The sequence below is a fragment of the Prionailurus bengalensis genome, chromosome A3, assembly GCF_016509475.1.
Source record: "Prionailurus bengalensis isolate Pbe53 chromosome A3, Fcat_Pben_1.1_paternal_pri, whole genome shotgun sequence".
Taxonomy (NCBI): Eukaryota; Metazoa; Chordata; class Mammalia; order Carnivora; family Felidae; genus Prionailurus; species Prionailurus bengalensis.
The window spans coordinates 62,181,002-62,252,659 of NC_057354.1; the positions used below are offsets into that span (position 1 = coordinate 62,181,002).

Genomic DNA, 71,658 nt, shown 5'->3' on the forward strand with positions numbered 1-71,658 from the left:
TGGAGAGCACCCTTCTCACGCAACCCACAAAGACAGGGAAGCTGAGGCCCAGCAGCACACATGCCTCAGTTCCCCCACTCTGCCACAGCTCCTCACTCACACAAAGATGTCCCCAGGGCAGAGAAGTGGGAAAGTCAGATACTCAGACCCTGGGGGCCACATCCAGGCCCACACAAGAAAAGCTGTGCTCAGGCACTTCTCATTGACCCCTTCCAATGACCCACCCCCTGTCCTGCCCAGCCCCCACCCATGGCAGAAAAGATGAGAGACTCAAATAAGAAAGAAGCTGAGTTTATTTAAACGATTGAGGTCTTGCCACCTGAGAATTCCAAGTCTTCCCCTTCAGGCTCCAGAGGAAGGAGGGTCCTTACTGTAAGCAATGCTCCCTCAGCTCAGGGCTCCCCGGTAGATACCAGCCCAAGAGCAGGCTATGCAATCCCACCCTCCCAGGGCCTCCCTCCTCCCCCAGCCAGAGGGGACGGGTGACCAAGTGGGGAAAACTAGATCAGTATTAAACTGAGGCTTCAGCTGCCTGCCTTATACAGCCCAGCTGGTTTGGGCAGAAAAGCTGAAGTGAAGCCAGCCAGACTGGAGGTCCTAGGATGGGGCTGAAGCTGGGGCATCGTGGCTTGCAGGCCCCAGGCAGGCTGGAGCTCAGGCAAAAGCAGTCTCGGTTCCCTTTCCAGGCCTCGGGGGGTCCTCAGTCTTGCTCGCCAAGCTGTAATAGTAGGTCCGCATGCGCTGCTCCACAGCCAGGAAGTCTGGGCGGTCTTCCCACCTGTGGGGGTTCAGGTAGATCCAGGCCACTGACCATATCCCCAGAACCCAGCTTCAGCTGGAGGGCAGACACGCATGGGGCTCAAAAAATCAGTGTGTGGCGGGGAGGCACCTGGGTGGCTCAGTCAAGCATACAGCTCTTGGTTTCAGCTCAGGTCACGATCTCATGGTTGGTGAGATCAAGCCCCATGTCAGGCTCTGCACTGAGATTCTCTCTCTCTCTCTCTCTCTCTCTCTCTCTCCCCCTCTCTCTGCCCCTCCCCCGCTTGGCTTTGTCTCTCTCGAAATAAATAAACATTTAAAAAAATAAAATCAGTGGGGCTGTCAGGATGGTAGAGTTTTGGGAAATGGAGACGTCTCTTGGATGTGAGTACTAGAATTCGAGTGGTTCTGTACCATGTAATAGAAGAGCTGCCGACATACAGGATGTTGGGGGAACCACCTGTTGAGGGTTAACTGGTGAAGATTTAGGAAACTGAATTCACTGAGTGTCGGGGTTATAACTATCAATGAAGGGGGCCTGGGATATTGAAGGCTGAGGTACTGCACATGTGCCAAGGGCCAGTGTATTTGGATGCCAGGTGAGGACTTTTATGGGTGCAAGTATGCTGCCCCTAGTCTAGCAGAACATTGGAGCATTGATGGTGGGTTCCGTTAGTGAAGAGTTGGGCTACGAATGGTACTGTGTGTGAAATATCCATGTATAGCGTTGGATGCAAGCCTCTTTCAGTATTGGGGTGTTGGTGTACTGAGTACTCCCAATGGAGACCAGGTCAACACATGTTGGATGGACTGATCATGTATTATTTATCATAAATAGGGTATCTATACATCGGGTTGCTTGGGTGTTTAGGTGTCAATGTCATAGGTGCTGGCCAATGGAATAATGGATGTCTGGGTAGAAAAGGTATCAAATGTTGGAATATCCATGCTCAGTGGATGACAATGGCTCAGTGTAGGACAGTATCTTGTTTGGGTGTGTGTTGCCTATTTTCTGATGGGAAGTTGAAATACTGATGGTGTTAAAAGTTTGGCTGTTCAAGTGTTGAGCTTGAACACTGGACAGAGGTGGAGGTTTTGAATGTATTGAGTATTTGGGTGCTGTAGTGTTGGCTTGTCAGAATAAATAGGTGTTGAATGTTGGACAGCAGGGGACTGAGGAATGAGAGTGGAGTATTATCATATGTCCTGACCATTGGTACTATATTTTGGGTAAAAGAGTACTGCCTTGTTTGAGTATTGCAGGATCAACGTGTTGAGTGTTGGCTGGTGGGGGCCTGAGGTTTTAGATGCTGGAGCACTAGGTGTTTACAGGTAGAGTGTTGGAGTGTTAGCCCATTGGAGCACTATAGGGTCCATGTGTTGAGGTATTTAGCATAGGTGCAGAGAGTAAAGCTACTGCGTGTGAGAAAGACTGTGAACTGGGTGAGTCTTGGGAGGGATGAGTTTTGGACTATTGGTCACCATGACCTCTGGTCCCCGGCCCAGTGTCGGCTCAGCTGGGTACCCTTCCCACCCACTGGCACTCACTTGTAGATCCAGCAGTCACTCATGAGTGTGTACATTTCAGGTGGACAGTCCGGCGGGCACTCCATCCTCTTGCCCTGCTCGATGAAGGCTATGACTTCGGGGCCCTTCATCTTCTGCTCGAGCCAGAACCAAGTGCAACATGAGTAACCAAGGCCACCTCACCCTCACCCCCCTTCTCACCCAGCCACCTGCCCACCCGCCTCTGCCCACGCCTGCCTTGTAGGGCTTCTGGCCATAGGAGAAGGCCTCCCACATGGTGACCCCATAGCTCCAAACATCACTGCGGCTGGAGAACTTGCGGAAGTTGAAACACTCGGGCGCATACCACTTGAGCGGCCACTTCCCTGCTGAGCGGGCCTGAAAAGGGGGAGATGTTGCCAGGGCAGGGCTCAGGGACCCTCCACCCACCAACCTCATCCATGGGCACCAAAGGGGTGGGGGCTCACAGTATAGTAGCTATCGTCGGCACCCAGTGCCTTGGAGAGACCGAAGTCGCTGATCTTGGCGTAGTGCCGGTTGACCAGCAGGACGTTGCGGGCTGCCAGGTCACGGTGCACAAAATTTTTCTCTTCCAGGTACTTCATCCCCATGGACACCTGGTGCAGCAGCTCCGCCACGTTGCTGATGGGGATCTCCTCCCTGGGGTGCAGGGGAAAGCAGGGTCAGGTGGGAGGGGACAGCCTGAGTTCCTAAGGGAGCAAAGCCCACACCTCTGACCCAGCTGAGCATGTAGTCAGCAGGTGCTTATTGTGTGCCCAGGCACAGGGCTGGAGATACAGGAAGGAGGGCAGGTGTGAACAGAAGAGGCAAAACCCTCTGTCCTCCTCTGGTCTCAAGACTTTCAATGTCTCCCACATACTATGATTCCCAAACTTACACATTTACCTGAATCCTCTATGCGCCCCTGGTTGGGGGGGGGGGGTCCATGGGCATCTCAAAAATAATAAAGACAGAGGCACCTGGGTGGCTCAATCAGTTAAGCATCCAACTCTTGACTTCAGCTCAGGTCATGATCCCAGGGTTGTGGGATCGAGCCCCATGTCAGGCTCTGTGCTGGGCATGGAGCCTGCTTGGGATTCTCTCTCTCTCTGCCCCTCTCCTACTCTTGTCTCTCTCAAAATAAATAAATAAACTTGAAAATAATAAAAATAAAGATAAAGCTAAGTTCCTGGTTGTTCACACACATACCCAGCTCCCCCCACTGTCCCTTTCTTCTCCAACAACCACATCCTTTCATTGAATTGGGCCAGAAGCACCAGCCTCACCCTCAGCTCCTCTTTCTCACACCTGGCTTCTAATCTGTCAACATACTCTGGCAGCTCTGCCTTCAGAATCCTTCCAGAATCCTTCTACTTCTCTCCACCTCTGCTTCTGCCACCCCAGTCCAGCCTTCATCATTGTAAGCCTGGACCAGAACGAACAGGCACCATCACCCTCATTCCCCATCGCCCATCCTCCCTGAGCACAGAATCCCAGTCCTGCCACTCCCCCTGTTTAGAGCCTCCCAGGGCTCCCACCACACTTGGGGTGGAAGTCCAAGGTCTCCCCATGGCTCACAAGGTCCTGCATGACCTGCCCCATCACTTCCCTACCCTTATCAGCTCCCCCTCTCCTCTTCATTCACTCTGTCGCAGCCATGGGACCTTCCTCACAGTTCTCTCACCACATTGGGCACAGGCACACCCCAGGGCCTTTGCACTGGCTTCTTCCCCCACAGCTGCACTTGGCTGCCTCCCTCAGTTTGCACAGACCTTGCCTTCTCACTTTTCACCTCCCACCGTGACACTCCCAATCCTCTTTTCTATAGTACTTCTCTTCCAACATATTCTGCATTGCATTATAATTATCATTGAAAGCCTCTTTTTTCCCAACCAGAATATAGGACAGAGACCTTTGTCCCTTTTGTTCACCGATGAATCCCAAATGCTAGTAACAGTCCCGATTACAGAGAAATTGCCCAGCAAAACCTGTGGAATAACTGAATGTATGAGTCAGCACGAACGCATGCACGAGCTGGGGTACGCTGTGAATGTACATGCACCAGTGAGAATGTGAGTTGATGGTCACACGCCTCAGTTGATGGTCACTCACTCAGTGAGTGTCAAAAACCATGTCTATGAGGGTAAGAGTTTAAGGCATGAGAAAACAAATGAAATCGCAGTTTCTTTAGATTGAGGGTCAGCAAATTTTTTCAGTAAAGGGCCAGATAGTAAATATTTTAGCCTTTGCAGGCTACGTGTGGTCTCTACCACATACTCTTCTGCTTCTTTTTTTCTTTTACAACCCTTTAAAAATGCCAAGCCATGCAGTACCAAACAACACTGTGGGCTACAGTTTGCTGACAGTGTCTTAGGTCAAAGACAATCGACTATGGACAATCTCACGAGGGCAAAACTTCTAAAGCTCTTACAAGCAGGGCCAGACACTGTTCTAAGCACTTTACAAATATCAACTCACGTGAGCCTCACAAGAGCCCCCTGAGGTAAATACTGTGATCAGCGCTGTGGTACGAGTGAGGAAACTGAGGCACAGACAAACTGAGAGACCTGCCTGGGGTCACACTAGTCAGTGGCAGGGCTGCAGTTCAGATCTGGAGGTCAGACTCTGACGGCTGTGCTGGTAACAGCTCCGCCCCATGGGTGTGAGTGTGGGCGCGCAGGGTGGCAGGAGTGAGTGTGTCTACAGCCGTGTGAAAACAAGTGTGCCCTCATGGCTGGAGCACACCCATAAGGACGGATGAGCCTGCTGGGCCCACAAGTTCCAAGTGCCCAGCCCGCCCGGAGCTCACTTCTTCCCAAGCAGGAACTTGTGCAGGGGCCCGCCGCCTGCCATCTCCATGACGAGCATGAGGGCCTCGGCCTGGCAGACGCCGATGAGCCGCACGATGTAGGGGTTGTCCAGCTGGTGCATAATCTGCGCCTCGCGCATCATCTCATCCTTGTCTGTCTTCTCCGTGCTGTGCTTCAACACCTTGATGGCGACGTCAATCTGCTTCCTGCCATGACGTGCACCTGGTCAGCACGGGCCCCGCTCGGCCCTTTGTGCCCACCCAACCTGCCTCTCTTCTCTCTGGCCATGTGTGGTGGATACCGTGGGTTGCCACCTGGATCTCCCTTCAGGGTCCAGGCACCCACTTCCTCAGGTGCCAGGAGTGTCGGCCAGGGACAGCTCGCTGCCAAGTCCCTCACCGAGAACTGCCCCTCGCTGAAAAAAAACACCTCAAAGCTACACCCGCCCCCAGGGGCTGCCTGTATCCAGTAGCAAGGCTACAAAGGGGGGCCCCTCTGCAGCTCCCCTGGGTCAGTTAAGGCCTCTGTTGCAACTGCGGCTCAGCCCACCCTCTCCCTGTCCCAGCCTGCTTCTCCCACACCCTCTCAGGTGCTGACCCGAGCCCTCCCAGGTAACCCCTTAGCATGTACTTTTCTGGCCCAGGGTCTGTCTCCCTGGCAAACTGATATCGCATCCTGGCCCCAACCCCCAAGGCCTGGTGAGGCCACACCCTCCTCTGTCCCCCCACCACGGTGGTGCCCCAAACCACGGCAGGAGCAGCCATACTTGCGCATGCGATAGACGCCCTGGCGCACTGAGCCAAAGTTGCCACAGCCAAGTTCTATGTCAGCGATGAGAAGGTTCTCACGCTTCAGGAAGAGCTTCTTGTCCTTGAGCTCCTCAGGGTCACTGTAGGGGCTCTCGTACACACTTGTGTCCATGGGCATTGGCCTTGGCTTCTCTGCGGACACTAGGCGTGCTAGGCATACACACACGTGTGCACTCCCAAGTCAGGATGAGGGAGTGGGACAAGGGACGGGGAGGGCACAGCAGCCTTGGCACCCGCAAAGCGCACACCCCAGACAACGATGCACCATCCAGAGCATGCACAAGCACGTGGGTACACGTGTGTGCTCGTGTGCATGCGTGCACTTGTGTACACTCCTGGTCCCCTCTGGGGGGGACTGGGAAGCCACATCCAGTGGGCTCTAAAGGCATATGCGTCTATGTGCACATGTAACCACGTGTGCCCATGCATTCACACAAACGCACCCACGTATACTTGCACCCACGTCTGTGTGTGATGGGGGTCCAAAGGCACATCTGCATGAGAAACTGTTAGTGTGCCAGCTACAGGAAGACCTCTGTGCGTGTGTGTGCACCTATGTCCATGTCTGCCCATGTCTCTGGATGCACCACACAGCCATGTTTACAAGGGCTCCAAAGGTGAGCCTCTGTGTGCACACGCAATCCTGTATTTTCTCTGTGCATGCACACAGGATAGGCTTGCATCTACACATCAAACACATGAGCATCTGCAGCCAGGCATTTTAAAAACAGGGGCTCCAGAGCCTGCCTGCCTGCCTGCCTGGGTTCAAATCCCAGTTCCACTATTGCCCAACCGCAGGACCTTGTTAAGTTACTTGCCCTCCTTTCTCATCTGTAAACTGAGAATAATCATCATGACTAACTGGCATGACTAATATGGCATAGCAGAAGCATTCGACAAGCTCAGACACACACGAGCATGGGGCGTGACTGGCACATCGTAGGTACTGAACACATGTGTGTCTGTGGCTCAGGCACAGCCAGATGTACTCCCCTGCGTGTCTGCATGCAGCCCATGCACAAGCACATAGGCAGGTGTGATGGATGTGCACCCACGTGGACGTCTGCAGTCACAAGTCAGGCCTGGCCCACATCCCTCCCCTGCCACACCCTGTAGCCCAGCCAGGGACCTTGATCACAGCCTGGCAGGAACCCCACACATACACCTCCAGCTTTGTCAGCTCACCTGGTTCAGGGGTGTATCCATCTGAGTTAAGGGTATCAATCCGTCTCTGAGCCTAAAGGTCATGGGGTCAACAAGGGTCAGCAGGACCTGAGCTGGGGGCACCCAGCCCCTGAGACCCATATTCTCTGAGGACTCCCAGGGACAGTTATGGGGGGTACCCTTTTCTGGTCCATGGCAGCCCCACTCTCCATCCCAGCCTCGCCCTGGGAACAGGACCCATCACCCACCCGCCCAGCTCCATCCCTCACGACCCAACTTTGAGATGCCAGCTAACTCACATGGGTGAAAGTGGATGGGTGAGCTGGGAGTGTGGGAGCAGCAGCCTCTGGGGGAGCAGAAGTGACAGTGAGGGGGTGGGGCACGGGGTCTTCGCTCACCCCGCCCCCGTCCCCCACAGCCCCACTCACCTGCGCTGGCGCTGGAGTTGGGGCAGGCATCCTTCAGGCAGTAGATGAGCCCATCAGCCTTCAGCTTCAGGTACTCTACCAGCTGCAGGGAGGCGGCATCAGGGCCTGGGCTCTTCCCTCCCCCAGAACCCCAAGCAACCCCCCACCACATCCCCTCAACAGCAAGGTAGATGGGCAGCTTACCTGCCAGAGCGTGTCAAACTTGGTCCCCTCAGGAATACAGTATTTGCCTGCCTTGTCCTGGCTGATGAGGTAGTGGTATACGGTTTTCCCGTAGATCAGGGACAGTGCGTACGTGCCCTGCTCCTTCCGGGGCCTCAGCCTGGCAGGGGGAAGGAGGGGGTATCACCCCTATAACCACCTGAGTTCTCCTGTGGTGACCCCCTGCCGGGCCCCAGATCTCACACACACACACACACACACACCCATGGGCTCTGACCCTGACAGTCTCACAGAGAAGTGTCAGGGACTGGGGGAGCCAAGGTCAGGCGCGACTCAACCTCCAGACCTACTGGTAACAGGTGGCGGGGTGGAGTCGGGGAGGGAAATGAGAGGAGAATGGCAGTGTCCACAGGGAGACACAGCTGTCCAAGGGCCAATATGTGACCATCCACGGGGGAATACTGGGCCTCCCACGGTGGACACTCAGCCCAGAAGAGCCTGAGGCTCACACAGCTGAACACGTGGCCATCCAGGGGAGAACACCGAACCAGCCACAAGCAGACACCAGGTCCTCCACAGCAGAGTATGTGGCCTTCCTTAGGAGACACTCAGCCATTCACCGGGGATACGTGGCCATCCACAGGATATTGAGCTATCTATGGTAGACACTCAGCCACCCACAGAGGCCACAGAAGTCTCTGCAGGTAGACTTAAAATATTCTCTTGGGGAGAGAAAGCCACTTTTCCATGAAGAGCCACAGAGGTAAGCACAACTCCATGGCTCGCTCCTGGGGCACCTTTGTACAAATCAGAGTAGGTCACCTTGTCATCACAACAGACCCACTAGTTACTGTAAAGACTGACCTTTGACAGAGTGAGACCTTGGATTGTCCTCTGCTGGAAATTTGCCAAAATAAGTACACAAATCTTCCTAGTCTATGAATGGGAATTAAGCCCCTCGAAGAATGGGGGCTTTGTGTGGTAAGACCTTGTCCGCGCACACACACACACACACACACACACACACACAGGCCAACTTAGAGCCAGATGCCTGCACCCCCTCATCCCACAGTGAAACCAACCAACACCTCCCACAAAACAATTTTGTTTCGAGTCACTGGCACAAGGTTCTACTCCAGAGTGAAGTGTAAATTTCCAATGGAGGATGGACAGCAATGGGTCCTGGGGGTCTCAGGTCTTGTACAAGAAGTTGTAGGCAGCTGACCCATAATCTGAGGAATTGTATTACGTTGCAGAAGAGCTGGCTGTTGGCGGGCAGCAGGAAGTAGGCATCAGGATGGCCTGCAGGTGGTGTAAACTCTCTGACAGGGCTTTGGCCCACGGATAAATGTTTACTGAATGTTAACCATGTCTCAGGCACTGTTCTAAGGGCAGAGATACAGTGGTAAACAAGAGAGATGTGAGCCCACCTTGTAATCAAGCCCTCCCTTAGGTCAAAGAGATGGGGAAAATATCCTCTAAATTGCCATGGCAAAACCTGAGAGTGGGACAGAAGGGCAGCAAGTTCCCAGGAGAACAATGCAATGAAGCAAGATATGATTCCTAGGCTGGCCCACAACTAGGGATGCCTGAAGAGACAGGAAACCAGGGTACAGGGTGATAGGGGAGCCCCAAGGGCAGAGAAGAGAACCCACAACAAACTAAAATGCAAATGTCCCACAGAAAGGAAAGCACTTCCATAACTAGACTGGTGGGGTAGCTTGGAGGTTATGGTTTCTAATTACTAGTTCTCTTCTTTTGAGTAGTGAAAAAGACCTCCCTCAGGTCCACATCTTGAGTTTTGAACTAACAGCAGAAACTCAACACCCAGCGCTCACCAGCAAACGTGTATGTAAAATTGAAAACACCACCACAATATTAGGCATTCTTTCCCATCAACAGATGGAGTCTCAGGGCACCTGGGCGGCTCAGTCGGTCAAGTGGCTGACTCTTGATTTTGGCTCAGGTCATGATGGAGCCCCCCGCATCTGGCTCTGCACTGACAGTGCAGAGACTGCTTGGGATTCTCACTCTCCCTCTCTCCCTGCCCCTCCCCCATGTGTGCACGCACACACACACTCTCTCTCTCTCTCTCTCAAAGTAAATAAACTTAAAAGAAAAAAAACATAGAGAAAGTCTCATTCTGTATCTCCTGAATCCGGGCCTTATCACATGACTCGCTTGGGCCAATAAGACATTAGCAAACGTGACACGAGGTGAGGCTTGGAGAGTGGTCAAGCAGTGGGCTCGCTTGCCCTCTCTTGCTTGTCCTGGCAACCCTGCCACCATTGGAATGAGTCCAGGTTAGCCTGTTGGAGAAGCCCCAGGAAGGAGAACCCAGGCACGCCAGGCTGCCAACTGCCAGACATGTGAGGCCATCCTAGACCATCCAGCCCCAGTCCACACCCCACCACGTCTGACTGCAGCCACATGAGCGAGCTCAAAGGAAACCAGTACAAGAATCACCCACTTGAACTAAGCCCACACTGCCGACCCCCTGAATCATGGGGGGAATAAATAATGTTGTTTTAAGCCATGATATTTTAGGATGGCTTGTTACATAGCAAAGACTAACTGATAACACTCTGTTTGGAAAGAGGTATGTGAATTCATAAAAGAACAGCGGCCAATTCCCACATAATAACCACATAGGCCAAAGACATTGATGTGGTCACCATGTATATTTCAATGCCACAAATTCTACTTTATTTACCAAAAAAAACCCAGTAGGTGGTCGCAGTTCTTTGCCTCTGCAGTTCAAACTTAACTTAAGCTAGAAGTGCCAGCTAAGAAATCAACGTGTATCTCTACTTCCGAATATACAGAACCTGGTAACAGTAATATAAGAGCTACCATTTATTGAGATACTGGTTCTAAATGCTTCACATAGTTGCCATTTGACCTTCACAGCATTCCCCACAAGGTAGGTACTATTATTGTCCCCGTTTTGCAGATGAGGAAACTGAGGTGTTAGATTGCACAACTGGTTAGAAGTCGAGCCAGGATTCAAATCAACTCAAATCAATTAATTGCTAATGGGACTGACAGCCAGCTCTGTCACACGATTATCTGTGCCACCCTGAGAAAGTCACTTATCCTCTCAGTTTCCTCACATGTAAAATGAGACAGTTGAACTAAATCAGAGGCTCTTAACCCAAAAAGGGCTCCAAGAATGAGGCTCAGGTTCAACTACGATCTTCTGTAGCTTCTTGTGTGCAAAATCTCTGGAGTAAACATGTTTGGGGTCGAGAAAGGGGTTCAGCTTTGGTAAGATTCCCACAAGGGTCTGTGATCCAGAAGAGGTTAGGAAACACTTAACAATATAATCTTAAAGGCCCTTTCCAGAGGTCAGGTTTCTTTTCAAGTTGAATCAACCATTCCATAAACCCTGAGATTATAAAGAAAGCTTTGGCAACAAACAGCATGAGGTACAATTCCATCCATTCTTCGGCAGCTCTGACCTGTGGTCAATAGTTAAGCGTGGCCCTGGTTTTAATTCCAGGCCTGAGTAACATGCATCTTTCTATCATACCCTACACCCTTAGCTCAGAACTGGACCAGTTCTGGGCTTGTGCCAGGCATCATGACCCACCAGGGGTGTTCCCCTCCTCCCTGCCCCATGCAAGGTTCTATGCCTACAGCTTTGACCCTTGGCCCCTAACTATCCCCTGTAGCTTTGACCTTCAGCCCCTAACTATCCCCATATTGAGAAAGCAGTTATTGACTGCAGGAACCACAAAAGCAATCTATAATAGCTTCTGTCCAAAGCATGCCTTGCCTAATTTTCCAATAGCCTGGCTCAAAGTAGCTGCTTCTGGTCTCCTGACATTGCCCAGTGTTAAGTCACTGTCCTTGATACTGTCACTGCTCTACCTGGTGCTGAACCTCAGTGCCAGTTCAGTCTCTATACTGTACCTGATCCTTGTTCCCTCAGCCTCAGTCTCCCATGGCTCATGTTGACCCTACCTGCCTCTGTGACTTTGAGTTTGACATCCAAGGCACCCATAGCTGGTCAAAGCCCTTGGCCTAGGCTCTCCTGAGACTCCTCTAACCTCAGTAGGCCAACTAATTGTCATAAACTCTGCAGAAAGTTTGCAGACTTTTCCTTGGGGCAGAGGAATTCGTTGCCAAACATCTTCCATGGAAGCTTAAGATATGAAAGAGGTCAAAGCTGAGCTAGGGTGGGGACAGCAGCTGGCAGGTAGCACAGCCTGGGTTCCCTGGATTTGTTTTGTGTCTTCCTGCTCCACAAGGACAGGGATTTGTGTCCGTTTTGTTCACTGCTATGTCCTCAGTGCCTGAAACATGCCTGGCACATAGTAGATGTTCAGTAAATATTTGCTGAATGGAGAGGAATTGAAGCTACTTGCCCAGCGACCTGAGCTGATAAATAGCAGAGCCTGGATTCCCACCCAGACAGTCCAGCTCTGGAGTCCTAACCACTACAGATCCTTTCTCATATAATGTCCCTACCACACACTCAGAAACACACTAGCCACTTGCACGTGTTATCACAGGCGCACCCCTCCCTGCACACTGCACACTGCACACTGAAGTCTGCCCCAGCCTCCAGGATTCTGGCCAACAAGCCCCAGCCTCACCGCCCTAAAGTCCCAGGCCTCAAGCCCCACATACAGGAACTTGCCGTCGGTCTGCGAGCCCGAATAGAGTTTGCGCTCTGCCTCCTCTCGAGTCAGGCTGCTGTGGTACCAGGGCATCCTCTCGTGAGCTGTTGTGGCAATGAGCTTCTCCACCTGGGGAGCCTGGCTGATGATGGCCTGCTCCAGGGCCTCACCCTAGGGAAGGGAGGATGGAGGAGCCAGGAGACTGATAACTGTCACCAGGGGCGTGACCACAGGAACCCTCTTCCCTCCTCTGGACCTTCCTAATTTCCTCTGTCCCTATGAGACCCTTCACCCTAGACCCACCTAGAGTGAGTCCTTTAGGTTGTTGAGGACAGCCCCCCTCTCCAGACACCCCCCTCCTACCCCCGCCCCTGCCCCCGCCCCCGCCATCTCCATGGTCCTTCTCCAACCTCCCGCCCATCTAGGGCCACGCCCCAGATCCCGCCTTACAGGCGGTCCAAGCTCATCTTCAGCTCGAAGATCTGACACTGGTTGTCTGGTATTGCAGGCTGTTGAAGACCACAGCCCGGGCCCGCGCTGGCAGCGCCCCTATGGTCCTGGTCCGCCCCCAGCCCAGGCCCAGGGCAACCTTCAACAGCTCTCTGGCATAGGCTTGCACCAAGGCGTCACTCAGCCCCCTCCCTACGAGGCCACCTCTTAGGTCCTGCCCCCAACCAGGACCGCATCCACCCCTCCAGCTTCCAAATCTGACGAAGCACAGCAAAGCGCAGGCTGAAGAATGCAATCGCTCTCCCCAGTCCGCAAGGCTCTCTCGCCCTCAAGGGCCTTTTCTCCTCGGCCCCGCCCCCAGGGCCCGCCCCCTCGGGCCCGCGCTCTCACCTCCAGCTTCCACGTCTGGCGCACGTAGTCGCGCACCATGGCGTCGCGCAGGCAATCGAAGACCCCGGGCTGCGGCTCGAGCCCGGACGGCCGGTTGCACGGTTTGCGCAGGTTGCAGGGCAGCCCGTCGGGATCGCGCGAGTAGAACTCGCAGAGCTCGGCGGGGCCGCAGTGCGCCTTACCGCCAGCGATGGCGTAAGTGCCGTTGAGCTGGCGCTCGATGGGGAAGTGGTGGAAACGCACATCGTGCACGAGCGAGAGCACGTAGCCGCCCAGCGAGCGCAGGCACTGGCGCAGCAGGAAGAGCCCGTCGGCCATGCCCGCCAGCTTCAGGTGCTCCTCCGCCTCGGCGCGCGAGATGCTGCCATAGAAGAAGGGCAGGTGCGCCGCGGGGTCTGGCATCGCCGCCGCCGCCGCCCCTGTGCCTCGCCAGACCCTGCGGGTTCAGAACAAGATGGAGGGCACGTCAGGGTCTCGGCTTGCCTTCTTGAACTCTGTCCACTGGGCCCAGAGATAGTGGGAGAGAGGACGCATTGAGGAGCATCAGTGTCATAGTGCAGAGCCTCTTTACGCCAGAATAAACTTGGAGAGGAGCCCCCGCCGGCTGGGCTCAGATCGGAGGATCCCCAATCCTCCTCTGACTTTTCAGAGACTTTGTGTGGAACGCCCAGACACCCCCACGGGCCCACACACACCAGAACCTGGAACCATTCATTCATTTCCCAAACACGTGTTGAATTACTGTGTTTCAGCTCAGCGCTGGATATGAGTGAATAAGACAGGCCCTGCCCTCCTGAATACTGAACAATCTGAAGGGGGGTGGGGGGGATACATTAAACAAGGAAACAGGCAAAAATAGTAATTACAGACTGAAACCAGTGTTACAAAGGAAATAGAGTGCTATTAAGAGAGAGAAGAGGCCACTGTAGCTGGGAAGGTTGCCTTGTCTGAGGTAGTAGCATTTGAATTGAGATCTGAAGGATGAGGATGAACCAGCTTTTCAAAAATCGTGGAAGAGAGAACATCAGGCATAGGGAACAAAGCTGGAACAAGTTTTGTTCTTCAAAAGAACCTTTCTCTATTAACCTTCCCTTCTTCCTTTCCACTGAGTCCCCCTGGCCTTAGAAATTCCGCTTTACCCTGCCCCCTCTGCCTTCACGGACAAATTTCTAGAAAGCATAAATTAATTTGAATATCCATCAATAGGATATTGGTTAAATACATTAGGGTTTAACTCCAACGTGAACTTTGATACAGCCACTAAATAAAATGAGATGTGTGATGGGGGAGGGGGAGAGGGGGAAGGAATTAAGGATATTTAGATAAATATCTGGTAAGGCAGATAACCTAAAATTATCTGCTTTTAATTTTCTGGGGTGATGGTACAATGGCTGATATCTTGATAAGCTTTGGGTTATACAAGTGTCTCAATTTCTCTAAGAATGTGCTAAAATTTGTTCATTTCATTATATTTGGACCCCTCATTTTAAAAGAAAAGAAAAGAAAATATTGAACGCTAGTTAATGATCTGTATGTGGAAATATTTACCTCTGATGGCTATAATTTACTTTGAAAGGCATCCAGAAAAATAACATTGATTGATGGATAGACAGGTGAACAGATAAGTCTTATTATTCAGAGTAGTTCTGTAAAGTCATTGCAAACACTGAATTAGCAAATACTAAATGATCGCTCCTAGAGGAATCCAGGGTTAGTTTCCTTCAAGTTTCTGGTCACAACACTTTCTTTTTTCTTTTTTCTCTTTTTCTTTTTTCTTTTTTTTTTTTTTTTTCAGTATTCTCTGCACCCAATGTGGGGCTCAAACTCACCACCCCATGCTCAAGAGTTGCATGCTCTTCTGACTGAGCCAGCCAGGCACCCCATAACTTAAATTTTTTTTAAGTAGGCTCCACACTCAACATGACTTGAACTCATGACCCCAAGATTAAGACTCACATGTTCTACCAACTGAGCCAGCCTAGGCCCCCCCACTCTCTGGTCAATATTTTCATCAACTGATCAGTACTTAACCTTGTTTCTGCTTAAAGACACTTTATTTGATATATATTGTTGGTTCATTAACATTGAATGCTCAGCCAATAGCGCTATAGCTAAGATTACCTGACAACCCAGACTTTTCCTGTAAGGCACATCACAGCCTTCTTGCACGTAGGAATACAAGATAGCACTTCAGCACTGCACTGCCCTTTAAACAGTGAAATCACCAACAAAAAACACAAAAAAATGTGCACCAAATAGAGCGAAGGACACTTGTTTACAGTATGAGAAGTAAGACAAAAAGGTAGAGAAAAGTGTCACCTTGTTTGACCTCAGTGGGAATGCGCATGTCAGTTGACTCAAATTTCTTGCTTCTCTGGGTATGTTCTTGAATGACTGTGAAAGGGCCTTGAGTATTAGTTTGGGGGTTATAAATAAATTTTAGCAAGTAGGCTAAATACAGAACGTCCTAATAATGAGGATACACTGTATGTGATAAAGTGAATATAACAATATTAATTGTAGAACTATGGGATGGTTAACGGGTATATAATTCTTCCCATTTTGCTGTATATTTGGAAGTTTTTATACAATATTGAAAAAACTCATCTCCCTATAACAATTTCCAAACATTTCTCTAGGGTGGGCCCAGCAAGACCACCCAGGCATAGGTTACATTCAGGGGAAGATCCTTGGGTGCCTTTCTTAGTTAAGCAAAAGTAAGCAGGGGGTGCAAAGAAGGCCTTTGTGGGTTGGAAAAGGCTGCCTTACCTCTGGGTGTCCAGGGACAGGCAAGGATGGGCACAGGGGCTGAAAGGAAGATACTGGAATGGGAATCAGGTGAGATCTGAGTCAGGGTAGCCAGAGGAGGAACCAGAATCTGCATTCTAACCAGACGGTTCCTGACATTTGGTTTGGGAAGGCCAGGCTTGAGAGGGTTTCTGGATGTCCCAACAGTTACAGGTAGGTGATTAATCAGAGACTGCATTTGTGCCCCACCTGGAGATATAGGTCACCATTCCATCAGAGTGTTTAAGAAGCAAAAAGGGTTCCTGGGTATTTACCCTAGAGAAATGGAAACTTGTATTCACACAAAAACCTACACAGGAAATGTTTATAGCGGCTCTACTCACAACTGCCAAATTTTGGAAACAAATGTATCTCAACAGATGAGTAGATAACTATGGTACATCACCACCATGGGATACCACCCAGCAATAAAATGAAAGGAAATGTCCACAACACATGGATGAATCTCAAAGGCATCATGCTGAGTGAACGAAGCCAAACTCCAAAGGCTACAAACTGTATAATTCCATTCAAAACTGTATCAGTGGAGAACAAAGCATCAGTGGTTGCCAGAGGCTGGGGCCAAGGAGGATTGACTAGAAGAGACATGAGGGAAATTGGGAAAATAGTCAGTATCTCAATTGAGATGATAGTTTCTTGGCTATATGTATTTGTCAAATCTCACGGAAGTGTTCACTAAAATGGGTGAATTTTACTGTATGTAAATTATACCTTAGTTGTTGGGTTTTTAACTAAAGGAGTTGGAAACTATAGACAAACCAGGCACTAAAAATAATAACTGAAATAGGAAAGAAAGTGCTGTCTACACCCCTGCTCTACTTTCTTGACTCCCACCCCCTCATCCAGCCTCACAGTCTGCCCCCCACCTCCACCAGGATACTCTCCAGGCCAGAGAGGAAACACTGATATCACCACCTGGTGGGCACCACGCAAGCCCTCCTCAATGCTGGACCCCCTGAATGATGGACACAAGTGACCCTTTCCTCCTGCTTGAGCTTCTTGGCTCTCCTCGGTCCTTCACAGGCTCCCTGATATGCCCCCTCCGTCTCTGATGGTTCCTGCCGCCTCTCCTCCCCCAGCCCTGGTAGCCCTACTTGGGCTATTCTGTCTGTGGCTATAAACATGCCACCATGTTCACCTGTCTAGTTCAGACCTCTCTGTTTGTGCTGGCATCACCTCCTTTGATCTCTACCTGCTGTTTCTATTAATAAAATCTGAGATCCAGATCTAACTCACATAGTGTTTGTGGTTGCCTAAACCCCACAGTCTGTTTCCCATGAGCTGAGCTCTAGGGTCTGCGAGTTGCTTCTCGGCAGTTTTTCCCCCAAAGACTCCCTGGCTCAAGAACTTACTGTGGCTCCCTCCAGCTCACCTCATTGAACTAACTAAATTCTTCAACCCTTCCTCTGCTCCACCTGGGTTGTGCTATTAGCCTTCTTTCAAATTCACTTCCATACTTTTATCCATGCAGTGCTCTTCACTGGGTACACCCTCCCCACTCCTCTCCATCCTCCCAAAGACAGCCATCCCTGCCTCAAAGACTCATATAGTCACTCCCTATACACAGGACACAGGACCAGGCAGCAAGGTGGGGGCTTGTCCATGGAGCTGTGGGGAGTGGTGGGGGTAGTGATGCTGGTCTCTGGGGCAGGAAGCTGTGGCAGGAAATTGTCGGCAACACAGTTTGAGAAGCTCCTCCCCACAGTGGCCACAGGTGCAACGTGGGTAGCCAGAGACAGATTAAGGCAGAAGGGGGGTGGGGAGAGGCTGGCCCTTGGGGCCCAGTTCGGGACCACAAGCCATGATTGGCCACCTCAGACCAAAGGCCGAGGTATGCCAGAGGCAGGACCATCACCCGTGCATTCTCAGCTTTATCACAACCTCCCTGTCTCACTGCCAATAATGACAACAGTAATAATAACACGACACTGCATGGCAGGTGGGTCCAGGGGTTACCCAGCCCTGTGTCTGCTTTTGTCTCCCTATGCCTTTCTGGGCTGTCCTCACTAGTAAAATAGGGGATGAGAGTCGGAGTGATCAACTTTCCAGTGACCCTGTGGGCCAGAAATGCTGGGGAGGCCAGAGGAAGTGGACAGCAGGAGGCAGAAGATGGTGAGCCAGGTAGACAGGAGGCTGGAATATTTGTCCATGCAGCACCACTGCAAGCCAGCCCAGCATGGAGTCTTTGCTTTCAGAGGAGCTGGGCCAGTCTGCAGCTTCCTGGTAGGACATGGATGGGAAGGTCAGATGTTTCTATCCTGAGCTATGTCCCCACAGACTCAGTGGCTTTCCCAAGAGACAAGCTCACCATTAGACTCCCCCGCCCCAGTCCTGCCTAGACTGACCCCGTCTAGCCTCATGAGCTGTGAGTTCAGAGATCCTAATTTGGCCTTCCCAGCCAGAGTTTTCAGTTCAACTGAGAGATGATGGGACACCAGTCTTGTTTTCACAGCCCAGGCCCTGGGAGGAAAGGAGGAAACCTGTGGTCCTTGGTCAAAATGATCTACCTGAAATTCAACCATTCAAGGATCCTCCTTGGGTAAAGGTAGGGTTCAATTATATCTATGCCAGAGAGACATGATACTCCAAACATACTTCAAAGGGGAAAAAAAGGCTCAAGAGGTCAAACACATTTTCTGAAGCTGTGGAAAGCATATTAGCATATTAAAGGCTCTAGAAGACCTGCATGGAAGGATGGTTTAGTTTTGTTTTATCCCCGCTCCTAAGTAGCAGAGCCTTGAGGGTCTACTACTCATAGAACATACTCTGAGCATCAAAAGCCCCAATTAGGTGTCCATCGGGAGATCCAGAGGGAAGACTAAGGCAGTCAGGCTACAGAGGGAACGAGTCCATCCAACTGGACTTGGTGAGAGGGGGCAGCAGTGGCACCAGCCAGGCCTGGGGGCTCCATATGCCATCCTCAGCCAGACATCAGAAGTGCCTCCATCAAGGGCACTGCTGAAATGGGGGCCCAACCCTTCTGCCCAAGCCTCCTTCCACTGACCCCAGTTCCCTGCCTGAGACCCCAAGTCCCTCCTGAAGCCATGTTTCCTGCTCTCTAGTCTGCAGGCCATGGTGGGGCTCCCCTTTTGCCTACAAACAGAGGTAGCACAGGCAATTTCAGCCAATAAAATGCTACCTTGGTTACATTCTAAGTCATAATGACAGCAGTTGTCAATGTGCCACGGGTGGCAATAGGCTCTTTCATATCTTTTCCCTGACACCAGGGCATCAGATTCCAACCATAGAATCAGAGATCTACTGTATCACAGTAGTGTGGCCCTGGGCCGTGAGGTAAGCTCGCCAGACCCCACCTGTAAAATGGTGGAAGCAAAGGTGCCTAATACTGGGAAATTGTGGGGATTCCCTGAGATAAGACTCACGGAGCACCAAGCACAGCACCTGACCCACCATTGTGTTATCATGTCCTTCTCTTGCTCTCAGCCCTCCAGGACTCCCACCTGACTCAGGGTTAAAGCCCAAGTGCTCGCCATGGCCCCCAAGTCCTTATACAATCTGCTCCTACACCACTTTGTCCTCATTCACTCCTCACCAGCCACATGGGCCTCCTTATGTTACTTGTTCAGGTCAATTGCTCAAATCAGGCATGGTCCAACCTTGGGGCCTTTGCACTGTCTGTTCCCTCTGCCTGGACACTCTTCCCTCAAAATCCCTCACTTTATTTGAGTCTCTGCCTAAATATCACCTCCTCCTCCAAGAGTTCTTCCCTGATCCCCCTCTCTAAAATCACCTCCCCTTCTCTCTCTATCCCTGACCCAGCTTTATTGTTCTTCACCACCAAAAATGTGGTTTATCCACCAACTTGTTGACATAGGACTTTGCCCCCTGCTTGAATGTAAGCACCATGACAGTGGAGACTCTGTCTTGTTCCCCTGCCTATGTCAGCAAGGCGTATATACATAATAGGTGCCCATACCCTTCTCCTGGCCACATGCTTCAGGTCCCCTCCATTGTCCCCTCCTAGAAGTGTTCCATGATTTCTGCTCCACCCTCCCCAGGCTGAGTGAGAGACCTCCACTGTTGTCCGAGGGCCCACCCTCCCACATCACAGCCCTGACAGCCACGTATGACCACAGTCTGTTGACTCCTCTGCCTCTGACCAAGCTGAGCTCCCCAAAGCAGAGCCTATGGCCATCTTGTTTTCTCCCGCAGCCCCTGCTTCCTTCCAATAAGTACATGTCAAACAGGTTAGTGCCAGGGACTTCACTATGAGCATAATCCATTTAATCTAAACCTCACCTCAACTCCATTAAATGGAAATTGTTACCCCCACTCCTCAGCTAAAGCAACTGAGGCTCAGAGAGGTTAATGTCATGTTCAAAATCATGGAACCTGCAAGTGGCAGTCAGGATTTGAATGCAGGTCTCAGACCCAGCAATCTGCACTCACCACTTCAGTGAATGTCCTTGAGGAGACAGAATCCACAGTTCTGAGCTAGATCTCTAGGGGCTTTCACCCCAGGCTGGCCTGGGACTGTCAGGGCCCAGAGTGCTAGGCTGTTGTGGGGTTGGGGATAGGACCTTGCATCCAGCAGATTCGCTAAGTGTCTGTTGATCGACTGGACAATGCCAGAAGAGCAGTCCCCCCTTCCCTCCCCCCACCTCAACCTCTGCTGCCTTGGTTTTAAGGGCTGTGTGACCTCAGCAAGGAGCTTTCGCTCTTTGGATGTCAGGCTCTGTGGCTGTGAAAGGGAGACAAGGAAAGGCTTAGGGGGTGGGAGAGGTGAGATGATGAGTCGGGAGGACAGAGCCTATAGAGACATGGGGACAGGGGGGTGCTGTCCTGTGCACTGCAGGATTGCAGGGTGTTTAGCATCTTTTCTAGCCTGTATCTACTAGATGCCAGCAACAGCCCCTGAGTCATGACCAAAAATGTCTCCAGACATTGTCAAATGTCCCTGGGGGGCAAAAGGGGTGCCAAAATTGGCTCCCTTTGAGAACCACAGCCTTGACCTATGCTTTGGGGAAGGGAGTGGTCAGCATGGAGAGGTCTGACTGCTGCAGCCCCTAGGAGAGTCTCCAGAAGCTGCAAAGTCCAGAGCCTGACCGCCCAGAGCTAATAATGATAATTAGAATTACAGCAACATGCTCACATAGCATCTACTATGTGCCAGGCACTCTAGATTTACGGTTGACCCCAGAACAGCAGGGGTGTGAAGTGCTCAGGTCCATTTACACACAGATTTTTTACAGGACTGTAAATGCCTTTCTCCTTGTGAATTTCTCCATACTATTTCATTTTGTCTAGGTTACTTTACTGTAAGAATACAGTAGTACCACATGTAACATACAAAATACGTGTTACACTGTCTATATTATTGGAAGGTTTCCAGTCAACAGTAGGCTATTAGTAGCTAATTTGGGGGCAGTCAAAATTTCTGTGTAGATTTTCAACTGCGTCTGGGTTTCGGCACCTTTAACCCCCATGCTGTTCCAGGGTCAACTATATTAGTTCCCCTAATCCTCACAAGAACCTTGTGAGTGAAGGATTTATGGAGCCAGGACCTGATGCACACAGAGGTACAGTGACTTGCCTGAGGTCCCACAGCACACACAGCAGGTGGCAGGGCCAGGACGCAGGTCTAGACCGCCTGTGCACGTCCCGCTATCCAGGCCGCCTGCCTGCCCTGTGTCCTGGCCGGTGCCATGTGCATGAGGCAGGAGGACAGGTGTGAAAAGGAAGAAGAGACGCTGCACTGGAGGAGAAGAGCCTTCAGACGCGGCAAAGATTTTTTTCATCCCGGGAGTCCCTGGCCCTAATCTCTCAGCAAAGCCTCATTAGGCACCCACTGTGTGCTGGCCATCCTGGCTGAGATAAGAGTAACAAAACTCACCTTGAGTTGTTTACCATAGGAACCCCTGCCTTGGACATTTTTCCCAACCTCTCACCCAAGACACAAGAGCCAGGAGCCTGCAAGGTGCCCATATTTGCACCTGCATTTAACAGACGTGCGAACCTCAGTTTGCTCAGAAAGTCCACCCAACTTGCCGACACACCGCAGTTGAGTAGGATTCAGACTGTTTTCTCCTCCGCTTCTCTGGGCCCCTCTCTAACCTGAGCTCCCCTACAAGTGGCTCAAGCCTGCCCTGCATCCCCTGAGAGGAATTTTTTTGTTCAAGTTCACAGCCCTGTTGAGCCACCCTCATATTCACAGGGCTGAGTTGGGGGAGGGGGAAGACAACATGTTTGCTTTCTCTGGAGGATTCTCTGCTTCCTGGAGCCAAGGGTGTCACCCTGATGGGGGCCCAGGAGGAGGTGAGGGACTGAGCAGGCATCTCTGGGTCCCCTGGACACTACCGCTCAGCTGACACTCTGGCAAGGAATCTGTTTCCCTCAGGGTGGCTGGAAGCCATGTCTGCTTCCTTTTCCAGCTGGACACCACCCATCATCCCAATCTGACGGCCCCTCCCGGTCATTCCCAGTGGCCTCCTGACTCTGTCCTCCTCCACCAGACCAAGGCTACCCGTGGAAATGGTGAGCGGGTGCTGTTCCGTCCGGGATGACTTACCTGGAGTTGTGTCGATGGTATCGAGGCAAATGGGCCGCCTGCAAGATCTCTGGTCCTCAACGTCAACAGCTGGCTCTAGATGAAGAATTAGAGCCCAAGAAACTAACGTGGGTCTCTGTGCAGTCCAAGCCCTCAGCGTGAGGCCCTGTGGCTAACCACCCCCTCACATGCCCAGGCAGAGTGTAAGTAGGCCACACCCCAGGGGATCTTCACCCTCTGCCAGCTGCCTTGAGTCCCCTGGGGTGTGGCTGCAGTGGCAGGACAGGGGCAGAAGGCCGAAGAATGGCCACTCACCTGGACACACCAGCAGCGCAAAGGCCCAAGCTGGCAGGGACCAGGCCCGGAAGGCCTGGTGTGCTCTCAGCAGCTGGTTTCTCCGAAACTCAACTTATTTCCTTCATGTGAAGACAGGAAAGGGGGCTGCGTCTGAAGTTTACGCCAAAGTCACAAAGTGCTGCGTTCAAGGAAAATCAAAAGTCACATGCTCCAGGGAGGGCACAGGGTATTTCCTGCGCCGAGCAGTGCCTGCCCCTTGCTGGGGGAAACTGAGGCTAGCTGCAAGGTTGCACCGGCAGGCAAAGTGACAACTCCAAGAGCACCCCCAAAGCCAGGAGCGGGGAATGCCAGAAGGGGGGGGGGCAGAGCAGGGGCAGAGGGAGGCTGATCCCCAGGACTCGTGGGAAACAGGAATGCCCCTACTTCCCCCTCCCAAGGTGGCAAGGACCCAAGACCTGCCTGCTGAACTGCTCCTAAAAGTGATTTATTTATTTCACAGGCAGGTGAAAGCTGGAGAGAGGAGAAATTTGCTAAGTAGAGCCATACCTCAAAGGTTCAGTGCACCTACTGTGTGCCAGGCATTGGGACAGCAATGACAACCCTGTCCCTGCCCTAAATGGGTCACAGGCTAGAGGAGGAGGCAGCTGAGTCAACAGGGAGATCAGGTCTGGGGCGGTGGAAGCCTGGGCACTATGTGTATTCAGAGGAGCCCCAACGCACATGGGTGGTGTCAGAAGGATTCGGAGAGGGATCAGTCACTTCACCAAGACACAGAGACAGTGTGTCTCCCAATGCCCACCTGCTCCCAGCCCATCCCACCTCGAACCTTCCCCACACACTGCACCTGGCTGATCACCACCTCCTGCTCTGGCCACAACCTCCTCCTCATTCTCTTTTCCTCCCTTCCCTCCCACTCACCCACACCCATGATGACTGAGTGGCCACACCTCACATCTACTCCCTGCTGCATGGCCACTGTCCATGCTTGGTGTCCACGTCTCTTCTTCTCTCCCTCTGGGGGCTGCAAGGCCTCAGGGGGCTCTCTCCCCCACCACTTCCTTGCCCTCTTGGATGCATGGGGATGTCTTCAGTGGCTTGTCCACAAACATGGCCTCAGGGATGCTGTGGGGCCATCCTAGACCCACAAGAGACCCCAAGAACATTTCTTCTCTGGGTCCTGTCACCCTGGGGGGTGTGCGCCCAGCCCCACAACCTGCCTCATGGTTCCTCTATGCTCCAACCCAGGCCTTCTTTCCTGAGGACCTCTCTCCAGTCCCTACTGTCCCCCCCAGTTCCCTAAATCCCCCTCTCCCCACTCAAGAAATCTTTGTTTCTGGGTTCCAGGCTGGGATACTTTTCTCCTACATATATTCCCCCCAAACTGTTTTTGTTAGAAAATTTCTCTTCCCCCCACAGGCACCGTGAAACTCAGGATGCAGAAAAAAAAATCTGCTTCCACACTGGATAATCCTTTCTGGAGGGAGAGAAGAATGCCCCAGCAGAGTGAGGAGAGAAGAAATAATGGCATCAGAAGCACACAATCGGCAGTGATAATAGCACTTACTGAGTCCTTTACTACGTGCCAGAAAACATCGCAAGCAGTTTACAATTTCATCCATATAACCCATTTAATCCATTTTCCAAATGAGTTGAGAGAAGCCCAGAGAGGCCAAATGGCCAGGCAGGAGTGAAGCCCGGGCAGTCTGGGCCCATAGCCCACCCACTGGTGGACACAGGAGAAGGAAAAGACTAGAAAGTGAGCAGGCTACACGCAGAGCACCTGCAAGGCAGCAGCATTTGGGGCCTCCAGACTCTGGGGACGTCAGGCCTGAGAAGGGGACTCCTAGTCCCTGTTTGGCACTGGCTCAGCTGCCCTCCAAGCCCCTTGCGGGTCCTAGAGGTTGCTTTCTGAAACTACAGAGGCCCTGCGGTTCTCAGACTCCGTTTAAGATTGGCTTGCAGATAAGGCCATGTGTTTCGCCAAAAGGGAGTCAAGAGAGGTAGGTGGGTCTTTTGAATGTTCAGAGGAAAGAGCAAACAGATGACGGATGGAAATGTGGGCTGGGAAAATTGGGGTGCATTTGTTTGGGTCGGGTCCACACATGCAAAGAGCCTCGGAAGACATTGGTGGCTTGTTCTCACGCCTCCAGGCCTTTACCATTACAGTGTCCCAGCCTGAACTCACTTCCCCACCACCTCAACTGCCTGACTCCTACTCCTCCTCCAGGTCCATGATTAAATGTGGGTTCCTCCAGGAAGCCTTCCAATCTTCAAATAGATCAGTGCAGGGCCTTTTGTCAGTTTCACCTGACTTTCAGGCAGGCCACACTTGGCCTCCAGAGTTAAAGGGACACCAGATCACTGCTGGGAAACCTCTGGCATTTGGGCGGGGGGGGGGGGGGGGGGGGGGGGGGGGGGGGGGGGGGGGGGGGGGGGGGAGGGGGGGGGGCGGGGAGGAATGTGGTGGTGGGAGGCTCCAGCCTGCCAGAGAGGGGTTACACCTCAGCGCAATGATCCTCAAAGGGAGGACAGTCCCCTCTCCCCCACGGTTTCTCCTGAATCCCCTCCCACCCAGCATCACCTGGGTGATCAGACAAGAGTGACTTTTATTTCCTTGTTCTTTTCTGGTTCTGCTGCTTATAGATCAGGGGGCTTGGGCAAGTTACTTGATCTCTCTGTGCCTTATTTCCTCGCATAGGAAACGGGGATGATAATGGTACCTCCCACATAGGGCTATTGTGAAAATTAAAAGAGGTCTCAAAGCAAATTCTCCATTATTGTCATCATCATTATCTATTTTCCCCATGTCTAGAGTGTGCTAGTGACTGCATGCCCAAGTGAAGCAACGAGATCCCCTTGCACACTCCAGGGGCAGCTCTCGACACCCCTTATAAATAAGTAATCCAGCACGGTTTAAATCAAAAGAGAATTGATTTGCCACACCAGCCATATGCTGTGCCCTTCCCTGGGGGTCATCGAATGGCTGGCTCCTTCTTTTTTTTTATTTTTTTTTATTTTTTTAATGTTTATTTCTTTTTGAGAGAGAGAGAGAGAGAGAGCGTGCGCAAGCAGAGAAGGGGGGCCAGAGAGAGAGGGAGACATGGAATTGCAAGCAGGCTCCAGGCTCCGAGCTGTTAGCACAGAGCCCGACGTGAGGACTGAACTCACAAACCGCAAGATCCCGACTTGAGCCAAAGTTGGCACTTAACCAACTGAGCCACTCAGGCGCCCCAGCTGGCTCCTTAAATATTCAAATCTCAGTGACACTGTTACCTCTTCAGATGGTCCTTTTAGGCTCCCTATTTATTCAGCACTGAGCACCTACTCTATGCCACTCTGTTCCAGGCACTATAGATCTGCTGTGAACAACACAGATGAAAATCTCTTCCCCCATGGAGGTGACATTTTACAGGGGGAGACAAAGAAGTAACAAACAAGTATTCCATGGAGTATGGTAGGTGGTTTCAAGTGCTAAGGAGTAAAGTAAATCAGGAGAGGGTAGAAGAGATATATGGGTGTGTGATTTTTAACAGACAGGTTAGGGCAGGCCTCACCAAGGGGCTAACCTGTGAATTAAGACTTGAAGAGGTGAGGCCCCTGGGTGGCTCAGTCGGTTAAGTGTCTAACTTTGGCGCAGGTCATGATCTCACAGTTTGTGAGTTCGAGCCCTGTGTCAGGCTCTGTGCTGACAGCTCAGAGCCTGGAGCCTGCTTTGGATTCTGTGTCTCCCTCACTCTCTGCCCCTCCCATATATATATATATATATATATATATATATATATATATACACCATTTATCGAAAAAAGGAGGAGGAGGATAAAGAATCTATCTCTCAATTTACCCAGCAAAAACTCCAACACAGTTCATTGGCTTAGTGAGATCACATGTCCATCCCCAAACCTGTCCCTGAAGCCAGCGGATGGGATGTGAGAGCGGCTTAGGACAAGGTAACATACCTCACACCCACCACATTGAGATGGGGGAGAAGAACCCAAGGGAAGTCAGGAGCTATGGCTCGAAGGAGGAGAAAGGATGCTGGGCAGGCAAAGAGCCAAGGTTTTGCAGAATAATCATAATAGCTAGGATTCACTTACTCCTGTCTATTAAGCACTACTATGTCTTGGCCCCAGCAAAGATGCAATATATCTTTGTAGGGGCTAAGTAGGTTAGCCCCATTTTACAGACAGAGAAATTGAGGCCAAGAGGAAACTGAGGCTTGAGATTTCACAGCTAGTAGAGCTGGCTACTACTCTGGGAGCCCAGAGCCTCCACAGAACTCAACTGTGAAATCCCCTGTGCTGTCTGGTGCCCGCCCCTCATCAAGCCAGGGTTCAGGTTGGCTAAACCAACCACTGAGCTGAAGGCAGAAGTCCCCAGCATGAGAGCAGACTAAGAACACAGAGGGAGACACTTCTCTCATAGAGAAAGAGGTAAATGAAAAGGAAGGCTCCCAGTGGGCCCACAGGCAATGAGACCACCACTGGCAGAAGCTAGAGGTGGCTGACCCTAACTTGTTCCTCACATGGAAGCCTGAGGTGGGGGTGGGAGGTCAACAGGGGGGTGGGCTGCCTCTCCGTTCTAGGGTCCTAAGAGGTTGGGATGAGGATAGGATGAGGGTGGGGGTGCAATCTATCAGTAGCTCAAGGAAGAATCTGGTATTTATGGTGTGCCTGCTGTATACCTAAGCACTGACAGCCTCATCTCCCTCCTTCCAAGCTCAAGAGGACACCAGCAACCTACTACAGGGAAGGCTGCTCTACCTGATCTCCATCATGTCCCCAGCACCCAGCACAGTGCCTGGCATATAGCAGGTGCTCCATAAATGGTCCTTGCTGAATGAACCACCTACAGCACTGTAAAGGAGGTAAATTCCAACCCCCATGGCAAATTTGAGGAAACTGAGGCTCAGAGAAGATCAAGGCAGGACCAGTACTGGAGTCCAGCTGGGCCCAGCTTCCCAGGGGACCATGTGTGGAAAATATCTGGAGCTGTGAAGCCCCTCCCTCCCTCCCTCCATGCTCAGTGGTGACACTGTTGGGGGCTTGGGAGGATGTTGCCCTGCCAGCACAAGACAGGCCCAGGGCTCTCAGAGCCCCAGGACTCCTTGCCCACACAGGACCGGCAGCCACCTTTGGGAATTTGAGCTACATGTGCCCTCAGACAGCCCCATCAGCTGCTCCCCACCAAACCTGACATGAGCAGGCATCTCTCACAGTCTGTGTTTAGAAGGGTCCCTTCCTATAGTCAATGGCCCAAGTCCAAGTTCTCAGAGCTTGGAAGAGTTTGGTTCAAAGAAAGAATAGCATGCTTTTTGTTTGGGGCATTTTTTTTAAGGGTTTTTTGTTTTTGTTTTTGTTTTTGTTTTTTGAGGGAGAGAGAGAGAGCAAGAGCAGGGGAGAAGCAGAGAGAGAGGAAGAGAGAGAGGCTCCATGCTGTCAGCACAGAGATTGATGTGGGTCTCAAACCCACGAACCATGAGATCATCCCCTCTCTCCTGACCTCGCCTGCCAGCGTAGGTTGCCTGAGCTACACTGGCAGCCTCACTCCTGCAACACCAGGTGCCGCCCCCTCCACCCCTCTCCCCCCTGGACCCCGTTAGCAATGAGAGTGTAGAGGCCTCAATCCACTACCGAAGAGCTTCAGCCGGCTGCCTGCCCTGTCTTCAGAAGCCAGCGAGGACCGGGCCTGCTTCCAATATCTTCGCTTGCCTCATGTATTTTGATATTGTCTACGTATTTGGTGTTCAATTAATCTCTGTTCAATGAATGGCTGAATCAGAGAATCAATGCTTTAATAAACAAATACATCCATAGCTTGAAAGGGTTTGTCTTTGGGCAAATGTGCTAAGTCTCCCGCACTAGCCATTAGTGCCATACCACCCTGTGAGCATCCTGTGGTGAACATTTGTTTCTTGGTCCATTCAAAATTGAGATGAGAAGGTAAACATTTTGCAGAGCACATCTCACAGCCAGAAATCCAAATGCCTCTCCATGGTGTTGGGATTGAGAACTGCCTGGCATTGCAGCGTTAAGTCCTGGTTTGGTGGCCCCACCACTTGGCTTAGACGCAGGACTTGGACTTCAACTGTTTCTGTTTTCCCTTTTGTTTTCTGGGGTTCTTTTCTTGATACTTTTGCCACCAAGTCTTCCCATTCAGTATAAAAATATTATATGTCATGTTTGCTGGAGGATATCTAAAACAAAATGCAAAAAACCTTATTGCATGATTACATGAGTAGGAATTCCTACTGTCAGCTCATTGGGTGGTGGTAGAGGCTGATGTTTCTGCAGGGTGGGGATTCTACTTCTCTTTCAGAAAGGCTTGGGGTGCCTGGGGGCTCAGTCGATTAAGTGTCTGACTAGTGATTTCAGCTCAAGTCATGATCTCAGGGTTCATGAGATCAAGCTCTGCATTGGGCTCTGTGCTGACAGTGCAGAGCCTGCTTGGGACTCTCTCTCTCCCTCTCTGTCTGCCCCTCCCCTGCTTGTGGTCTCTCTCTCTCTCTCTCAAAATAAACTTAAAAAAAAAAAAAGAAGGCTTCTCATGTGTGAAATTCATTTTGTCTCTGGACACCCAGAAAGCCTCTGGGAAATTCCTTTCCCTTCACTTTCTGATAACTAACACAGGCTCTTGACAGCTTTAATTCACCTTTATGGGATGGAGCCACAGTCTTGACCACTTCTTCCTATACCTCCAAGAGGCACAGAAGGGAAATGACAAATCCAATGGACAAATCCAAGCCCCAGTCAGAATTGTGAGATGGGTCAACCTCATTTCCAGAAGCTCTTTAAATCTTCCATCTCTAACTTCTGCCACATTCCAGGCCCCCCTTTCACTTCAGGGGACCCACTCCTGTCTCAGACGAGAAATCTGGATGTGAGGTGATAGTGGCTGGCCTAAATGGTTTGCCAGTCCCAAGAATGTTGGCTTTTAAAAGAACCCCTTTAGGGGTGCCTGAGTGGTTCAGTTGGTTAAGCCTCCAGCTCTTGATTTCAGCTCAGGTCCTGATCTCATGGTTCGTGAGTTCAAACCCCGCATCAGGTTCTGTGCTGATAGCACAGAGCCTGCTTGGAATTCTCTCCCCCTCTCTCTCTGCCCCTACCCAACTCATGTTCTCTCTCTCTCTCCCTCCCTCCCTCCCTCCCTCGCTCAAAACAAATAAACTTAAAAGAACCCCTTTAAGGAAAGCAATGGCACTCTTGTGGGTAAATTTAAGTACCACAGACTCAGAGTTAGGGGGAAGGCGTGGGCAGAGGGATGGAAACTTCATCCTCCATGGCATGCCACAACCCCCTTTCTCTGTGGTCAAGCTGCACACACAACACAGTGTTAGGCAAGACCTGAGAGGTCTTGGGAAGCTGTTTTCCCTGTGATGAAGAAGTGTGTCTCAAGGGATGCAGATGAACACACAAAATTTCAAGATGCAGTTACTGAAAATGCATAATCTTATAAGCCATTTACTGTCTCATGCCTACTCAGGGTTACAGCCACTGTGCTGGAACCCTCTCATCCAAGGGATAATAGACATTTTTAACAAGTGGTATAGATAGCCACTGACTAGTCAAAGTGGCCACCATCAGAATGGAGCCCTGGAGGGCCACTGCTGGGCCAGACATTAACCCTTCATTTGCAGGATCATGGGGAAGACTGGAAAGTCTGTGGGAGGTTCTGGGAAAGTGCTGTTTACCAACCAATAGAGGGATCTTTCAATATTCTAACAACCAGTGTAACAGCCAAGTATCAGCCCTGTGCTCATCTCCTCCATGGCTTCATCCCTCTCTGCCTTCATATGCCTATTTTCCAGTCTTTCAGCCAGTCTTTGTACCATTTCCTCAGTAGGTGTGGCCTAACCTACAGGAGTCTTTAGAGGTAAGCGTGGTCCAAGCCAGGAATTGCAATACTTAGCTGTGCATCAGAACCACCAAGGCAGTGTTAAAAACTGACAGCCTGGGTCGTCTGTATTCTATGAATATACAACCAGGCTTAGGAGTCCCTGCCTTCCTCCTAACTCCAGGATCAGCAGGAAGATCTGGGGCAACCTCATACAAATACCCATGAGTTCTTCATGGGTAGGAAGGTGGGACTGAAGAGCCACTCACAACGGCTTTTTCCTACTGATGTATGCAGTCAACACCAGTAACAACAACACCGTGACCACGAGGATTCCCGCCACCGAGGCAGCAGCAATGATGATGTTCCTCTGGAGGAAGTCCAGAAGCTGCACACATGGTACATCCTTATTTTGTGTATCTAAATGAAAAGACAAATGGCAGAGTAAACAGAAAGAGACAACCCCATACAGAACTGCAGGGACAACTTGTTAGTTCTGCTTTTAGCAGAAATGAAAACCTTAGCAACTTAAGCTGCTGGCTCCAGAAGTCCTCTTGGGGAAGAAGCTGGCTTTGTTTAGGAAAATACACTCATAAGCTTCTTGCCAGTGACATGAGATGCTGTTTGCTGGTGGAGGTGAGATGCCGAGGCTATGAGCTGGCAAGCAACAAAGCAACCAAAAAGAAGGAATGACTAAGCACAGATTTCAGGAGGTGAGAATAATAGAGGAGAGGTCAGATGGAAGGGATGGAAAGTTCTACTGTGATGGCCGTTAAGAACAATGGAGTCAAATATTCAGTTTGAAGTTGCCCCCCATTGCCCTACCCTCCCACCTTCAGGAAGTTCTCCCATATATATAATCCACCTCATGTGAGTAGGTTTGGGGGAATTTCATGCACAAGGTAAACATGATGCCAGAGATGATCTTGACCTCTTATGGCATCTAGGGACTTGCAGAAATCTTGAAGGTAAATTCAGAATGCCACTGAGTGTGGGCTTGGAAGCACAAGGCAATCTTAGCTGAGACCATCGCTGACATCAGGGACTCCTAAAGCTCCTCCACTCCATTTGTAACGTGACCAAAAATGGAATCAGGGAAATGGGGTACTGAGGCTCCATGACAGGACTGGGATGGTTTAGTGTGGAGAACCACTGAGGGGGGCCCAGCAATGCAGGCAGGGAGATGCTGGTCAAGGGCCATCTTGGGTTATGGGGACAAAATTGGAAATGTCCAACTTCCCACTTCCGTGTATGCTACAGCAAGAGGCAGCACCACCAAGGAACTCTAAGGGCTCTGCTAGAATAAGTCAGCATTTAATTTCTTTGAGTTAGAAAGTGACAACCAGGTATACTTTTGATAACAGGAAGCTACATGGAGGGAGTGTGGGCATGGTACCTGCAATTGTCATGACAGGCAAGTTTCTACCTGTACTGAATGGGCCCAGGTTATCCAAGGCTGAATATTAGGGACTAGGTTAATATTTGGTTTTCATCCCTCCTGCTTGTTAGAAAGCCTCTGTGTGCAGTAATGGCAGAGGCTAAGAAGATGATGCCCATGTTACAAATGAGCAACATAAAAGTAGCATCTTCTTGCAAGGGTGGTAAAATTCCCAGAGTTAGTTTAATTCATATTTTTTCATGGCAGATTGTATGCTTTTGTGGGAAAATTAAAAGTATGCTGACATCTACTCTGTTAAAATACCATGAAAGGCAAACAGATGCATTCTGAAGTTATCCGTATTTAAGTATCTTATTTAGCTTACACTATGTAGATTATTACCTGTCCTCACTGCTTCTTGAAGTGTTTCATTATCTTCAGTACTAAATTGCTCATTTATATCCCTGCTGAATAGAAAGGATTTTCTATTCCTCTTCTCTGAAACGTGACCTACAGAAGGACAAAAAACAAAATGTGTTCATCTAAAAATAGCCAATGGCCTGTAATTAGTTCTATTTTTTTAAGATATTGTTTTGGGGGCACCTGGGTGGCTCAGTTGGTTAAGTGGCCGACTTTGGCTCAGGTCATGATCTCACAGTTCGTGGGTTTGAGCCCCGCATCAGGCTCTGTGCTGACAGCTCAGAGCCTGGAGCTTGCTTCAGATTCTGTGTCTCTCTCTGATCCTCCCCTGCTTGTGCTCTGTCTCTCTCTGTCTCTCAAAAATAAATAAACATTAAAAATTTTTTTAATTAAAAAAAAGATTTTAATTTTTTATTTTTCTATGTTTTTAAAGTAGGTTTCACACTCAGCATGGAATGGAGCCCAGCGTGGGGCTTGAACTCATGACCCTGAGATCAAGACCTGAGTTGAGATCAAGAGTCAGACACTTAACCAACTGAGACATTCAGGTGCCCCTAAGATTTGATTTGATTTGATATGATTTGATTTGATTTGATTTGATTTATTTTAGAGAGAGAGAGAGAGAGAGAATGTGAGCAGGGAAGAGGAGCAGAAAGAGAGAGACAATCTTAAGCAGGCTTCATGCTCAGCATGGAGCTCAATGTGGGGCTCAATACCATGACCCTGGGATCATGACGTGAGCCAAAATCAAGAGTTGGACACTCAACTGACTGAGCCACCCAGGCACCCTCCTAAGATTTTATTTTTAAGTAATCTTTATGCTCAACATGGGGCTCAAACTCACAACCCTGATATCAAGACCTTCGTGCTCTACTGACTGAGCCAGCCAGGTTCCCCTGATTAGTTCTATTTTTATGATAAAAACAACTTCCGCTAGAGGCTCAGTCAGTTGAGAGTCTGATTCTTGATTTTGGCTCAGGTCATGATCCCAGGGTTGTGGGATCGAGTTCCACATCAGTCTCTACACTGGGTGTGGAGCCTGCTTGGGATTCTCTCTCTCCCTCTGCCCCTGTCCCAGGCTTGTTCTCTCTCTCTCTCTCAAAAATAAATAAAACTAAATAAATAAAATAACTTCCTCTGGAATCAAAGTGAGGAGTTAGGAAGAATTTTGGAGAAAAGTCCAAACGTATATCAGTGTTTTGTTATTATTTTTTAAATCTGACAAATTCCTGGGTGACCCACCCGTAGACTGAGGCCATGGTTCTCACACATGAGTGTGCATCCAAATCACCAGGAGACCTTAAAAGATCAATCATTCGGTCCCACCCTTGAGTTTCTGAATCAGTAAGTCTGAGGAGGCCTGAGAATGTGAATTTCTCACAGACACACACCCCCCCCCGCCCCACCCAAAGTAACACTGATGCTGCTGGTCAGGGACCACCTTAGAGAACCTCGAGAGAATCTTTCAGTCAGTTGCTGACCCCTCTGACTCAAGTTTCCCACTAGCATAAGATAGAAATAATAAGACCTACCTCATAGACAGCATAATGTTCATGGAAACAGTTTATAAACCACCAAATATCATAAAAATGTTTCTTAAATTGCAAGGGCAAGACAGAAAAATGAACTACACTGAAATATGCATTTATTGGGAGAGGGGCTGAAGAAAAGTTTAGTAGAAACAGGCAACATTGAAAATCAGAAATATTAGCATGCTAACTCTGCCGTTGGCTATCTTTGACTCATTTGCATATGAGACCTTGTCAAAGGGCCTGAGTGAGTTTAGCCTGGAGAGGACTAGGACACTGGGAGAGCTGTCTTTGCCCAACACAAGAATGGCCCTGGAAAGGGGTTAGGAGATGTTCTGAGAGGTTCCAGGAGCAAGGCAGAACCAATGGGTAGGAGCTCCAGAGACACATGGAGACTAACAGTTTAGCACTTAGAAAGTAGGGCTATTAAAAAGGGAATGAGGAAGAGTGAGAAGTAACAAACCCTGTTGTCCCCAGAAGTCTTCAAGGCTGGGGCCTCCCAGGCCCAGATGCCTTTGACCTGAGAGGCATTTTTGACTTGAGATTGGTGAATCTGCCTTAGCCTTGTTCTCAAAGAGGTGGGAATGAGGCAAAATGGTTAACACTGGCAGGGTGTGTGATAACAGCCTATTGAGGTCTTAATTATTTCTGGGGAAAGAGAGAAATTTGTTCCTTATTCAATCTGGCTTAGAAAAGAGAAAAAGTTCCCAACTTAACATGAGTCATAATTACTTGACTTTGGAAATGTTAGGCTGTCAAATCAGAGTCAAGAGATAAACAACCACAGATACACAGAAAACTCTGGACAATATAGAGTTAGTGATTGAATGGATTGAATTCGCCTTTTGCTCTTTCATAAAGGTGTAAAAAAGATAGACTTATCACTTAAACACAAATTTTTACTTTCCTTGTCTCTGTTCCACAAAAACCAAAACCATAATTAAGAACCACTGTCTACACTTATCATCAATATGGGTTGTGATTTTGATCATTTGTTGGATTTTTTTTTTCTGCAGGACAAAATAAGCACAATCACCATGTTTTGTCAAATACAGTCAGTTTCCAAACTTCATTTCAACTGTAGAAAGCCATTAACTATGAGAGAAACAGCAGCCCATTACAGGAGAAAGCAAATCCCCACATCCATGATGCAGACTCAATCCCAGTGCCAATCAGTCACATCCTGGGCCTGGTAAAGTTGTGTTCGATGAGCCCAGAACCAAGAAATTTTGGCTTTGTGTTCAGGGAAAAGTTGAAGTCTTAAATTATAATCTCTCTCTCTCTCTCTCTCTCTCTCTCTCTCTCTCTCTCTCTCTCCCCCCCCCCCCGCCTCCTAGCATTGAAATGAGACTTTGATTGGTTCTATTAATAGCATCTTAGTGTTGCACTGCTAACCAAGAACTAGGTTCCTTTCAGCAGAGCTAACATCCATGGTAGCTTGAACTTGCTGCACACCTGTGCACACTTTTTACCAGACTTTACTTCTCAAAAAAATCATTTCTTCACCCCTCTTCCTACCCAACCCTTTTTACCATTAATTTTTAGGGGGAATGGTCCCTTTTGCTAAGGAAAATTTGTGTGGTCTGGATTTCTTAGTCCAGCAGAATAGCATCAGAGCAGCTCCTGGCCTCTGAAGAGGGGCCTCGTCAGCCTCCTTTTCTGGTGTGATGGGACCTTCACTATGTCTGCAGGGGTTTCTTGGGTCTCTTCTCAATTCACTCTCTCTACTCAAAAACCTTAGTAAGCAGATCTGCCTCTCTTTTGTCGTCCCAAAGCTCCATGCAAATACAACCTGAAGCACTTTTTAAGTACTTTCCATTTTAGTATATTTATAGCTAATAATTACTGATGACACTGACTTCCTATTAGTGGTGAGCACTTGGAGAACACAAATGCCTTTTTCAACTCTCTACTCCTGGCACAGCATCTCTCACTGGGTAGGAGATCAATAACTAGGTCTTGAGTGAGAGAAGGAATCTTGAAGACTCTTGACTACAACTTCATGAGAGACTCTGAGCCAGAACCACCCAGCTAAGCCTGATCTGTCATCCGAGATTGCAGTCATTTGACAACTGACTGGCACCAAAGGGTCTGCTTCCAAGATGGCTCACTCACAGCTGAGTGAGAAGGCCTCACCTCCTCACTGGCAGTGGGCAGGAGGGCTCAGTTTCTCACCACAAGGGCCTCTCCTTAAGTGAGTGGACACTGCTGGAATGTCCTCACAACATGGCAACTGACTTTCCCCAGAGTGAGCAATTCAAGAGATAGCCGGGCAGAAACCACAATGTCTTTTATGACCTAATCTATGAAGTAGCACACCATCATTTCTGTCACGTTCTACTCATTAGAAGCAAGTCATTAAGTCCAGCCTGCCCACACACAAGGGGTGGGGGATTAAGCCCCACCTTTCAAAGGGAAGGCTATCAAAGAATTTGAGGACCTATTTTAAAACCACAGTAAGAAATGAAATTCCAAAGAAGACAGCTGAACAAAGGAAACATTTGCTTATGTCCACATAAACATAAGGACTTTTTAATCAGCTGCCTCCGGTTTTGTGGATGGAGAGAAGTGACATCCTTACAAAGACATCTACACTCTGCAGGAAGCCTGGACTCAGGTTATGACCCACACCATTAAGCAGAGACCCCTGAATGATTGAACCATATGAAATTGGTTGAGGTTGAACCATACGAAATTGGAGATATTTGACCATTTTTAAAAATATTTTTTAAAGTTTATTTTATTTTGAGAGAGAGAGGCAGAGAAAGAGGGAGAGAGAGAATCCCAAGCAGGCTCCATGCTATCAGTGCAGAGCCCAATGTGGGGTTCAAACTCAAACTCACAAACTGTGAGATCATGACCTGAGTCAAAACTAAGAGTCGTGCGCTCAACCAACTGAGCCACCCAGGTATCCCAATATTTAACTATTTTTGATCTACAAAGAAACAGTACATTCAAATTATTCAACCTGACATTATAGTCCCAAGGGAAGTTTTCTAATCTACATGTTTCTTCTAATTGTGAGGCTCCTAGGAACCCAACATCATGGATTATCTAGATGAGTGTAATGATCAATTTATAATGTGATCCTCTGTGTATATATACATTAAAAAAAAAAAAAAAAAGGAGGGGCACGTGGGTGGCTCAGTCAGTTGGGCATCCAACTCTTGGTTTCTGCCCAGGTCAAGATCTCATGGTTTCTAGGTTCAGGTCCTGGATCAGGCTCAGTGCTGACAGTGCAGAGCCTGCTTGGGATTCTCCCTCTCTCCCTCTCTCTCTGCGACCCACCCCCAGTGTGTGCTCTCTGTCTCTCCAAATAAATAAATAAACTTAAAAAAATAAAAGGAAAGGCCTCCAAACTTAGTGTAGACTGGCCATTATATACCTTGGGGGTCTGGGAAGATACAGGAAAATAAATCCATTTTGTACTTAGAAAGTGGCCAAGCACTGAGTCAAGCTCCTATTAGGGAGAAAAATCACATACTGAAAGAGCCAAAAGTAACTTGAAGAAATGGAAAGACATTCCCATTTCCAACACAGAATGACCTACCATCAGTTTTCCCAATGTGAATATTATATTATAAATTTAATACAATGCTAATAAAAATATCAACAGGCCCTAATGAAGTTACACAAGTTGATACTAAAATTCATGTGCAAAAACAAACATGCAAAAGTCACCAGGAAAACACCGAAAAAACAAAAACTACAAAATAGGGACTAGTCCCATAAGGCATTAAAACATACTATTCCAGCCTCTGTAATGAAAACAGTACAGTACTGTTGTATAGAAGCCAGTAGGCCAGTGGTTAGGATAGAAAGTCCAGGAATAGACCCAGGACATACGGGAATTTAGTATAAGATAAAGAGGGTGTCTCAGATCACTGGAGCAAAAGTGGACTTTTTAATAAATGATGTCATGGGGCGCCTGGGTGGCGCAGTCGGTTAAGCGTCCGACTTCAGCCAGGTCACGATCTCGCGGTCCGTGAGTTCGAGCCCCGCGTCAGGCTCTGGGCTGATGGCTCAGAGCCTGGAGCCTGTTTCCGATTCTGTGTCTCCCTCTCTCTCTGCCCCTCCCCTGTTCATGCTCTGTCTCTCTCTGTCCCAAAAATAAATAAAACGTTGAAAAAAAAAATTTTTTAAAAAATGATGTCATCATTTTTAGTGAAAAAATGACATGATGTGGACTGTATTGATGAAATCATTGTAGCCCATGTGTGGTTCTCAGTATAAAGTCACCCTTTCACTTCTCCCAGTGTAGACCCAGGTACCAAAGAGATGCTCGACTGTATTTAATTTATGATTTCACAAAATAAGATTCAGGAATATTATAAGTATTCATTTTAAGGAAAATTCTGTGGGGGTGCCTGGGTGGCTCAATAGGTTAAGCATCTGACTCTTGATTTCAGCTCAGGTCATGTCTTACAGTCCGTGAGTTCGAGCCCCACATCAGGCTCCACTGGAGCCTGGCTGGGATTCTCTCTCTCCCTCTCTCTCTCTCTCTCTCTGCCCCTCCCTGCAACCCCCCCCCCCCAGTCTCTCAAAATAAATAAACTTAAAAAAAATAAATAAAGAGAATTCTGTGGTAAATTAATCTCCAAAACCCATCTAGGTCATTGGTTCCAAATGCTGCCTGTAGGCAAGTCACTGGTACAATATGCAAAAATGTGCAGAACCCTGGACTCCACTTTTAGAAACTCCTGGTGGATTCCAGAAATAAGGGTTTATAATCTCTTCCCAGGTCTCAACCTCCTCTCCATGGTTGATTCATGGTCAGTGTTGAGAAGCACTGACCTAGTTCATATTCCTATGCCCAGGAAAGACCACATATTTGCCAGCTTGGACAGTGACATAGCCTATTTTTCCTCTTAAATCTTTAAATCTGTCTAGAGAAAAAATGCTTCATTAGATGATAGTTCTTCCTGTCTTGGGAGCTGGTCTGCTCCCACCATAACCAGGTCTGTGAGATGAGCCTTTGCTCATCAGCTGAAGGGGAGCATTTTCCCACACTCCCCATGGCAGGGATGAAGAGAACTCTTCTGGGGTATCACTTCAGGAATGTGCTCAGTCCCTCACCAGTCCCCACATCCAGGGGGAACAAGGGACTTCACTGTTAAGTTTGGGAGGAGGAATCAGGTTCCTACAGTCAGTTCCTTCCTCTCTCTCCCTCTCTCTCACTTTCTCTCTCTGTCTCTCTCAGTCTCTGTCTCTCTCTGGCATCTGTCTGCCTGCAGACAACAAACATTCTGATCTTCTCCTCTATGCTGTGAATGTTACAGAAGTAAACTCTCTCATGGTGGGCTATGGGGAACCATGGGCATCCTAACCCTCACCAGTGATTAGGCACTCATCCTAATTCGAAGTGAAGCACCCATGTTATCCAGCCAAGTTTTCCTGAGAAGATAGTCTGAGCTCCATCTGTAGGATCCTTAGCTCAGTCTCACATTTGGTTCTAAACTCGGGCAAAGGAAGAAGAGGTATTACTTATAACCCAACTCCAATGATATCCATTTGCATTACCATTAGTGGACACTCTATCCATGCTGCCAAGGAGAAATCTTGGTTCAGTAGAATACCCAGCAACACTGGCTCCTTTGATGAAATCCATGGGGGAAAAAAATTGAAGAGAAAAATTTATATAAGCACACATTATGAGCATTTTGGGTCCATATTTTAAGTGTTGAAATGCTAATATAGGATCCAACCACACTGAGAATGTGTATTTGAAAGTTTATATATCAATGCAGACAGGCATCAGCTAGTTGCTGACTGCAGAGGCTGGAGCCCAGGCAGATGTTATGGGAAACAAACCTTGGGAATTAGAATTCACATCTGTATGCAAAATTCCAACACAGTGCTCATTTGTCTGCTGCCCAGGGCACTTTTGTTACTGCTGGTACACAAATGCTGCCTGTAGGTAAGTCTGATATAAAATTCTATCCTTATGACCTATGATCAAATAATTGTCTTAATTCTTAAACTGCTACTTAAAAAATAATAATATAAAGCCGCTTTGCGGAAGAGTGTATTTTTCATTTTCATTATTTCCACCGGTGTGCCTAGGGCAAGTGATTCTTTAGCCTGGGTCTTACCCATTGAATGGTACGCTAATGATTGCACTAGTTCTCCCCAAGGGCTAAGCAAAGTATCAAACCAGATCATGCACGTGGAACTATAAAGTGTGTTCAGTACAAAGTTATTACACTTCTCAGGGCTCCTATGGTCAGGAATAGTAACCGCCACTTGTAATTCCAGTTCCTGTCCTTTGAACAGTCTCCAGAAAGGAAGAACCTCCTTGACACATGAATTTCAAGGATCCCCTCCCCACAAAACAGAATAGACACATTTTAGACCATAGACTTGAAGGTGATAGAGAGGTTTTCAGACAATCTTTCCTTCATATCTCAATTTGTCTATGCCACACAGGTAGCCATTTTGACAAATACTAAAATGAGAGTGCTATATATATAATTCAATACATAGGCCTATAGAAATACGTGCACTTATAATTCTAGAGACATATACTTGCCTTCTCTCTTGTCTCTCTCTGTAACTGATTTGCCTGCTGTTCTTGTTTCCTCATATGGAACATTGGAAAACACTTGCTGTAGAATTTCATCTCAAGTGAAGTACAAAAGGCATGTTAATATCAGCAGTGGAGGATTGACATATTTTTCTCTGTAAATACCTAAAGCAGTCTAGAGATACAGTTAATAAATGCTATACTCAATGGAAATTTTGAAATTATACTCTATACCTAGTCTTGGGAAGGGAAATCCCAACCCCTAAAATCATTGCTGAAAAACTGTGATTGCCTTAGATGTCTTGAGCAGTAAATATTTCCCACTAAAAGATACGCAGCTAGAAACTTTGCCCCAAATCTCATGATATTTAGCACCACTATTTTCCTTCTTGCTCCTGTTGTCATTCTGACCCACCCCTGAGACTTCCCCAAGAGGACCCATAGATTTGTATATGGTGAAGTCTGCGGGGGCAAAAATAAAGCAGAACAGGTTTCTAAAAGTCAGAAAGCTCTTTATAAGCTGTTCCTAATTTCTCATGGTTATATATTTAAAAATACATGAATCTTTCTCTCCTTTTTAAAGTTTTCAGGCTTCTACTTTTCCCTTCTACTTTTGTTACTCTGTCTAGGTTTATTTTGCAAAGCCATGGAAAGAATCCTCACAAATTTCATTCATTTTGTATATATTCTGAGTCCTTTATCAAGGGCATTGGTACATTGGTGGTTGGTCTGCTCACCTGATGGCATACGTGCTTAAGAACCCCAAAAATTAACATCAAATTTACTTATTCAAAATGAGTTCTTGTCACCAGTCCCTTTCTTTTTTTTTCCACACTATGATCTCATTTATTTAAAAATAATTTCTTTTAACACAATCAACACTACCTAATTTCTATAGGTACATAGACATGCTTGTAAATGCACAATTAAAGAACTAAAAAGGTTATCTTTAAGGAGGTAGGGAACAAAGAAATATCAAATAGAACTTCAGCCTTAAATTCAATGTTTCAGTTTCATATATAAAGAGACTTGTGTAAATACTAAACTTTTTAATTCACCAGAACCAATGCTTCCCAATCAAGGTAAGAAAAGTATACTATAGAGAAAGATTCCAATTTCTGTAAAAGCAGTAAAAACAAAAACCTCTGCATGTGCATTTATGTTTTTACAGGCATGGAGAGAGAGGAGGAATGCACACCTGGATGACAGAAAGGGTGTAGCAAGAAGACTATTAAATTTTTCTTTACTCATTTTTGTTCTGATTCACTAGGTCAGCTAAGCACATTACCTTTTTAAATTTTTTTTTAATGTTTATTTTTGAGACAACATGAGAGACAGAGTGCAAGCGGCAGAGGGGCAGACAGAGGGAGACACAGAATCAGAAGCGGGCTCCAGGCTCTGAGCTGTCAGCACAGAGCCCAACGCGGGGCTTGGACTCATGAGCTGTGAGATCGTGACCTGAGCTGAAGTCAGAAGCTTAACCGACTGAGCCACTCAGCCACCCCTAGCACATTACCCTTTTATTTATTTTTTATTTTTTATTTTTTGTTAAATACATTTATTTATAAGCCAAACACAACAACACCCAATTGCTTCTATTTTTCCTCCCTAACAGGACTTTATTTACAATACAGAAAACAAATAGCATTAGCACATGTACAAACTACAATGAGCAGTTCACTGGCACTTCTAAAATAGAAAGAACATTCTTTATATGCAGGATATTCTCTAGAGCCAAGTAAAGTTTGAAGAGGGCGCAAGGGACAGAAAGCAGATACGTTAGGTGATCTCTGAAGTAGCAAGGAGTTCTGACTTCTGACCAAGCCATAATAAAAATGATTAGCTTGCATTATAGTGTTTCTAATAACTGGACCACTATTATCAGGTCTTTCCAAAAAGAATGCAAGTTTCAATGCAATGTTTTTGTTTTTACTTTTATCAAAATTACTGAATGTTTACACTTGAAAAATATTATTAAAATGCACTGGTTGGCTTACTTATCTACATTATTTATACCTCATTTAGACAGTTGTTGAATTTGCTTTTATTACACTGTCTAGATGTAAACAAGGTAAGGGGGGAAAGGCTGGTTTCAATAAAACCGGTTAGAATAGTGCAAGAACTAGATAGTCTATATAAAAATGATTGAGAATTCTTTGCATGTGATAAGGCTACAGAACCCTCTAAATTGTATAATTCACCCTAATCCAAAAGACAAGTCCAGAATTTAGAACTGCTTATTTTTTCTAGGCCCAATAATAGCACATGTGGAAAAAAATTTGATTATATTATAACTGGGCCTGTAAGTTAGCTGGGTAATTGGCTACATTTAGAAGCTGGCTTCTTGAGGAAGCATAAGTCATGGCCACCAAAGAAATACGTATTGAATGTGAGGAATTTACTATGGCATTTCTTGATACTAATGAATGATTTAAATGAAGTGGTTGAAAGTGATGGTCCGGCCAGTAAAAGCACATTACCTTTTTAAAAAGGAAGTGAATATTTAAAATGAGATGTTATTAACTTAGAATAGTGTCCATTTTAGATAGTACAGAGAAGGTGAACAATCTGCACTCACCTTGTCTCCTATCCAGCAGAGGTATTCAGCCTCTGCCTACATGTCACTAGCCCCTTCCTTAAGGGATGTGTTGACCTATAAATTCCTGGATTGTTGCTCTGAGAACCTGAAAAGTTTATTGCTGTCCCAGCAATGCCAAAGCCAACACTGGCATGGTGCTGGGCAGGTCAGTAGGCCTTTTGAGGGATGATGGGATCCTCCCAAACCCCAAACCAGACACCCATCTTCACATACACTGACTCCCCTTCCACACATGTGGAGCAGGATTCAGAGACATGGTGCTCCTTCAAGGAGGAGATGTCCTCTGATTGCCAGGTGAGAATTCCTGAAAATACATGAGGGGGCTGCAACAGCTATCTGCATCCATTCATTCAGTCATGTTAACCTACCCATCATTCAATCAGCCAGGCACCCAGTACAGATTTACTGAAGCCTCTTTAATAGCAGGTGTGGAGGAAAGACAAACCCAGAATTCCTGACATGGAACAACTCCTGGAAAAAAAGGTCCATGTTCCCTGTAAAGAGATGTCCCCCTTCCAAGCAGGATTGGCAGGCATAACTTTGTGATCAGAACATCCAACAGATCCTAACCTGGAGGGAAGCATCAATGCTCACACCTCTCAGAGCTCTTTCTCAGACCAGATGTAACCCTCACTATCTACTCCTGATGCACACACACTACCAGAGAGGAGAGATTTCTTTGGAATCTGGATGGCTTCCTTCAGCAGACAGCTATGGTTTCAAACATTTTCCCTCAGTCTCGGCTCTCTGCTAAAGAAGACTTCCCTGAGCCTTATTTTGTTATTGTTTTTAGATTTTAAAAAATTTAAGGTGAATATACACACACACACACACACACACACACACACACACACACATATATACGTGTATGTATATATATATATATGTATGTATATATATGTAATTTCCATTTTAAGCATTTTAAGTGTACAATTCAGGAGCATTAAGGACATTCACAATGTTGTGCAAACATTGCCACTATTTATTTCCAGAAATTTTCCACATTCTCAAACAGAAACTCTCTACCTGTTAAGCAATAACTCTCCATTCTCCCATCCCCCTGGCCCCTGGTAACTTCTATTATACTTTCTGTCTCTATTAATTTACCTACTTTAGATACATCACACAGGTGGAATCATACAATATTGGTGCTTTTGTGCCTGGCTGATTTCATTTAGTATAATGTCTTCAAGGTTCACCCATGTGTTAGCAAGTAACTGAATTTCACTCGTTTTTATGAGCAAATAATACTCAATTATAAGTCCATACCACATATTGTGTATCCATTCATCTGTGATGGACACTTGGATTGTCTCCATACTCTGTCTATTGTGAATAATCCTGCTATGAACATTGGTGTACAAACATTTGTTTGAGCTCCTGTTTTCTTTTTTTTAATGTATTTATTTATTTGTTTGTTTAATTTACATCAAAGTTAGTTAGCTTATAGTGCAACAATGATTTCAGGAGTAGATTCCTTAGTGCCCCTTACCCATTTAGCCCATCCCCTCTCCCACAACCCCTCCAGCAACCCTCGGTTTGTTCTCCATACTTAAGAGTCTCTTATGTATTGTCCCCCTCCCTGTTTTTATATTATTTTTGCTTCCCTTCCCTTATGTTCATCTGTTTTGTATCTTAAATTCCTCATATGAGGAATGATATTTCTCTTTCTCTGACTAATTTTGCTTAGCATAATACCCTCTAGTTCCATCCACATAGTTGCAAATGGCAAGATTTCATTCTTTTTGATTGCCAAGTAATACTCCATCGTATGTATATATATGTGTGTGTATATATATATATGTGTGTGTGTATGTTTGTATATATATGTATATGTGTATATACATATACATATATATATACACACACATACATACATACATACATACATACATACATACCACATCTTCTTTATCCATTCATCCGCTGATGGACATTTGGGCTCTTTCCATACTTTGGCTATTGTTGATAGTGCTGCTATAAACATTGGAGTGCATGTGCCCCTTCAAAACAGCATCCCTGTATCCCTTGGATAAATACTTAGTAGTGCAATTGCTGGGCTGTAGTGCAGTTCTATTTTTAATTTTTTGAGGAACCTCCATCCTGTTTTCCAGAGTGGCTGCATCAGTTTGCATTCCCACCAGCAGTGCAAAAGAGATCCTCTTTGTCCGCATCCTTGCCAGCACCTGTTGTTGCCTGAGTTGTTAATGTTAGCCATTCTGACAGGTGTGAGGTGGTATCTCATTGTGGTTTTGATTTGTATTTCCCTGATGATGAGGGATGTTGAGTATTTTTTCATGTGTCAGTTGGCCATCTGGCTGTCTTCTTTGGAGGAGTGTCTATTCATGTCTTTTGCCCATTTCTTCACTGGATTATTTGTGTTTTGGGTGTTGAGTTTGATAAGTTGTTTATAGATTTTGGATATTAACCCTTTATCTGATATGTTGTTTGCAAATATCTTCTCCCATTCCATCGGTTGCTTTTTAGTTTTGCTGACTGTTTCCTTCGCTGTGAAGAGGCTTTTTATTTTGATGAGGTCCCAATAGTTCATTTTTTATTTTGTTTCCCTTGCCTCCAGAGATGTGTTGAGTAAGAAGTTGTTGCAGCCAAGATCAAAGAGGTTTTTGCCTGCTTTCTCCTCGAGGATTTTGATGGCTTCCTGTCTTACATTTAGGTCTTTCATCCATTTTGAGTTTATTTTGTTTTTATTTATTTTTGAGAAAGAGAGAGAGACAGAGCATGAGTCAGGGAGGGGCAGAGAGAGAGGAAGACACAGAATCCAAAGCAGCCTCCAGACTCTGAGCTGTCAGTAAAGAGTCCCATATGGGGCCTGAACCCACAATCCATGAGATCGTGACCTAAGCCAAAGTTGAATGCTCAACTGACTGAGCCACCCACGTGCTTCTGAGCTCCTGTTTTCAATTCTAGTAGATATATATCTAGAAATGGAATTTCTAGATTATACCATAATGCTATGTTTAATATTTGGAAGAACCACCAAACCGTTTTCCACAGAGACTTCATCTTAACATTTTCACCAGCAATGCACAAGGGTTCTAATTTCCTACATCCTTCTCAGCACTTATTTCCCTTTCTCTAAAAAAATACACATTCTTTGGGCACCTGGGTAGCTCAGTCAGTTAAGCATCGGACTCTTGATTTCGGCTCAAGTCATGGTCTCAGGGTTCGTGAGTTTGAGCCCCACATCAGGCTCTGCGCTGAAAGGGTGGAGCCTGCTTGGATTCCGTCTCTCTGCCCCTCCCTGCCTCTCTCTCTCAAAATAAACAAATAAACTTAAAAATTTTTTAAGTAAATAAATAATACACATTCTAACAGGTGCAATGTTATCTTATTGTGGTTTTGATTTGCATTTCCCTAATGACTAGTAAATTGACTAACTTTTCATATTCTTATTCCATTTTGTATATCTTCTTTGGAAAACATCTATTCAATCCCTTTGCTCATTTTTAAATTGGACCATTTATTTGGTTGGGTTTTTTTTGTTGTTGCTTTTGAGCTATAGGAGCTCTCTCTATATACTCTAGATCTTAATCCTTTATCAGATATATGATTTGCAAATATTTAGTTCTATTCTGTGGGTTTTCTTTTCACTATCTTGATAGTACTCCTTGCTGCACAAAGTTTTTAATTTTGGTGAAGTCCAATTTATCTATTTTTTCTTTTGTTGCCTGTGATTTTGTTGTCAAAATTAATGCATCTTTGCCTAATCCAAGGTCATGAAGATTTTCTCCTACATTTTCTTCCAGAAGCTTTAGCTTTAGCTCATAAATTTAGATCTTTCACCCAGTTTAGTTTTAATTTTTGTATATAGTGTAAAGACCCAGCTTCATTTTTTTGCATGTGAATACCCAATTTTCCCAGGACAATTTATTAAAGAGACTTCTCTTTCCCCTTGAACTGTCTTCACACCCTTGTTGAAAATCAACTGACCATGGATGTATGCATTCATTTCTGGACTCTATTCTGTTCCATTGATCTATATATATAGATAGCCTTACACCAGTGCCATACTCTCTTAATCACTGTAGCTTTGTAGTAAGCTTTGAAATGAGGAAGTGTGATTCTTCCAAATTTGTTCTTTGGTTTCAAGATTATTTTGACTACTTTGGGCCTACTGAGATTCTATAGGAATTTCACAATAAGTTTTTCTATTTTTGCAAAAAAAATGCATTTAGAATTTTGATAGGGATTGCATTGAATCTGTAGATCACTTTGGGGACTATTGTCATCTTTATAATAGTAAGTCTTTAAATCCAGGAAAATCTGATATCTTTCCATTTATTTAGGTCTTCTTTAATTTCTTCCAGCACTGTTTTGTACCCGTCTGTGTACAAGTCACTTGCATCCTTCACTAAATGTATTCCTAAGTATTTTAATATTTTTGATGTCATTGTAAATAGAATTGTCTTCTTTATTTTCTTTGGACTATTCATATCAGAGTATAGAAATACAAATGATTTTTCTGTGTTGTTTTTATACCCTGCAAACTTTCATATGTAGCTACAGAGTAAAATACCAAGCAAAATAAGTCAGTCAGAGAAAAACAAATACCATATGATTTCACTCATATGTGAAATTTAAGAAATAAAACAAACAAGAGAAGGGAGGGGGGAGAGAGAAAGAGAGAGAGGCAAACCAAGAAACAGACTTAACTATAGAGAACTGATGATTATGTGAATTAATTTTTTAGCTCTAACAATTTTTTGTGAACTTTTTTTTGTGATCCATTTTAGATCTTTTGTTTCATTTTCTTGTCTAATTTCTCTGCTAGTACTTACAGTCTATGTGGGAAGAATTGGCAAAAATGTCTTATGCCTAATATTAGAGGAAAAACTTATATTCTTTCATCATTGAGTATCATGTGTATTTTTCATATATGGCCTTTATCACATAGAGGAAGTGCCTTTGTATTCCTAGTTTATTGAGTGTTTTTATCACAAAAGGATGTTAAATTTTAAAATAAGTTTTACTTTTAGTTGTAAAAAACACATAACAAAAATTACCATCCTAATAATTTTTTAAAATATTTTATTTTTACGTAATCTCTTCACCCAATGTGGGGCTCAAACCCACAATCCCAAGATCAAGAGTCGCATGTTCCACTGACTGAGTCAGGCACCCCATTCATCTTAACCATTTTTAAGCATACAGTACAGTAGTGTTGTTTATTCAGTGTTGTATAAGAGATATCTAGAACTTTCTCATCATGCAAAACTGAAATACTATACTCATTAAACAACAACTCCCTATTTCCTCTCCCCCTACCCCAGCCCCAGCCCCTGGAAACTACCACTCTACTTTGTTTCTCTGAAGTTGACTTTAGATACCGCTTATAAGTAGAATCACACAGTATTTGTTTTTCTGTGACTGGCTTATTTCATTTGGCATAATACCCTCAAGGGTGACGGAATTTCCTTCCTTTTTAAGGCTAAATAATATTCCATTGTGTGTATATCCCACATTTCATTAGTCTATTCATCCATGGACACTAGCGTTGCTTCTGCCTCTTGGCTATTGTGAATAATGCTGCTATGAGCATGGTAAATAGCTCTTTGAGACTTCCAATTCTTTGGGATATATAACCAAATATGAGATGCTGGGTCACATGGTACTTCTATTTTTAATTGTTTGAGGAACAGCCATACTGTTCTCTTACATTCCCAAAAAGAAAATTGGATTTTCTAGCCAATATGCTAATCTCTGCCCTTTAATAAGAGTTTAATCCATTTATATTTAATGTGATTACAGATAAAGAATTAACCTCTTCTATTTAGCTATTTGTTTTTTGTGTCCTATAATTTTTCCCCTCAATTCCTGCTTTCTTTTGGGAGTTAGTTGATTTTTTTGTGATGTTATATTTCAATTGCCTTCTTCATTCCTTTCTGTATATTTTTTAGTTCTTTTCCTTGTGGTTACTTTGGGAATTACAACTAATATTTTATTTTATTTCATTTCATTTCATTTCATTTCATTTCATTTCATTTCATTTCATGTTTATTTTTGAGAGGGGGGCAGAGAGAGAGACAGAATGTGAAGCAGGCTTCAGGCTCTGAGCTGTCAGCACAGAACCCGAGGTGGGGCTCAAACTTACAAATCATGAGATCATGATCTGAGCCAAAGTCGAACACTTCACTGATTGAGCTACCCAGGCACCCCTACAACTAACATTTTAAACTTATAACAACCTAGTGTGATAATACCAACTTGATTTCAATAGTATGTAAAACCTCTGCTCATATAAATCTGCACCCTCACCTATATTGTCACAAATTACATCTTTACCCATTGTATGTCCATTAACATAAATCTACAATTACTGTTTTATGCATTGCCTTTTGAATCATATTGCAAAAAGGAATGAAGTTACAAACCAAAATTATAATAATATTGGTTTTTATATTTACCTATGTAGCCACCTTTACCAGTGTTCATTATATTCTTAAACTTTTGACTGTCTAGTGTCCTTTCATTTCAGCCTGAAGTACTCTCTTTAGCATTTCTTACAGGCAGATCTCTTAGCTTTTGTTTATCTGGACATATCTTTTATGCTCAAAGAATAGTTTTGTCAAATATAAAATTATCAATTGACAGTACTTTTATTTCAGGACTTTAAATATGTCATATCATTTCGTCTGGCCTCCATGATTTTTGAGAAGAAATCAGCCATTAATCTTATTGAGAATCCCTTGTAAATGATGAGTAGCTTTCCCCTTGCTGTTTTCAAGACTGTCTACTTGTCTTTGGGTTTCAACAATTTGACTATAATGTGTTTCAGTGTGAATCTGTTGCACTTATGCCTGGAGTTTCTAGAGCTTCTTGGACATATATAATCATCTGACTTGGGAAGTTTTGGGCCATTATTTCCTGAAATATATTCTCTTTCCCCCTGCCACCAACTCTTCACCTCCTGGGATTTCTGTAATATATATGTTGATACACTTGATGCTGTCTCACAGATGTCTCATCCTCTGCTCATTGTTTTTTTTTTTCTTTTTTTCTTTCTGCTCCTCAGACTGAATAATTTCAATTGTCCAAGTTCAAATTTACTTATATTTACTTCTGCCTACTCAAATCTGCTCTCAAATCCCTCTAATGAGTTTTTCATTTTAGCTACTGTACTTTTCAACTCTAGAATTTTTTTGGTTCCTTTTTATAATTTGTTTCTTTGTTAATATTCTCATTTTTTTCAAACATTGTTTTCCTGACTTCCTTAAGTTCTTTATCTCTCATTTCCTTAACTCATTAAAGGCAGTTAACATATTGAAGACAGGCTCCTATTGCCCATTCTGGCACCAGCAAGCTACACTGAGAATGCAGGCTGCCTACTACTTGGCTATCTGCTATGGGGCGGGGGATGGAACGTGGCAGGATCTACATGAAACACTAAAACTCACCAAAATTTACCAGTCTCTTCAAGCATTCCTCTGGGCAATGCAACCGTTCAACTAGAATCCAAGGTTCCAAAATAGTTGCTTAAGATACTTCTTGGCAGTTCAATTGTAGCACTGATGAAGAGACATATTTCTGGAGCTTCTTACCCCACCATCTTCCTTCCAGGCCTTGGTTTTCTCAAATGTTACTTGCGATACTTAGATCAATGAGTCCCAAATAGAATCACCTGGAAAGCTTTAAAACTACTGGTGCAAATATCTCATCCTATGCTGAAGAATCTGATCAGGCATCTTCTCAACAACCTCCCCAGGGGATTCTCATGCTCAAGTAGGGCTGAAGACCTGGGGAAAAGGTTTATCTCAGCCTCAGGACCTCGCCATCTCTACTGCTATAGAAATCTCCTGGGCACCTTGTCAGGCAGATGTGATACAGCTGGTCTGAGGTGGGGTCTGACTCAGCACTTGCAATAACTCCCACATGGAGGCTCCACTGCTGCTAAAGGGACCCCCCCTTTGAGGGGCACAATCCTTTCCAACTGTTTATCTTCTATGCTTTGCTTAATTTCCTGGGACTCTGACACTTCAAAGAACTGGTTCCAGCTTCAAGGCAAGCACGTTCCCTCCCACCAAAGCATCAGGTTATCTGAGAGACAACTGTGGACAAAGGGGAGATTCTTCAAAGACAGCCTGATGACTTCACACGAGGAGATTACTTACCAAATAGTTTAGCCAAATGCTCTTCTTGATTTAAACTTGATACAAATTCAGTATTTTTCAAGCTCTCTTTTTGAGGATAACCTATGGGAAAATAAACCTTAGCTGTGTGAATCATTCATTGGATCTACATGAAACTTTTTTTTAAGTTTATGTATTTATTTTGAGAGACAGAGCACAAGCGGAGGTAGAGGGGGAAGGCAGAGAGACAGAAGGAGAGAAATAATCCCCAGCAGGCTCCATGCTGTCAACACAGAGCCCAACACAGGGCACAATCCCATGAACTGTGAGATCATGACCTGAGCCAAAATCAAGAGTCAGACACTTAACCAACTGAGCCACCCAGGTGCTCCAACATGAAATCTTTTTAAATCGATACTTCTTTGCATGGTATTTTAAGGGGAGCATCATGCACTTTACCTACTTTAGGAGAAAAAGCATCAGTTTTGGGTTCTAGTCCACCTTTTGAGTGTCTTGTGACCTTGGGCAGTAAAGTTCTGTGGAATTTGGTTTTCTCATCTGAGACTGGTGGAAAAGGAGCCAGCCACAAGAGGCCTGTGAGGATTGGGTAAGATGAAATTTGCTTATGTCATCTGTAGACTGAAAAGTATTCTCCCTTTATGATGTCCCAGTGTTATTATCTACTATGAAGTGCAATAAATGGCACTGGGTCCAAGCCTGGCTATGCTCAATGCTCAGTTTTGCCAGGGCAGGGGGCAGGGTGGGGAGAGGGCAGAGAGGAGCAATGACAGATGGACACTTATCTCAGTGTCTTCTCAACAAAAACTTTCCCCTCCATAGGAAATGATGTCAACAAGCAATGACTTTGACCATCTTGGAAATGGGATGCCTTCTTGTTTTGGAAAACAGGGAACAATACTACTGCATACTCAGCCCTAATCCACATTAGGGTCTATGTTTGGAGGGGGCTCAGAGGGCCTGAGGCCACCTCTACCTGACCTATTGGATAAGCACCAGGAATTCCTAATGTTGTCACTGATGAATAAAAAATGAAGGTATAAATGGAAAAGCACTGAGTCAACAATGACTACTTTGATTCAATAAGTGAATAATGTGCAGTTCTCTGGTGATGAAACATTGGTGAATTCAACGCACTTTGTTAAAAATGTGTTCCTCATATTGTGTCAGCCAAGGGAGCATTATGCACATATGCCCCAAATAACATTATGCACCCTGCCCCATCATGACTACACAGTAAAATATTCACTTTAATCTGTGGTTTGTGAAATGCATGGGGAGGACTGTTAGCTCTAAAAATGGTTTGCTAATAGTTTCATAATTTCAACGTGGCATACATGCCTGGCTTATCCTGATAAATAATTATCCAATTTAAATTTTTTTCCTAATGCACACAGTGCCACATTAAAGAGTTTCTCTGTCACCTGTGTGATTTAGGTTAATGTACATGTTTTTCCCATGTGACCAGCTTCTTCATCTCAGCTTTGGCATTTGAGCATCAGTCCAAAGGGAGAAAGGGGCTCTGTCTTTTTGTGCAAATATTTTCCAGAGGCTAGGGTGTAGGGTGGGGAGATCTGGGGAGGGATGTGAGAAGGCTTTACTATCCCAAATCAATGACCAGGGCACTCGTGAACATTGAACTATAAAGTGCTGTTGAATAGAAAGCCATTACACTACTCACAGCAAGTGTTACCAGGAAAAGTGAACACCACTTGTAAATCTGGTTCTCATCCTCTGAACAGCCTGCAGAGTGAGAGAACCTCCCTGACACATGAACTTCAGAGATCACCCCCAAAATAGAGTGATATTTGTACTTTAGACCACAGACTTCCATAGTTGGCAGAAGGTCATAGAGAGTATTGGACAATGTTTTCTTCCACATCTCAGTTTGGTTTTGCCCCTACATACCTTGGTTAAGAATGTTAAAATGATAGGGTAGTACAAATAATACAACACATAGGTTTTATAAGTATGTATACTTATAATTTTAAAGGCATATACTTGCTTTCCTTAACTTCTCTCTTTGTAATTGACTTGCCTGCTGTTCTTGTATCATCAAATGGAACTTTGGAAAACACTTGCAGTTGAATTTCATCTCAAGTGAAGCAAAGAAAGGCATGTTAATACCAGCAGTCCAGGAAAAGTACCTAAAGTAGTCTATGAAATCAGTGAATAAAGGATACAAATGCAACAGACACATAATGTTATACTCTAAAATGCCTTGTCTTAAGAAGGAGAATTTAATCTACCTAAATCATTTCTGAAAAATTGAGATTTCACTAGATATTCCAGAAGGAAACATTACTTACTGTGGATATGAGACTAGAAATTTTGCCCCAAATCTCATGATATTTAATGTCACGGTTTTTCTTTTTGCTCCTGTTGTCCTTCTCCCCACCTCTGAAACTGCCCCCAAGCAGTCCCTCTGTACGAACAAACCTCTTTCTTATTTCTACAAGATCCGCATTATTTTCTTCCAGTAAGACCTACTACCACTTGTAGGAAGCTTCTCATAGTGAAGATCCTGTTTTGTGGCAGACACATCTAGACCCACATTCTGATTTTGTTGTTTGCCAACAGGTGATCTTGGGCAAATAACTCCATTTCTTTGATCTTCATTTCCCTCACTGGTAGGATAAAGATATGATTGTTTGACTCATAGAGGTTTTGTGAAAATTGAATAAAACAACATATGTGAAAACACTTAATAGTGTCAGTGTGAGGATCATCCTAAAGGCTAAATATCTGGAAACTGCTAATCATCATCTTATTTGTAACAATAACCCCTGATCCACTAGTAAATATTGCTTGTTTTCTGCTCATTGGAATCAAGCACAAGTGGAGTAATATGTGGAGAAGGAAGAAAAAAGACATTAAATACAAAGGAAACAAAGATGCCATTAACATATGACAGGAAAAAGGATATCTGTCACAGATTCTGTAGCATTCCATCACCAGCCAATTTTGCCTCCATTGGGCCTAGTAGTGATTAGAACTCAGGGACCAGCCCTTGGAAAGACACTTCCTTTCCAGCCTCCCTGGCAGCCAGGGGAGGGCTATGGGACACACAAAAGTCCTCTGGAGACTCCTGGAACCCTGGAAGAATCTTACTAGAGAGAAGAAAACGTAATGCTGGGGCTGTACTTCCACATCCCTTTTATCTCCTACCTTGAAAGCAGATATGATGTCTGGAGCTGCAGAAGCCATCTTATATACAAGAGACACAAGCACTAGTCAAGGCCCTGACCAAAGTCACTGAGCGTGGCACCAGCTTGCTTCCCTCAGACTGTTTGGAACAGAAGGAAAATAAACTCCTCCTCCTTGTTTAAGCCACTAAATTCAGATACTTCAGTTATTGCAGCCAAGTTTAAGGCAACACCTGAATGCGTCTCACTGAGATGATCCTGGCCACTCAGATTTGATGACCCATTATTATATGGAAGAACCAAGCATAAGTTCCTAAAATTCATAATGCCTGTGTACACTGGGACAAAGTGGAAGACTATGGATCATTTGTACAACTTTTTACCAAACCCTAGCTCTACTCAGAAACCACACAAGGTGCTGGAGCTTCAAAGAGGATGGAGAGAGTGGCATCACAAAAATGGTGACATAGGAGATCATGGTCTCCATCCTCTGACACAGATTAATAATTATACAGCTATCTATGAACAAAAACAGCCATGAGAGAGTTCCACCTCAGAAACTTTAGCAACACATGGAACAACAACAACAAAAAAAACCCTAAGATAGTCGCATAAAAAGAGAAGGAAGACTGGGGTGCTTGGGTGGCTCAGTCAATTAAGGATCTGACTCTTGATTTCAGCTTAAGTTATGATCTCATGGTCATGATCTCATGGTCTTGAGATCAAGACCCATGTCTGGCTTCATACTGGGCATGGAGCCTACTTAAGATTCTCTCTCTCCCTCTGCCTCTCCCCTGCTCGTGAGAGAAGGAAGACAGCTTCATTTTGTCTGCATCATCCCACATCCTAAGCTGGCAGAGCTCAACATCAAGAGGGAACTTCCCAGCTAGAAAGATTTCCCCATGCCAGGAAAGGAAGAGCACAGTGAGCAATCAGCTTTTCCCAATCTCAACAACGGACAGATCAACTAGACAGAAAAAGCAACAAGGAAATGTTGGACTTGAACCATATTTTAGACCAAATGTACCTAACATACATATACAGAGCATTCCATCCAACAGCAGCAGAAAACACATTCTCCTGTGGCATCTGGGTGGCTCAGTCGGTTAAGCGTCTAACTTCAGCTCAGGTCATGATCTCATGGTTCGTGAATTTGAGCCCCGCATCAGGCTCTCTGCTGTCAGCACAGAACCCACTTCAGATCCTGTGTCACATTCTCTCTCTGCCTCTCCCCCACTGGTCTTCTCCCTCTCTCTCTCTCTCTCAAAAATAAACATTTAAACAAACAAACAAACAAACAAACAAAAACCCCACATTCTTCCCAAGTACACACAGAACATTCTCCAGGATAGATCATATATTAGATCACAAAACAAGTCTTAGCAAATTTAAGAAGATTGAAACCATACCAATGATTTCACACTGACCACAAAGGTATAAAACTAAAAAACAATACCAGGAGGAAAGCTGGAAAATTCACAAATATGTGGAAATTAAACAACACAGTCCTGGGGGCACCTGGGGGCCTCAGTTGGTTAAACATCTGATGTTGGCTCAGGTCATGATCCCATGGTTCGTGCGTTTGAGCACTGCATCAGGCTCTGTACTGACAGCTCAGAGACTGGAGCCTGCTTCAGATTCTGTGTCTCCCTCTCTCTCTCTGCCTCTCCCCTGCTCATTCTCTCTGTCTCCTTCTCTCTCTCTATCTCTCTCAAAAATAAATAAGCATTAAACACACACACACACACACACACACACACACACACACACACAGTGCTAAACAACCAATGGGTCAAAGAAGAAATCAAAAGGGAAGTTTAAAAAATCTTGAAACAAACAAAAATGGAAACACAACTTACCAAAACTTATGGAATGCTATAAAAACAGTTCTAAGAGGGTAGTTTATAGCAATAAATGCCCACATTAAGAAAAAAATAAAGATTTGAAATAAACAACCTGACTTCATATCTCAAGGAACTAGAAAATGAAGAACAAGCTAAGTCCAAAGTTTGAAGAAGGAAAGAAATAACAAAGATCAGAGGAAAAATAAATGAACCAGATACAAGAAAAATAATAGAAAAGATAAACAAAAGTAAGAGTTGGTTTATTAAAAAGATACACAAAATTGGCAAATCTTTAGCTAAACCAAGGAAAACATTGAGAAGAGTCATCTTAAATGAAAGAGGAAACATTACAACTGATACCACAGGATCATAAGACTACTATGAACTATTATACCAAAAAATTGAACAACCTGGAAGAAATGGATAAATTCCTAGAAACAAACAACGTACCAAGACTGAATCATGAAGAAATAGGAAATCTTAACAGACCAATAATGAGTAAGGAGATTGAATCAATAATCAAAATCTCCCCAGCAAAGAAAAAACCCAGGACCAGATGGCTTAACAGGTTAATTCTACCAAACATTTAAAGAATAATTGGGGCGCCTGGGTGGCGCAGTCGGTTAAGCGTCCGACTTCAGCCAGGTCACGATCTTGCGGTCCGTGAGTTCGAGCCCCGCGTCGGGCTCTGGGCTGATGGCTCAGAGCCTGGAGCCTGTTTCCGATTCTGTGTCTCCCTCTCTCTCTGCCCCTCCCCCGTTCATGCTCTGTCTCTCTCTGTCCCAAAAATAAATAAACGTTGAAAAAAAATTTTTTTTAATAAAAAATAAAAATAAAAAAATAAAAGAATAATTAATACCAATCCTCCTCAAAAAACTGAATAAGAGGAAACACTCCCAAACTCACTTTACAAGACTAGCAAAGTCAAATAATGCATAAAAAGCCAGATAAGAAAACTACAGACCAGTATCTCTGATGAATACAAATCCAAACTTCTCAACAAAATATTAGCAAACAATTCAAATGCACATTAAAAGGATCATACACCATAATCAAATGGAATTTATCCGTCAAATTCAAGGATGATTCAACATATGTAAATCAATAAATGTGATATACCACATTAATAGAATGAAAGCTGATCATATGGTCACCTCAACAGATGCAGAAAAAAACACTTGACAAAATACAATATGCTTTCATGATAAAAATGCTCAACAAATTGAGTGTAGAAGGAACATACCTTAACATCATAAAGGCCGCATATGACAAGCCCACAGCTAACGCCATATTCAACAGTGAAAGTTGAAAGCTTTTCATCTAAGATCAGGAACAAGAGAAAGGTGCTGACTCTCATCATTCCTATTCAACACAGTACTGGAAGTGTTAGCCAGAGCACTCAGGCAAGAAAAAGAAATAAAAGTCATCTAAATCAGAAAAGAAAGAAGTAGGGGCACCTGGGTGGCTCAGTCAGTTGAGCGTCCAACTTCGGCTCAGGTCAGGATTTCACAGTTCGTGAGTTTGAGCCCCACATAGGGCTCTGTGCCGACCGCTCAGGGCCTGGACCCTGCTTTGGATTCTGTGTCTCCCTCTTTCTCTGCTCCTCCTCTGCTCATACTCTCTCTCTCTCTCAAAAATAAATAAAGATTAAAAAAAATTTAAAAAAAAGAAAAGAAAGAAGTAAAAGTATCTTTGTTTGCAGATGATATAATCTCATACAGAGAAAATCCTAAAGACTCCACCCAAAAACTGTTAGAAATAATCAATGAACTTAGTAAAGTTGCAGGATACAAAATCATAGAAATCAGTTACAATTCTATATACTAACAATGAAGCATCTGAAAAGAAAAAACATCTGAACATCTGAAACATCTAACATCTAACATCTGAAAAGAAAAAAATCTCAGGGCGCCAGGGTGGTTCAGTTGGTTAATGGTCCGACTTCAGCTCAAGTCATGATCTCATGGCTTCTGAGTTGGAGCCCCATGTTGGGCTCTGTGGTGACAGCTCAGAGCCTGGAGCCTCCTTCAGATTCTGTGTCACCCTCTCTGCCCCTCCCCTGCTCATGCTCTCTCTCTCTCTCTCTCTCAAAAACAAATAAGCATTAAAAAATTTTTTAAATAAATAAATAAAACCTGCTTTAAAAAAAGAAAAGAATCTCATTCACAATAGCATTAAAAACAATGAAATACTTAGAAAAAATTAACCAAAGAAGTGAAAGATCTATACACTTAAAACGACAAGACTTTGGTGAAAAAAAGTTGACAAAGACATAAACAAATGGAAAGATATCCCATGTTCATGGATCAGAAGAATCAATATTGTTATAATGTCCATACTATCCAAAGCCATTTATAGATTTAATGGAATCTCTATCAAAATCCCAATGGCAGGAGGCCTGGGTGCTTCAATCAGTTAAGCGTCTGACTCTTGATTTTGGCTCAGGTCATGATCTCACAGTTTGTGGGATTGGGCCTCATTTGGGCTCTGTGCTAACAGTGTGGAGCCTGCTTGGGATTCTCTCTCTCTGTCTCTGTCTCAGTCTCTGTCTCTCTCTATGCCTCTCCCCGACTTGTTCTCTCAAAAAAAAAAAAAAATCCCAATGGCATTTTTCACAGAAATAGAAAAATCAATTCTAAAATTCATCTGGAACCACAGAACACCCTGAACAGCTAAAGCAATTCTGAGAAAGGAACAATCCTGGAGGCACCATACTTCCTTCTTTCAAACTATACTACAAAGCCTTAGCAATCAAAGAGTATTGTATGGCATAAAAATAGACACATAGATTAAGGGAATAAAACTGATAGCCCCCAAATAAACTTTGCATATATAGTCAACTCATATTTGACAAGAAAGCAAAAAAAAAAAAAAAAAAAAAAAAACCAACTCAATGGGGAAAAGATAGTCTCTTCAATATATGGTGTTGAGAAAACTGAATAGCCACATGCAAAGAATGAAAATTGACCATTATCATACACATCTCACAAAAAAAAAATGACTCAAAATGGATTAAAGACCTAATAACTGAAACCACAAAATCCTAGAAGAAATCATAGGAGAAAATTTCCTTGACAGTGGTCTTGGCAACAATTTTTTGGACATGATATCAAAAGCACAGGGAACAAAAGCAAAACTAAACAAGTGGGACCATATCAAACTACAAAGCTTTTGTACAGCAAAAGAAAATATCAACGAAATGAAAAACAGAATGGAAGTACTTGCAAACCATATATCTGATAAGGGATTAATATCCAAAATACATAAAGACCTCATACAACTCATAGAAGAAAAATAAACAATACAACTTTTAAATGGTCAGAGGAATTAGATGGACATTATTCCAAAGAAGACATAAAAATGGTCAACAGATTCTTGAAATGATGTCAACATCACTTATCATCAGGGAAATGCAAATGAAAGCCACATTCTCACACCTGTGAGATTGGCTATCATCAAAAAGACAAGAAATAACAACTATTCATGTGGATGTGGAGAAAAAGAAACCCTTATGCACTGTTGGTGGGGATGTAAATTGGTACAGGCTCCATGGGAACAGCATGTAAGTTCCTCAAAAAGTTAAAATAGAACTATCATAGGATCCAGCAATCCCACCTCTGGGTATTATCCAAAGGTAATGCAAACAGGATCTTGAGGAAATATCTGCATTCCTATGTTCACTGCAGCATTATTCACAATTGCCAAGATATGGAAACAATCTAAGTGTCTATCAATGAATGAATGGATAAAGAAGAGGTGAGATAGATACAGATATAGATCTATAATGAATATTATTCAGCAATGGGAAATACTGTCTTTTGCAACAACATGAATGGACCATGAGGGCATAATGCTAAGTGAAATAGCCAGACAGAGATACACAAATACTGTGTAACTTCACTTACATATAGAATCTAAAAAACTCAAACTCATAGAAACAAAGTAGAATGGATTGCCAGGGCCTAAGGGGTGGGGAAAATGGGAAGGTACTGATCAAAAATTACAAACTTCCAGTTACAAGATGAACAAGTTGTGGGGATCTAATGTATAACATTGTGTTTATAGTTAATGATACTGTATTATATACTTGAAAGTTGTTAAGAGAGTAGATCTTAAATGTTCTCACCACAAAAAGAAATAATTATGGGATGCAGTTGGAGGAATTAGTTAATACTACAGTGTTAATAATTTTGCAATATATATGTATATCAAATCACCATGTTTACACCTTAAACTTACACAATGTTATATGTCAATTGTATCTCAATAAATGTGGGAAAGGATACATAAAGTAGTAACGAAATTTTTGTGAACCATTTATCACTGTGAGCCATATAGCATTGTTTGAGGGTAAAATGTGGCCCATGTTCCAAATAACAGGACTGAAATAAACATTTGGAACTCAAACTATACAAAGAAATGTAGGGGTGCCCAGGTGGCTCAGTCGGTTAAGGGACCGACTTAGGCTCAGGTTGTGATCTCGCGGTTTGTGAGTTCAAGTTCTGCATAGGGCTCTGTGCTGACAGCTCAGGAGCCTGGAGCCTGCTTTGGATTCTGTGTCTCCCTCCCTCTCTGCCCCTCCCCAGCTCGTGTTCTGTCTTTCTCTGTCTCTCAAAAAAAATAAACGTTAAAAAAAAAAAAAAAGAAATGTATAATGGTTGACTTATAGATAGTAGGCACTGAATGGTTAGATATTTTAAAGAAAACACAAACAAAGCAGACTGAGACCTGCTGCCTGGTCTGCACCCCTGAGCCATCCAGGCACATGGGAGAGACAGAAGTACACACAGACACAACCGAACACACTGACACAGCTGCACAGAACAATATGACAAGCTGGAAAACCAGCTCAGCTCAAGGCAGCCAGAAGGCAGGCAGTAGGCTCAGCAGACTGAGAAGTAGTGGGCCCTGCCAGGTGAGCTCTGGATCCAGTTAACCATGATATTTACTGAGTCACTCCTGTACATAGATATCGGGTGTCAGTAGACTACACTCTGGTGCCATAGTGATGTCAGCAATCCAAATGGGTCAGTATGTGACATGCAGGGACTAGCTTCCTGGGACACTAACTGGATGAGCTGCAAACATCATAAAAGTCTTTGAGGTAGTCCTGGAAGGGCTGCTGCAGACTGAGATCCCACATGACACATCCTGTGCCTCAGAGAAGAACCTGCAGTGAGGGAGGGGCTGACCCAGAAAATTCCAAGTCTCATCAGGACTTCCCAGGACATGACAAACCCCAGGGGCAAGGCTATCCCCAGACAGTTTCAAAATTCATTTATAAATGTTGTGTATGAAAACTGTATCTATAAAAATTGGGTGGAGCCTGGGGAGGGCAGGGAGAATAACAGATTGCATAAGTTCAGAAAACTCTTCCCTTATAAAACTGTTAGTAATTTTTCATAGTTACATATTTTTGAAATATATTAGTTTTATTTATTTATTTATTTATTTATTTATTTATTTATTTAGGCAGGCTTCAGGCCCAGCATGGGGCCCAAAGTGGAGCTAGAACTCACGACCCTGAGATCAAGACCTGAGCTGGTATCAAGAGTCTGATGCTTAACCAAATGAATCATCCAGGTGCCCCAAGTTTTCCTCCTTTTTAAAAGATAGTTTCTATCTGTCCCTTGGGGACGTTTTATTTTTCCCTTCTAAGTTTACTTTGCTAGGCCACAGAAAATAATCATCACAAATTCCATTGATGTGGCATTTATTCTGAGTCCTTTTTCTTTTTTTTTTTTTTTTAATGTTTATTTTTGAGACAGAGAGACAGAGCACAAGTTGGGGAGGGGCAGAGAGAGAGGGAGACACAGAATCTGAAGCAGGCTCCAGGCTCTGAGCTGTCAGCACAAAGCCCGATGTGGGGCTCAAACCCACAGACTGCAGGGGCGCCTGGGTGGCTCAGTCGGTTAAGCCTCAGATACCTTGTCAGGCACCTTGTCAGGCAGATGTGATACAGCTGGTCTAAGATGGGGTCTGACTCAACATTTGCAATAACTCCCACATAGAGGCCCTGCTGCTGCTACAGGAACCCTCCTTTGAGGGGCACAATCCTTTCTAACTGTTTATCTTCTATGCTTTGCTTAATTTCCTGGGACTCTGACACTTCAAAGAACCAGTTCCAGCTTCAAGGCAAGCACGTTCCCTCCCACCAAACCATCACGCTATCTGAGAGACATCTGTGGACAAGCATGAGACTCTTCAAAGACAGCCTGATGGCTTCACATGAGGGAGGTACCTACCAAATAGTTTAGCCAAACCTTCATCCAAATTTTTTGAACTTGATGAAAATTCAGTATTTGAGCCTGTGGGGAAATAAACTTCATCTGTAATTAAATCTTTCATTTGATCTGCATGTATTTTTTAAAATTTATTTATTTTTGAAAGAGAGAACGTGTGTGCATGTATCTTAAATCAATACTGCTTTGCATGGTATTTTGAGGGGAACATCATGCACTTTACCTGCTTTAGGAGAAAGAGCACCAGACTTGGGTTCTAGTCCACCTTTTGAGTGCCTTGTGACCTTGGGCAGTAAAGTTCTGTGGGATTTGGTTTTCTCATCTGAGACTGGTAGGAAAGAAGCCAGCCACAGAGGCCTGTGAGGAGGGGGTAAGATGAAATTTGCTTATGTCATCTGTAGACGGAAAAGTGCTCTCCCCTTATCGTGTCCTATTGTTATCTACTCTGAACTGCAATAAATGGCACTGGGTCCAAGCAGGGTTATGCTCAGTGCTCAGTTGTTTTTTTTTTGTTGTTTTTTTTTTGGGGGGGGGGTGCAAAGACAGATGGACACATATATCAGTGTCTTCTCAACAAAACTTTCCCCTCCATAGGAAATGATGCCAAAAAGCAATAACTTTGACCATCTTGGAAATGGGATGCCTTCTTGTTTTGGAAAACAGAGAACAATACGACTGCATACTCAGCCCTAATCCACATTAGGGTCTATGTTTGGAGGGGCCTCAGAAGGCCTGAGGCCACCTCTACTTGACCTGTTTGAAAAACACCAGGAATTCCTGATGTTGTCACTGATGAATAAAAAAATGAAGGTATAGGGGCGCCTGGGTGGCGCAGTCGGTTGAGCGTCCGACTTCAGCCAGGTCACGATCTCGCGGTCCGGGAGTTGGAGCCCAGCGTCGGGCTCTGGGCTGATGGCTCGGAGCCGGGAGCCTGTTTCCGATTCTGTGTCTCCCTCTCTCTCTGCCCCTCCCCCATTCATGCTCTGTCTCTCTCTGTCCCAAAAATAAATAAACGTTGAAAAAAAAGTTAAAAAAAAAAATGAAGGTATAAATGTAAAGGCGTGGAGCCAACAATCTCCCCTAGGCCATCATGGACTGATTTCAAGACTTCTGCTGACACTCATGTGACTACATCAAGGATATGGATTAATTGTAGCTAAAAGACTGTAAAAAACTCATGGAATTTTGAACTATATTTTCAGGCTTTCCTTTATGAACATTGTGACATCTTAGTTTCTACACAAATCTTCTTGATTCTAGGTCAAGGCCAGCCCTTTATTCTGGCCTCGGGGAAGTGGCAAACCACCAAGGAAGAGAAACTTATCCCCTAACGAAGGATTTTCGGGACCATAGCACCCACCTACTCAGAGTACCTCAACATTCATAAAGTATCTGCAAGAATCTGAACTTCTTATAGCCAGTGACAATGCTGATTCTCACCTGGTTTCCTGACAGAAAATGTGCATAGCCATTGAGTAATTTGTGCACATGGCATCTTTCAACTCTACAGGAAAATTGGTAATCAGGTAGTTAATGGTGCATAGACATTACTTCAGGGTATAATGCTTTTTGGTAAATGAAAGAAGTAAAAAGTTCTCTTTTGTTGAGATATGAGTGAATCATTAAGAATAAATATGATGGGGGGCGCCTGGGTGGCGCAGTCGTTTAAGCGTCCGACTTCAGCCAGGTCACGATCTCGCGGTCCGTGAGTTCGAGCCCCGTGTCAGGCTCTGGGCTGATGGCTCAGAGCCTGGAGCCTGTTTCCAATTCTGTGTCTCCCTCTCTCTCTGCCCCTCCCCCGTTCATGCTCTGTCTCTCTCTGTCCCAAAAATAAATAAACGTTGAAAAAAAAATTAAAAAAAAAAAAGAATAAATATGATGGAAGTGTAAGTAAGTCCATGCAGTAAAACATTTGTTCACAAAAACGCTTTGGTTTTTAAAGCACCCTGACAAGGGTGGTCACCTTCTCCCCTTTTCCCAATGTCACCCCTGACTGACAATTTATACAATGCACCTACTGTCCTTTTTGCTTCTCTCCACAGACTCAGGATCTTTACACTGAGAGAATTTGCCAGAATGCTGTCAGCTAATTTGTTGAGTAAATAGCAAAAGTGGTTCCAAATGCAGTGAAACCTTAAAAATAGAGTATGTAGATCTAATGCTCACTTTGAAAACTCTATATTCATAAAATGTTCATAACAGCATTATATGATAGCCAAAGTGTGGAAACAACACAAATGCCCATTGAATTATAAATGGATTAACAAACTGTGGCACATCCATATAATGGAATATTATTTAGCCATAGAAAGGAATGAAATACTGATGTAGGCTACAATGCAGATGGACCGTGAAACATGTTAAGTGAAAGAAGCCAGTCACAAAATATCACATGTATGAACTATATTTGAACTATCAAGACTATTTGAACTATATTTGAACTATCAAGACTTGGAAATATCAAGACTAGACAAATCCATAGAGCAGTCAGCAGATTAGTGATTGCCAGGGTCTGTGGGAAAGAGGGAATGGGAGTGACACAACGAGTGTGATAGTACTTTTGGGGTGATGAAAATGTTCTAAAATTAGTGCTGATTCACAACTCTATGAATATACTAAAAACCACTGAATTATATACTTTAAAAGTGTAAATTTTATGATATGTGAATTATATCTCAAAAAAGCTGTCATTTAAAATGTAGTGGGGGGGGGGATAGATGAAACAAGATCAGCCTAATTAGTACATAGAGGCTCATGCTAATTTTTCTACTTTTGTTTATGTTTGAAAAATTTTATAACAAAAAGCTCAATGTACATGTGGGCTACCCTCCCATAGAGGTCTTTTGAGAAAGCTTCAGTTAAGAAAAATGTTAAAGTTACTCCCTTATGAGCAAGAGGTCCCTATGGTAGATTCAGGGAGGTAAGGAAGATAGAGGTGGGGAGAAACCCTGTGTTCACCATTCCAGAACTCATGGGAGGAAAACACCATTTCCTGCCTGATTTAGGCTCACAGTGAGTCTCTCACTTGTGTATCTGCCACTATATTTGTGACAGTACCTTCGATCAGATGGAAAGGGTAGAAGCTCTGTACCTTGCCAACAGTCCAGGAAGAGAACAAAGAAGAGGGTCTCCACTCCTGTCCTCTTTGCCATAGTCTGTACATCTCTTGAAATCCTTCAGACTTAGCAGCCTTGAGCTCCAGGATACTGTGGAACCCGATAGTCTGTGAAGTCACACCTGGAAACAAGGTAGGGGACAGTTCCACAGGGAGGGGGGCAGGGCCTGGTGTCTGTGGGCAGGGATGAAAAGGGGACACTGGCCACCCTGAAGACATCGGCTCTCCACTCACTCCCTTTGGTTCTGCAGTGCCTTCTTCCCTCCTTGTGCACTGCAGCCTGAAGATGGTAGGATACTAACCGGGATTCTAAAGTTGCATGTGACAACAAAAAAACCTAAATCAGCTTAAGTGAGGGGCACCTGGCTGGCTTGGTGGTTCAGTCAGTGGAGCATGCAACTCTTGATCTCAAGGTTGAAGGTTTAAGCCCTACATTGGATGTGGATATTACTTAAAAATTATATATATATGGGGGCACCTGGGTGGCTCAGTCGGTTAAGCATTGGACTTTGGCTCAGGTCATTATCTTGCGGTTCGTGAGTTTGAGCCCCGAGTTGGGTTTTGTGCTGAGCGCTCAGAGCCTGGAGACTGCTTCATATTCTGTGTCTCCCTCTATCTCTGTTCCTTCCCCACTTGCACTCTATCTCTCTCTCTCAAAAATAAAGATTAAAAATACTTTTTTCATTATATATATAGCTTAGGTGAATTGGAAGTAGCTAGGGTAGCCAGAAAAATCTTGTGCTAAATCAAGATACCACATTAGGAAAGTATTGCTACTTATTGTATCATATAATATTATAACTCCGAAAATATAAACAAAGGTATAAGATGATGTGGTCACCTGTGTATCACTATTTCCCCTATTATGTTTTATAAATATTAAACTATTTTTAAGGAAAAAAATCTTTATATTTTAGCAGTTTTAACTGCACATTTTTCCTGTATTTTTATTTTGCACTGGGTCCCACAAATTATACAGCCTGCCCTGCCCTTTAACCCTCAGGCTCATGTACCATGCAGTCTGGGAATGAAGGGATTTTTAGGGACAAAAAGTCACATAAAAAGTTATACAGTAGAATTCTGAGTGACTCAGCATATTAGTTTGTTAGGACTGCCATAAAAAATCACCACAAAATGAAAGGAGAGGGGCTTAAGCAATAGAAATCTACTGTTTTATAACTCTGGAGGCTGGAAGTCCAAGATAAGGGTGTCAGCCAGGTTGATTCTTACTGAGGCCTCCCTTCTCGGCTTGTAAATGGTTGTCTTCTCTTTATGTTTTCACATGATCTTTCCTCTGTAGGTATCTGTGTCCAAAATTTCCTCTTCCGTAAGGATACAAGTCATACTGGCTTAAGGCCCACCTTGAGGGCTTCATTTTAACTTATTGCCTCCATAAAGACAGGCCAAATAAAGCCACATTCTGAGGCACTGAGGGTTAGGACATCAACATATAAATTTAGAGAGGGGGATACAATTCAACCTATGACAATAGGTAATGGCAGCCCATAAACCCTACTTGTCTGAAGTATCTCCACAAAAACAAAAACAGAATAAAAACAACATATAAAACAACACAAGACTCACACCCTCAGCATAACCAAAAGACAGAAAATGTCCAATTTCAAATTACCAGTAAACAGAAAAATAAACACTAACCTTGGAGTGATGTGGAAATGGAGTCCATTGGGGGCCTTTTACCAGAGAGATTTCCCACCACACTCAGAGTTAGTAGAAACCAAGGCCAGGGGAAATAGGCTAACTTTAAACTCAAGATGCACAACCACCTAACTCTTGACCCCCACTGCCCAATCCAGCGACTTTCCCCATCTCAGCAACAAATCAGTGCTTCCACATGCTCAGACCAAAACCCAGGGTTCATCCTAGACTCCCCTTTTTCTGTCTCACCACACATCCAATCCATGAGCAAATTTTCTCTGTTCAATTCTCCCACACATTCCCAAGTCTGGCCACCTTCCCCATCTCCATTGCCCCTGTGGTAGCCACACTAGCACCACTTTCCTTTCACTGCTGATGAAATTAGAAGCCAATGAAGTCCTCTTAACATTCTTCAGGCCACTGCTGAATCCCAATGAGTCCCACTACCAGAATCTTCACCACCTCCTCTCCCATTTACCCCTTTCCTTCCCTTCCATCTGCTCACATCACCAGAGGAACAGAAGTCAGGCTGCTTTGCAACCTAAGTGCACCCTATGGCACTTACCTTTAAGTAATCATTAGATTTTCTCTGCCTCATTTTTTTTATTCCCAGGCAGATTTGTTGAGCATCTAGGCATGAAGGAAAAACATTTATAATTATGTGGTCATCCAAGTCTAGAGCAAGAGTCAATAAACTTTTTCTATAAAAAGCCAAATAAAAGATATTTTAGGCTTGGGGTGCCTGAGTGGCTCATTTGGTTAAGCATCTGACTGTTGATTTCAGCTCAGGTCATGATCCTGCAGTTCCTGAGGTCAGGCTCTGTGCAGATAGTGTGGAGCCTGCTTGGGATTCTCTCTCTCCCTCTCTCTGTGCCCCTCCCCACCCCCCTTCTCTCTCTCTCTGGAAATAAATAAACATTTATTTTAAAAAAAGAAAACACTTGGGGCAGCTGGGTAGCTCAGTTGGTTAAGTGTCCGACTTCAGCTCAGGTCATGATCTGGCAGTTCATGGGTTTGAGCCCCATATCGGGCTCTGGGCTGATGACTCGGAGCCTGGAGCCTGTTTCCGATTCTGTGTCTCCCTCTCTCTCTGCCCCTCCCCCGTTCATGCTCTGTCTCTCTCTGTCCCAAAAATAAATAAAAAACGTTGAAAAAAAAATTTTTTTTTAAATAAAAAAAATAGACAAATTAGACTTCATGAAAATTCAAAATTTTTGTGCATCAGAAGACACCATTAACAGAGTAAAAAGGCAACACACAGGGTGGGAGAAAATATTTGCAAATCATCTATTTGATAAGGGATTAATACTCAGAATGTATAGAGAATAAAACTCAACAACAAATAATCAATTCAAAAATGGACAAAAAATTTGAATAGACATTGCTCCAATGAAGATATACAAATGGCCAATAAGCATATGAAAAGATGCTCAACGTCACAAATCATTAGAGCAATGCAAATCAAAACTATGATGAGATACCACCTATACCCATTGTGTTGGCTACTCAAAAACAAAGACAAAAACAAAAACAAAACCAGAAAATGACAAGTGTTGATGAGAATGTAGAGAAACTGGAACCCTCTTGCATGGTTTTTAGGAATGTAAAATGGTGCAGCTGCTATGGAAAACAGCATGGCTGATCCTCAAAATATTAAAAATAGAATTACCACATGATCTGGCAATCCCATATGTGGCTATCTATGCCAAAGAATTAAAAGCAGTATTTTTACCACCCATGTTCATAGCAGTATTGTTCACAATAGCTAAGATGTGGAAGTAACCCAAGGTCTATCAAGATCTGAATAAATAAGCAAACTGTGGTATATTCATACAATAGAATGTTATTCCGCCTTAAAAAAAAAAAATCCTGTCACATACTACAACAAGGATGAACCTTGAGAACATGCTAAGTAGAATAAGACAGTCACAAAAGGGTAAATATTGTAGGGTTCCACTTATATGAGGTATCTAAATGCTTAGAAACAGAGCAGTGGTTGCCATGGGCTGAGGGGAGAGGGAATGGTGAGTTAATGTCTAATGAGTACAAAGTTGCAGTTTTACAAGATGAAAAGAGTTCTGGAGATGCATGGTGGTAATACTTGCACATTATGAATGTATTTAACAACACTTAATGTACACTTAAAATTGGTTAAGATGGTAAATTTTATGTTGTATGTTTTCTCCCACAAAAAAAAGAGGAAAAAAATAATATATACATGAACAAGCTAAAAATTCAATGCCAAAAAAAAATAGTTTATATAGTAAAAAAAAAAAAGGTAATTCTCCCCTGATTTACCCACATTTACCAATGATTATATACTCTTATACATGTTATATACTCTTATATATAACCAATGGTTATGTACTCATATACTCTTTGGAGACTCAGACATCTAACACTCTGAGCACTGTCTGACTTTCTTTGCTTTGATTTAGCCCGGTGTGCTGATGTGTTTCATATCAAATTATATAAAACTTCCTCATTATTTTTACCGGTTGCACACTGACTCATTTTATGAATACATATCTATGGTTACATTTGCATAAAGTTCCTAAATAGGCAAAACTAACCTTTGGTGTTAGAATTCAGAAAAAGTCACCTCGAAGGAGCAGCCGGGCAGCGACTGAGAGAGGCGGTAGCTAGTCACGCTGTTTCTTAAACCCCACTATGGCTATACAAGAGTGTCCACATTGTAATAATTCATTAAAATGTGATTTCTGCACTTTCCTGTCTTCAGTGATGCTGTCTTCACTTTTACCAAATTTAATCTCACAGTTTAGTGGGAAAGGTAGCAGTAGAGGCAAATAACTATGGCTCAGTTTAGTAAATGAATTTAGGATACCTTGCACAGTTGCAGCAGTAGACCCCAGTGGGTCTGGAGGCTGCCGAAGTGCAGACCCCAGCTGTCGCTAGCTGGATAGCCCCCGGCTAGTCACAGAAGTGTGAGGCCCCTCGGTTCCCACATCTGCAAAATGGGAATAAGAATGCAGCTATCTGATAGAGTTACTGTAAGGATTTAATATAATCTGTGTAACATAAGTGGAAGTGCTCCGCAAACACATAGCAGGTGTTCGAGTAATGTCAGAATTTTAAATTTTACACGGAAAAGGATCTTCCTCAGTGCTCAGTAAAGAAATGCTTTGGGTAAAATACTTAGGGCCGGCCTCCTCAAGGGCCACGCGTTCACGAAGTAGCATGGTCTTATGTGCTGCCGCTCGGAAACGAAGTCTTCCCGGACAGGCGACACTCAGCCCCTGGACTCTGCCCAGGTCCCCTTTAAAAGCGAGCCCTGACATCATTCCACCCCCTCCCCCCACGGCGCAGCCTACCTTAGAAGCGCCCCGGCAGTACTTCCGGGCGGCCTCAATTGGCTGGTCAGCACCCGGAGGCCCCTCCCCTTTGCCCGCAACCGGCCCCGGGCGTCCACCGTCAATCCGCCCAAGTGGGAGCGGTGATTGGCTGGGGGGCCCGCCCTCCAGCAAGCCCCGCGGGGCTGGCGTAGGCTGCGCGCGCTAGGTGGGAGGGGCGCGGCACCGGGTTTGGAGCTGCCGTCGTTTAGGTCCGCCCGCCCGCCCTCCCGCCCGCCTGTCCCTCCTGCAGGCCCCCTGCTGGGCAGGGCCGGCCCGGCCCGGCCATGGAGTCCTACGACATAATCGCCAACCAGCCCGTGGTCATCGATAACGTGAGGCCCGGCAGTCGGGGGGAGGGCGGGAGTCCCGCCCCCGGGGGTGCACGCGGCGGCGCCAGGAGGACCCCCTCCCCCCGCCCGTCTCCGCTAGTCCTCCGAGCGATGCCCGCCAGACACCCACTCCTGGGGCTCTCCTGTTCACCTGGCTCTGTAGCTAGGGCCATGGGGCCAGTCCCTCCACCGGCGCCGTGGAGCCCTTGCCCGAATCCTCCCCGAGCCCAGTGGGGACGTACTGGAGAGGCATGGGACCCATCTGTCTGGCTACTTGTGGTCATCGTGGGGAGTGCTGGAGTGACAGTCGAGCGGCCCAGCCAGTGCACCTGTGTCAGGCCCAGGGAGGCACCTGGACCCTTCTTGGTTGAGATGAGGGCCCCTAGTTAGGTTAGGTTAGTTTAGGACCCCAACCACTTTACCCCCTTCTCGGGCTCTGGCTGCCCCTTTTAGTGGAGGAGGAGGGAAGGCATTTGCCCTTTTGCAGAGTGCTGGACTGATCTTTCAGAGAGGGTTGGCCTGGTGACCTCTACAACAGCACTTCCCAAGGGGCTGCAATTCTAAGCAGGACCTCCAGAGTGGACAGGCCCTCTTTTCCTGAGACTGGAAAGAAGAAAAAAAAAAAAAATACTGGTTAAGCTCTGCCAACCATATATCCACCATCACCTGGTTGGCCACTTGGCTACTTTGACCCTCTCCTTAAGTGCTCACTGCTCTGTGCTGAGCAGAAATTCCACAGCTAGCAGGGCAGTGGAGAATTCAGGACCACTCTTTCTAGGACCCAAAGCAGTTTGGGATAATGGTTTGGAAGCTTCAGAGAAAAGTTGCCTCGCTTCCTTGTGACCTTGTCCT

The 71,658-nt window shown here is 45.2% G+C and overlaps 2 protein-coding genes and 1 long non-coding RNA gene across 6 annotated transcripts in view; 1 reads left to right on the top strand and 2 right to left on the bottom strand.

Annotated features, from left to right (window-relative positions):
* Window positions 1–275: 275 nt before the first annotated feature.
* Window positions 276–22,891, bottom strand: LOC122496751 (tyrosine-protein kinase ZAP-70). 4 transcript variants are annotated; one of them, XM_043603231.1, is made up of 14 exons: window positions 22,756–22,891; window positions 22,462–22,536; window positions 13,125–13,560; window positions 12,295–12,455; window positions 7,681–7,819; window positions 7,498–7,579; window positions 7,369–7,415; window positions 7,091–7,142; window positions 5,863–6,055; window positions 5,096–5,302; window positions 2,754–2,946; window positions 2,524–2,664; window positions 2,308–2,420; window positions 276–778 (listed from the first exon to the last, which is right to left on the bottom strand). In XM_043603231.1, exons 3-14 carry the CDS (start codon window positions 13,524–13,526, stop codon window positions 655–657), a joined length of 1,854 nt encoding a protein of 617 aa, XP_043459166.1. In that variant the 5' UTR covers window positions 13,527–13,560; window positions 22,462–22,536; window positions 22,756–22,891; the 3' UTR covers window positions 276–654. The 4 variants fall into 4 exon arrangements, with proteins under 4 accessions (XP_043459166.1, XP_043459165.1, XP_043459167.1 ...); XM_043603230.1 differs by having other exon boundaries at window positions 7,369–7,420; window positions 7,497–7,579; window positions 22,756–22,890; XM_043603232.1 differs by lacking the exons at window positions 13,125–13,560; window positions 22,462–22,536; window positions 22,756–22,891 and adding an exon at window positions 12,735–13,052 and having other exon boundaries at window positions 7,369–7,420; window positions 7,497–7,579.
* A 5,620-nt stretch (window positions 22,892–28,511) lies between these two features.
* On the bottom strand, window positions 28,512–39,489 carry LOC122496753. The gene is made up of 4 exons (XR_006300925.1): window positions 39,415–39,489; window positions 32,348–32,455; window positions 30,837–30,987; window positions 28,512–28,930 (listed from the first exon to the last, which is right to left on the bottom strand). It is a non-coding gene; the product is annotated as an uncharacterized LOC122496753 (long non-coding RNA).
* Window positions 39,490–70,510: 31,021 nt separating this feature from the next.
* The window catches only part of ACTR1B (actin related protein 1B), a 9,364-nt gene continuing 8,216 nt past the window's right edge, over window positions 70,511–71,658 (top strand). Inside the window, exon 1 of the mRNA XM_043603234.1 lies at window positions 70,511–70,809. Within this exon, the coding sequence (XP_043459169.1) occupies window positions 70,762–70,809 (48 nt within the window). The 5' untranslated portion in view covers window positions 70,511–70,761. The remainder of the gene's footprint in view (window positions 70,810–71,658) is intronic.

Excerpts from the sequence above, each read along its gene's own strand:
- LOC122496751 (XM_043603230.1), bottom strand. The coding sequence starts at position 13,526 with ATGCCAGACCCCGCGGCGCACCTGCCCTTCTTCTATGGCAGCATCTCG. Across the intron at positions 7,820-12,294 it reads CAGACCGACGGCAAGTTCCT|GCTGAGGCCCCGGAAGGAGC; the intron begins GTATGTGGGGCT and ends TCCCCCTGCCAG. Across the intron at positions 2,421-2,523 it reads ATGGCCAGAAGCCCTACAAG|AAGATGAAGGGCCCCGAAGT; the intron begins GCAGGCGTGGGC and ends TGGCTCGAGCAG.